The sequence below is a fragment of the Populus nigra genome, chromosome 5 (genome assembly GCF_951802175.1).
Source record: "Populus nigra chromosome 5, ddPopNigr1.1, whole genome shotgun sequence".
NCBI classification, from domain to species: Eukaryota; Viridiplantae; Streptophyta; class Magnoliopsida; order Malpighiales; family Salicaceae; genus Populus; species Populus nigra.
Window position 1 is genome coordinate 14,192,645 of NC_084856.1, and position 70,827 is coordinate 14,263,471.

Genomic DNA, 70,827 nt, shown 5'->3' on the forward strand with positions numbered 1-70,827 from the left:
TTTAAATTACGGGGTAGAAATGAAATATTAATATACCCATAAGGGCAAATATATAGTTTACCCTTTCATTTCCCTCCGTTAAACAGCCTTTCAGATCTCCAATAAGATTACGTTCATGACCAAGGATTTGATAAGCTTTAATTATTAAAACAGTTTCTTTTTCTTTCTTTCTTTCTTTTTTGTTCTTTTCGAGAATGACAAAAGAGTAATCTCTGGGTGGTTTTTCCATTTTTTCTTAAAACAAAAAGTTCTACATTATTGAGTAAATATTTTTTAAAATATTTTATATTTAAAAATATATTAAAATAATATTTTTTAAAAAAACTATTTTTTATATCAGCATATTAAAATAATAATAAAATAAAAAAAATAGTTTTAAATAAAAAATTCAAATTTTACCTAAACCCTATTTAAAACGCAACATCAAAAGGGGCTTGAGTGGTATTAAATGTAGTTATAATTATTTTTAGAGTATTTTTTACTTGAAAATATATTAAAATAATATTTTTTTTATTTTTAAAAATTATTTTGTATATCAACAAATTAAAATAATCTAAAAAAATTAAAAATATTTAAGAAAAAAATTAAAATTTTATTAAAACTCCAATACAATAAACTCTTTATATCTGCAAATTTAATCTATTAAAACTTATTCTTGTAATAAATCTGACGTCTTTTTTCTTCAATTTCTTCTGTTTGTTTTTTTATATGGAAAGAAGAGAGTAAAAAAAAAAAAGTAGGTGAGAATAATAAGATGCGAAATTTTGATTAAAAAGGTAATTTTTGAACAAGAAACGACTAAATTGAGAATGGTCAATGGTAATCAAGTGATCATTTTATTACTCTAATTTATACTACAATAATCAATTAATTTGTTTATAATTATAGGGACTAGGTCAAACTTATTGCAGTTTGGCCCTCAATGGATCCTTCAATGTTCCAATCACAAATCGACACAAGATTTGAGTCATGATCCTTGTAATTGCATCAAGTTATTCTACCAAGTATTACTATTTAAATTCGAGAAAAAAATAAAACGCAACGAAATTTTGATTTACCAACTATAACAAATATTTCTAGACACTCTAAATTCTTTCTGATGGTGGGGGACAATTTATAAAGCTTCTGCCATGGTAACCAAGCAGCTCCCTGCCTAATACTGCCTAGAGGTTCTTCAACAAAATTGTATACGTTAATTTCTCTATTGCCATCAACGGTTTAGCATATTTTCCCAGCTTGATCAAATGAAGTGATTGCTTGGATCTGCTCCAGAGATGATGAATGCGGGCAACAAACTTTCTGGAGCTCACTGTACCTCTTCACATCAAAATTGTAGAGTTTCGCGAGCTGCTTCTGCTTGGCTACAAGCCTGCTCTGATAGAACCCTTGGAAAGAAGGCTCCATTGATGTCCTGAGGAAGAAGGCATAGCTAGCCATGAAATAGATTGACGTCAAATAAAAGCAGATGGGCTCCATGACATCCCATGTAAGTTCCCAGAATGTCAGCCTCATGAATCCAGCGGTCTGAACAACTAAGAAAACAAGGCCACCCCACAGTTCCCGGCGAACCAGAGCCCTGGCCTTCTGATCAATTAGAGCTTTCTGTTTCTCCATTTCTTGCAGCTCCCTTCTTCTTGGATCACTGGGGTTGGTTGCTGGTAATGGAATTAGGCCTCCAACTGCTTTCAATACCTGTGTTTAACAGATATTGAAAAGAATCGTTTGTGTAAAGGAACAATTCTATGAGACTAAGCATCTTGATTTTGTTAGTAGATTAACCACCAGCTAATGAAAGGAAATTGCTTATGAATAAATAAAAAAGATTAATGATTAAAGAAAGGAAATCAATCTCCCACGAAAGAAATCAGCAAATCAATATTTTTTTTTAAAGCGTAATAATCAGTATAAAAAAATAGCTTGGTCATTGTTAGTGATTTGCATCATCTACACATGGTCAGCTACGGCCTTGCAAGCTGACCTGTTTCCCAGATCATGCTTGCTAGGCTTTTTCAAAATCAGCTGATCAAAAAGAATTAATAGGAAAATAAATAAACAAATAAATAACAGAAATTCTTATCCTCCAGCATTTTTCTTTCCTTTACTTTTCTGTCACGCCAACTCAATAACTACAATTTCTATTATTAAAAACCAAAACAGAACTCCATTGTCAAGACATATCTTTTATCTTTCAGCAAAAGAAATTTTCCAGGTAAAATCATGTTGACAAGTCTCCTTGTTAAACCATGTTCACTGATTCTAAGGTTCATGTCCAGACTATCATGAATTATAAGCTCTGATCATCAAGTATAAAAATCATAATTCCTCCTCCTCCACCGCCACCGCCACTGCCATTTTTAGACTTTTAAGAGCGTGTTTGACAGTGTAGTTACGGGTGCTTTTCAAATAGCTTTTCGTGCCGAAATGCATGCCAATGATATTTTTTTATTTTTTAAAAATTATTTTTGACATCAGTACATCAAAACGATTCAAAAAGTACAAATCGCACTCAATTTTAGTAAAAAAAAAAAAAAATTCAAATTTTGACGAAACGCAGTACCAAACGTTCCCTAAATTTAACTCAAGCCATCTATCAAGAAGAAGTTTCTTAAAGTATTTTTTAATTAAAAATATATTAAAATAATATTTATTTTATTTTTTAAAATTTATTTTTAATATCACACATCAAAACAATTTAAAAACATTTTAAAAATTAATCTCTCACTGTTTTTCTTCTATTTTTTTTTTATATTCCCCACTAAAAATACAAAAATACCCACTTCAATTTTTATTTTTTCACTCCCAATTTCTGATTTTAGTTTTTTTAATTAGATAATCCTTTTTTTTTTTCATTTGGGAATATCTAAATGCACCAGAAGTGTGAATCAAATCTTGTCACTGAAGAAACTGAATGGCCCTTAGATCTGGAGTGTAACAACAAAAGTTTCATTTTCCTGCCGAAAGAAAACACAAAATATGCATAAAGAACATATCAGTCTTCAGCTTTCCACAAATTAAAGAAAATACCAAAACAAAAATTGTATTTATCTGTTAATTATCGGTTAAACTGTACTCAATTTAACCTTCACAGGACCAATATTGCCATTTTTAAATCTGTAAAACAAATTTATTAACCAAAAAACCAAACATTATGAATTAATTAAAATTCTAACGAAACAATAAAAAGTTAATATTTTTACCTGCTCTGGTTTTAGCAAAACAAGATTTCCAAGGACAACAACAGTCCCAGATTCATCAAGACTCCTTGCTACCAGAATACCATTCTCAAGATCCGAACAACTCTCACTGCACACCCGAACAAACTCCGAATAACTAATCCACGTTTTCTCCATCCCTCTCAGCTTCAATTTCACACCCTCCACCTGAGCCGCCTTCAACAACTTCCTGGCATCCTCCACCGTCAAACCCTCCTCAGCCGCCACTTCGGGAGGCGGAGTCAGACCATCCAACCGGATCCTGTCCCTCATGATGTCATAACCCCGGATTTTATCAATCAACCCCTCTCCGAACGGCAGTTGCCGGAGCTCAGGCGAGAAAATGGCAGGTTTGTGAAATAATCGTCGGAAAGTGCCGGATTCTCCAGGGTGGTCGGGTCTGATGAGGGGATGACCAGGATGTTGGCGGATTCGGGCTTGGAGAGAAGAGAAAATGCGGCAATTGGTTATGTATTGGTTGGATAGTTTTGAGAAAGCAAAGAGACGCACTGCTATGGATTTCTTTAGCGACATTGTGGAAAATAGAAATGGCTACCTTAAGAAGAAATGAAAGCGAAAACGGGACAGAGAGAGAGAGAGAAGTTTTGCCCTAGGGGGCTCTGCAAAATTGGATTCTTCTGGTATTGTTTTGCAATGGAATGGGAAGGTTGAAGAAGATGTGGCCTTTTATATAGCTGTCCAAAGATGAGGGAGGTCAGGAGAAGTTGAAGATGTCGTGGTTCCTTGAGAGGTTACGATAATTTAATTATTACCCTGGCATATTTTTTCTTAGGTTAAAAGTGATTGTTTGAATTTTTTAAAAAAATATATGTATTTTTAATTATAGTTTTAAAAAATATATGTTATTGATTAAAATTGTCATGAGATAATTTTTTATATAAAATAAATGAAAAATAAGTATATATAAATGAAAATTCATTATTTTAATTTTTATAAAATTAAGATTTAAAATATAATTATATGTAGGGTTTAATATAAAAAATAGAAATTATTTAACTAACTAAATAATTTTTTTGTGATAAGGTAAAAAACAGAAGTTATCATAATATTAAATTATTTTTAAATATGTATTTGATAATGTGACACATGATTTTCTGATAAAAATATTTTTTAATTAAAAATAATATTTTTTTAATTAGCATTAAAATAATCGAAAACATTTAAAAACATAAAATTAATATCTTTTCATATTAAAATCACCAAAAAACACCTAAAAATATAAAATTAATGTTTTTTAGATAGAAAAACAATTTAAAAAACAAGTTAAATCGCATTATCAAACAAAGTCTAAGTATATATTATAAATCTAACTACGATAGATATTTTGAGTTAATTTATGTTATGAATTATTACAACTTTTTTCATGGTTTAATATGTATTTTATGGATGTTTTCTAGTTTGTTTTATGATTAGGTATTTTTTGGGAAGTATGTGTATAAAGTTTAAATCATCACTATTTAGATGAAAACAAAGTAAATGCTCTAAAAATAGAGCATTCACAAAATAAATCATTTTACTATTTACAAAATAAATCATTTTACTATTAATGAGTTAGATCAATTCAGTAGTTTGTTTGACTTTTCTCCCGTTCTTTTGAAATATATTCGCTTCGAGAAATTGAGAGGGTGAGTATATGGGGCCCAATCACGAGGATAAATATCATGGATCCTTGCTTAATCACCGTACACGTGGTTGGCTAAATTTGGTAGACTATAAAAACACCGGCAAGCACCGCCTGCTCATAAGTAAGGCTGAAAAGTCTTGATTAGTCACCGTACACGTGGTTGGCTAATTTTGGTAGGCAAGCACCGTGTTAATTTTATGTTGACTTGAACCTGAAGTAGCACGGCATATTTAACACGTGTAAGAGGGTGGAGGAATCGTTATCTGATAAATATGAAAGTTAAAATAGACTTGATTACATGGGATAAGAAAAAGGTTCTATCAAAAGAACAGGAAAATTGGAATTAGACAGCTCAGGTTAGCCTAGACTGGTTACTTGAGAACGGGTGGGCCGGTGGGGTCCATTTGCGTTCACGCAAACGTGTCGCCACATATCTTTTATGAAGAACATATGTAAAAAGATAGCCTCTCTTCACGGAAATTTCTCCTACTTTTGAGAGAGAGAAATAATGTAACGGATGTTGGTGGGTTTTTATTCACCACCAAATGTCAATGACTAATTATGGTGGCCGGCGGGTGTTGTCATAATGGAAATAAATGCAATTTTAGATACTTGTTGATGTTGCTGTGTCGTGTAGTAATTGTATTTTAAAGAGTTTTTTTATTTTAAAATATATTAAAATAATATTTATTTTTTATTTTTTAAACAAATAATTTAAATAAAAATAAATAAATTTTAAACAAACATGTGTGGCAGTCAAAACGCAAAACAAGTTAAGCTATTAATTAAGATAGGTGTTTATGGTAAATAATATTATAACTTGGAATCTGTTTTCAATTTTGTAGAGGTCTATCCATTTATGTCATGGCGGGGATGGGGCTTGGTTAAAGTGGGTTCTTATAAAAATATAATTTTAAATTTTAAATTCTAAACTCTAAATTAATATAGAATAGAACTATAATAGAATAGAACTATAATTTAGTCAATATAAGATGTTATTCTATTAATGTTTAATATTATTTATTTTTAAATATTAAATTTAGAATAATATTTATATTCCATAGTATAAAGGTAGATTTATTCTATTAATGTTTATATTTGATAGACATTAATAAACAAGATAGAATAACATATTATAATGATAATTATATTCCATGTCTTGTCTAATATTTAAAGTTTAGATTATAACGTACATTTTAACACATAAATGCAATTTATTTTGTTTTTACTATAATGAATATATATTTAAAATTATTATTAGTATTTATTTAATTATTATTTTATTTTGAATCCATAATTTTTTTATGTTAAATATGTTAGTTTAATATGTATTGTAGTCAATCAATTGGTTACACGTAATATTATAATATTCATGTAAATACATATTTATTATTAATAAATACTTAATTTATCTTTAGTATTCATATAATATTAGATTAATAAATTTAATATTTGATTTATGAATCTAGAGTAAATATAAAGTATATGAGACAAAATATTTTACAAAGAAAATTATAAAATTATTATAATTATGTGATTTCTATTGCATCAAAACATTGTTTCTAAAATGTTCATAATCATTACTCTCTTAAATACTGAACATTTATTATATATATATATATATATATATATATATATATAATGTTTTTTCTTTTATGAAATGAAACAGTTGTTCTTATAAGTTAATGTATAACAGATATTTAGAATTAATATGTAGATACTTGTCATAAAACATGTACACTGAATTAACCCGCATGAGAATTTCATATGAAAATATCACTTATATCTATGAAAAGACTTACATGATGGTTGTGTAAGTAATCCTTAGACTTGAGATCACTAAGTTATCATGTATAGAGAATGTTATGCTTTGATCTTGTTACATGTTATCTTAATCGAGGTAATGAATTAATAAACATTGGGCATAACATGAACTATATGAAGGTACTTGAGTGATCAAGAGAGAATTTATCACTCAAGATGAATTGAGAAAAAATGTTATATTTGTTCTCAAATAGTATTGACTGAAAAATCCTTGACCAAGGTGGAATGAGATTTGGAAAGAATTTCAAATCTTATTCAAACGATCAATGACTATTATGTAGTGAAAAAACATGATTTAACATGACAGATATACTCCATGCTTTAATGTTAAATTGAAACATTATGGATGAAAGGATTTAATTACACCATGAAGCCAATCACTGAAAAGTTAAGTTTAACCCTAATAACTTTTCTAATATTTGGGGGAACATGACATGTTGCTAGACGATGCACTTGATCTTCAAATATAAATTAATCAATTGTTGAATTGATAATAAATTAAATTGTTTAATTAAATTTAATTCTATTTAATTAAAATTCTAATTTATATTTGGACCAATATATTAGGAACCTAATGAGTTACACACATTAAAAACCATTAGTTAGAAATTAAACTAGGATGATTTAATTAAATATGACTTGATTAAAATATATTTTAGAAATTAAGGACTAGAATATAATTAATATAAAGATTACATTTCTAGACCTAAAACAATTAAGTAAAGACTTGATTGAGTTAATTTCTAAAATTGTCCTGAATTAATATATGAATATTATTCAAGGAGCAAATTGATATTTTGTGAATTTATAGAGTTTTTTAGATTTTTCTATAAATAGTAAACTATGCCTCTTATTTTTAGTTATTGTCTATTAAACAGAAAAACTATATAAGTCACAGAATAAAAAGCTAGCACTCTAGGCATAATAATCTCTCTCCTAAATAGGGATTTAAGAGATTTCTCACTAGTGGTTCTCGTGGATTACTGTTGGAGACTGGACAATTGAACGACTTGGTTTTTGCGACAACCTAACCTTTAAAAAATTATTCAAAGCCGAAGAAGATTAAATATTCAAGTAATAAATCTCTAAACAACTTTAGATGTGTCTAATAACAGCTTTGGGATTCCTAAATAATTATGTTTTATTGTTTCCGCTGCGTGTATGATATTTGAGAAACCCAACAAAATCACCCCAAAAACCCATCAAAATCCTATAAAATCTACTAACCACACCCCAAGTTACACCCATTTCAAATCACCAAAAAAAAACACCCAAGTTAATGATTTAACAAAACAAAAACATTTTCGAACTACAATAAGAAGAAACCAAACCTGTCTCTCGCTCCCTCTTTAAAGGCTGCGACGAAAGAGTCATCCCTAGAAGTACAAGTAGTCGTTTACAAAAGACAGAAGTGAAAAGCTTATAAGTACATTTTGATCTTCTTCCTAGGCTCACTTGGTACCAGGATCACAAGTCCGCCACTAATCTTATTGCCCATAGTGGGTGTTGACGGCGATGATGATGAGGAAAGTAATGGTTGTTTGGAGTGGATGAGGTTAGAGAGAGAGAGAGATTTTTTTTAACAATTCTTATTAGGGAGAAAGTTTTATATGAAGAGTAATATAGTCATTATATAAATAACAATATTTGTGGAATGAATTAGAAAAATTTGTCCTAACCTTGTAGTGAGACAACTATTTATCCTCTAGAACAACATTTGACAGGAAAAATATTATTTTTTGTAGAGTTCAAAGATACACTAAACAACTTCATAAAAAAAATAAATTTATCTAGTCTTTCTTTGTCCGTTGTACCAAACACTCTCTTTGTAAGAACTACAATTAAGAAGTTGGAATAATAGAAATGAGATTTTTATTCTCATACTCAAAATATGCTAAAAATAGATAAAAAAACCATTTGTTTCATGAAAACTAAAAAACAAAATAAAAAAAATAGAGTAACTAAAGTTGAATAATTTAATAGAAAGAAAATGAAAAAACTAAGATGAGATAGTTCAAGTAAAAATGAGGATTCCTTCCTTCTTTCTTTCATTCAAAGATACGTATGAGACTTGAATAAACAGATCTTCTTAACCAAAAAATTATTTTATAGGGTTAAAATAAATTGTTTCACCATGTTTTATGAATTATTGAATCTAAAATGATTAATGAAGGTTTAAAATGATTTGATAAGTGTTGTATGAGACAAATTTTAAGGGATTTTCCATATTATAAAATGATTTTGACTTGAGTTGAAAACATATATTATAGTTATAACACTTGACCTAACTTGATCAATTAATCTTTCGACTTATTGACGAAAGATATATTATAGTTATAATACTTAACCTAACTTGATCAATTAATCTAATGACTTACTAACTCGAGATTTGATCATATATCAAATTATTAAAAAAAAATTCTTAATTAAAACTATGTTATTTTAAGTTATTTTTATGAAACAGTTAGATATTTAGTTAACTCAATTTAACCTATAATCAATACCCTAACCTGCATCTAGGTTTTCTGGCGTATCTATTATGTACTTCTGATTTTTTTGGTAGTTTGCACTAAGAAGCAGTGGCGGAGCCACAGAGGGACAAGAGAATTGCCCCTTTAATTTTTTATATTAAAATATTAATATATTAGTTTAGTGAATTGTTGCTGCACGGAAGGAAAGTTGTTATTGTTTATTATATATATATATATATATATAGACACACACACAGCTCATTCCCTAAATTTTCCCCCTTTTCCCTTATGTTTCTATATCTTCCCCTAACTAATAAAGAGTATTTTTCATTCTTTTCATGAGCTGCTGTGCCGCTTTATTCTTTTCATGAGTTGCCATTCTCTGTCTCTCTCGTATGCAAATTTCTCATCAAGTATAGTTAAGCAATTAATCTTTTTTGTTTTTTGCTTTATGTTTTAGGTAAATTTTCTTTATTTTTTCTATTTATTTCATTGTTTAATTTTAATTTTATTCTTTTATAATTAGTTATTAAAAATATTAGGGTTTATGATAATTTAGGAGTTTTGATATGAATATGTTCAAAATAAATGTTTAAATCTGCTAATTTAATCAATTAAATGTTTATTTTCTTATTATAAAGGAATAAATTAATATTCATGCAAAACCACTATTCTTGGCATCTCTTGCATTGGCAGAGTAGTTTATTGAAATTTAATATTTTCACATGATTTGTTTGTAAGTTAAATATCAAGTAGAAAACATGTTTTTCAAGAATTGTTCCTCTTACACATACACTAGGCATTACTCCTCAATTAAATATCTAGAAATAATAAAGTATAATTTAATCAACATACTTATTATATGCATATAGATATGAATTGAAATAGGTTTTGATTTTGATGAATTGATGTGTATTTTGCTATGAATTTTATATGGAAGATTTAGAATTATTGTGTAACTCAACTGACTTTTATTTAACAGTGAATTATTGTGTAGTTGTATTAATTACTATGTAGACACTAATGAGATAAAAAAATCCAGCAGGTTCATATTAAATTAACATGTCACTAGACAAGTATTTCAAATGTAAATCCCTTGAGGATGAAGAGTCAATCAAAGCTTCAAGTCATGTAACTCAATCAAGTTTAAAGAAAAGTCATATTGAAATCAACCCCAACACTCTCCTTGCTGACCCTGACTTAAGAAGACTAATTTATGAATATCATATAAATGATAGGGATACAATCTGAAGAGCTTATCTATAAAAAGGTCCTTATCAACCTTTACACTGTGATTTTCCTCAAAAATAATTTGAGAATATATTAACACTACGACGCTTTAATCCGGCTTGGTTTGGTGTATACCCAACATGGTTAGAGTACAGCATAACCAAAGATGCTATCTTTTGCTTATATTGTTACCTCTTCAATTCAAAAGGGGGTGTTGATTCATTTGTGGGTGATGGGTTTTCAAATTGGAAAAAAAAGGAGAAAGATTTGATCTTCATATTAGAAAGTCTAATAATAGTTACAATGCAGCTCGGATAAAATGTGAGAATTTGATGAATGAAAAACAAAGTATCATAACTTTGTTATCTAAGCAGACAATAAAGAGTCAAAGTGATTATCGAACTTGATTGAATGCTTCAATAGAGTGTGCTCATTTTTTGTTGCACCAAGGATTCCCATTTCATAGCCATGATGAATGTGAATGTTCAAGCAATCAAGGAAATTATCTAGAGCTCTTGCATTTCCTTTCCAAAAATAATGAAGCTATTAAAAGAGTTATTTTCAGTGAAGCTCCTAGACATAACAAATTGACCTCTCCAGATATTCAAAAAGACATTACTCAAACTGCTGTAGAGGAGATTACAAATGTGATTATCAAAGATCTAGGTGACTTATTATTTTTAATTTTAATTGATGACTCACGTGCCATATCAATCAAGGAACAAATGGTAGTTGTTCTACGATATGCAGACAACAATGGACATATAATTGAATGTTTTTTTGGCATTCAATATGTGCGAGATACAATTGCTAGTTCACTCAAGGCAGTTATTGAAGCTTTGTTTTCTAAACATGGGCTAAGCATATCAAGATTGCATGGTCAGGGATATGATGGAGCTAGTAACATGCGAGGTGAATTCAATGGCTTGAAAGCACTTATTCCAAATAACAATCCAAGTGCATATTATGTATATTGTTTTGCTCACAAACTTCAATTGACTCTTGTGGTTGTTACAAAGAAGTATAATGAAGTTGGAGATGTCTTCAATTTTATTTCTAGCATTATAAACATAGTTGGAGTATCATGCAAAAGGATGGAGGTGATTAGAGAAAAACAATATGCTAGAATTATTGAAGGACTTGAAAATGGAGAAATTTCTAGTGGACGAGGCTTGAATCAAGAAACTTCTCTTAGAAGGTATGATGATACTCGTTAGGGCTCCCATTATGTTACAATTATTCATCTACTTGCAATGTTTTCATCAGTTCTTGATGTGCTTGAGATTATAAGGGAGGATGAGATGAACTTAGAACAGAGAACAGAAGCAGTCGTTTTAACAGATATTATGGAATCATTTAATTTTGTATTCATGCTTCATTGTATTAGAAGGGTACTAGCAGTTACTAATGAGTTCTCACAAGCATTACAAAGAAAAGATCAAGATATAGAAAATGCTATGAGTTTATTGAAAACATCAAATGAACAATTCAAAATGATGAGAGAGAATGATTGAGAATCTTTAATGGAAGAAGTGTCATCTTTTTGCATCAAACATGATATTGATATTCTAAATATGGATAATGAGTACAAGCTTCTTGGGCGTTCAAGGCGAAAATCTCAAGGGATTACAAACCTACACCATTTCCGTTATGAATTGTTTAACAATATCATTGACATGCAACTTACTGAGTTGGATGATCGTTTTACTGAGACGAGTATAGAGTTACTTCTTTGTGTAGCATGTTTAAACCCAAGTGACTATTTCTCTGCTTTCAACAAAAAAAAGCTTATTCACCTTACTCTTTTTTGTCCTAGTGAATTCTCTATAGTGGACTTTATGGTACTTGGTGACCAACTTGATACGTATATTATTGATTTACATGGTGATGATGAGTTCTCTGGTATTGAAGGTATTGCTAGTCTTACAGAGAAAATGGTAAAAATAAAGGCCCCGTTTGTTTGCAGGAAAGTAGTTTCCTTTTGGAAAGTGAATTCCGGGGAAAGTGAATTTCGGGAAAATATCTTCCGATGTTTGGTAGTGTAATGGAAAATAAGTTGGAAAACACTTTCCAGTATTTGGTTATGTTATGGAAAATGAGCTGGAAAATAACTTATTAATGTTTTATTTTTTCAAGTTTATTAAAATAATGAGGAACAAATCTTACAAATTAAAAAGTTGAATGAGAATGAAATTGAAAAAAAAAAGTAATTTCATAAATTATCTCAAATAAAATAAATAATAATCAAAATAATAGAGATTAAATCTAAAAAATTAAAAAAAAATGAAAGGTGAAGAAATTAAAATAATAATAATTAACATTTCATAAATTATTTCAAATAAAATAAGTAAAAATCAAAAGAATGAGGACCAAATTTGATAGATAAAAAATTTCAATAAAAAATGATAAGGAAAAAGCAAATAGCAATTATAAAAATAAGGACCAAAATTAATATAAAAATTAAATTTTAAGAGATGAAATTGAAAAATAAATATTCAAAACAAATTATATATAACAATCAAAAGTTTGAGGATCAAATTTGATAAAATCAGCAAATAATGACATTTCTAAATTTTTCACAACTTTCAGAAAGTGTTTTCCGCCCAAATTTTTCAGGAAAACACTTTCCTGAAAACCAAGCCAAATTTTCCTTTGACTGTAAAGTGTTTTCCGTTGACCAATTTTTCTAATGGCAAACAAACACATGAAAGTTTGGAAAGTGGTTTCCCGGAAACCACTTTCCGGAAAACAAACATAGTTAAAAGGGAAAACACTTTCCTATAAACCAAACCAAATTTTTCTTTGACTGGAAAGTGTTTTCCGTTGACCGAAAAGTGTTTCCGTTGACCGGAAAGTGTTTTCCGTTGACCAACTTTCCTAATGACAAACAAACACAGGAAAATTTGGAAAGTGGTTTCCCGGAAAATGAATTCCGGGAAACAAACATGGCTAAAGAAGAATTTGATATTTCCATTGGTATATATGCTTATCAAATTATCATTACTTCTACCAATTGCAACTGCTACAGTGGAGAGAGTTTTTTCTTCTATGCATATTGTTAAGAGTAGATTGCGGAATAAGATGGGAGATAAGTGGATGAATAATAGTTTGGTTGTATATATTAAAAAAGATATCTTCGATAAGATTGATAATGAAGCTATTATGAAGCGGTTTTAAAATATGAAAACTCGAAGAGAATAATTATAATGTAAGTTTTTTCAGTTTAAAAGTATTTTTAAATTAATTTTATTTGATATGAATTAGTAAATATGTTTTGAATTGATTTCTAATATATATCTATATAATATAGTATTTGTTAATAATCTTTCCTCTCATTGAAAAAAACTCTGATTCCGTCATTGCCAAGAAGCCCTAGCTTTTAGTTGATTAGGAACCACCCATAACAGTCAACTGGCTAGGCACCATAGATATTCCAGGAATAATACTGTACTAAACTAGCTTGAGGTAGGGATCACAATTTTTCCGGGTCATGTTCAGCAGGCTTTTTGAAATGATTGTAACCCAAGGAGAAAAGCCAAGAAACAAAAGTGAAAACACAGTTTCTGCAATAATTTGAGCGGATGGGATGCTCCCTTGCTCATAAGAATTGCTTTTACCTTCGAGCGGTTCCTAGATCCAAGAGCACATGCTTACACAAGTAGTCTTAGGACTACTGTTTTCTTTCCACTTGGAACAAAATCTTTTTCAAGGTGTCAAATCTCACACCAGAAAATGCAAATGCCACACTGCTGTTCTTGCACAATGCTAGTGGAAACACTGGCACACAAGCATTTTGAGGCATGATAATGGAATTCACGCAAAGGATTCCTCTAGTAAACTATCACTCAATAACTAATGCCCCAATTAGTGGTGTGCTGAGCATGTGCTTTGGGTTCCCATAATGAAGTTTTTTGTTTTTTTTTTTAGAAACAAACATCTTTTCCTTCTAAAGCTGAGGATTGGAATTAAAGTGCCCAAAGCTTTACGCCTGCAACCATTCTTTTTACATGCAAAGCACCATTATATCTGTACTGGCTAAAGATAAGAGAGGACAATGCAGTGCAACAATGGCAACCGGTAAGATCTTAATATGTAAAATTTTTCACATCAAACTTAGAGTAGAAATCAACTTCAGAATTTGAGAAATAATCCAGCCTAGATCGAGTATGTGATGCTTTATTCGATACTATCATGCCCCATGCAAGCGACAAGACATTTAGATGGAAGGAACCTAGTTCCTTGCTGCTCATGAAGTTGGAAAGAATTTGAGAAAATCTTTTTAAAATAAACTTTTTTTCGTCAAATCTTTCTTTCGTTTTTCTTCGTTTATGGGAGGTATTCTATCGTAGTTGGAGAAACCACGTTTCCATGAAAACCCCTTTTTACTTCCCTTGTTTTGTTTTTTTTTTAATTTCTCAAATTTATCCTTAAATACATAATCGAGTCAATTTTATCCAAGAATAAATGATAAGTTTCAAATATATTTTTCTGATGAGATTTTTAGGATAGTTTATTGAAATCAATTATGTAATTTGTAAGTAATTAAGAAACACGTAATTTATAAACCTAACGCATATTTAAGTATAAACTTAGTATCATGTGCAAGTTATATGACTAATCCTAGTGAATTAATCTGAAAATTCCACCCCGTAGATATATTAGGAATTTAATGTATATTCAAGAAAAAAATTGATAAAACTCAATCTTCCAACTAATAAATAAGATTAGGCTATTTTCCATAATTGAAGATCATGCGTGTGTGAACAATATCTTGGGCATAGTATGGTGTCCCTGCCATATATTCGCTGGAGAAGGAAATGAATCAAAGAAGATGCATGTGCGCTAGATCTAAAACCAAAACATGTCACAATGAACAACTAAGTTGTTAAGGAGTAAGCAGCATCAGCACATTTGTCACAGAACAACAGTAATATCACCGGTAGGAAGGGGTGGGATTATGATTTCACCCTATCATATATATAGAAAAGAACTGTACAAACTGTGTTTGTTTTCGGGGTGGATTTCACGTTTGCGGTGAACCACAATTAATAATTGTTTGGTTCTGAATAAAGCTGAGTTTTGTGAAGCGGGTCCCAAAATTTGAGTTGAAAACGCAGTTCATTGCACAGCAGTGTATACATGGTATTTTAGTTGGGGTTCTTAAATATTCTTTAATGTTTGCCCAGGGCCCTGCTCGTCTCCTTTATCGTTTCTAAAGAAAGGCAAAAAATAACCTCATTCTTTCCATGAGAAACCAGTCTGCAGAAACCTCCTACAAGATCTGGATCTATAGAGAAACCAGAGCAGCTAGATCTACACAGTATCCTCCAAACTCTTCCATAATCACAACACATGCCTGCAGAAAAGGCACTGAACACCAACATTTTGTTCAACGTTAATTACATCCACAACGACAACATCAAACTTCTTCCTTATTTCAGTGAGTTCGATGCATTTGTAGTTTACTGCCATTAATTACTTCATTTTATTTGTTATGATTATCGATTTGTTGTTGCCATGTTCAAAATCTATCTTTTGTCTAATCTTCTATTGAGCTTATTTTTTTACTGGCTTGCTCCAAGGAACTTGCTGTGCATGTAATTGTTGGTTTATTAATTCATGATAGAATGCAATGACTAATTATTTTTTTTATGCTTCTGGAATGGGTTCTAGCAATTTGTACTTTTTATACGGTAATTGCTTCTTCTTTTTTTAATTTCTAACATGATTCGTAATAGATCTGAAACTATTTATCATTACTGTTGTTAGTGAATTAGCCATCAAAATGTTGACATTAATATGTCAAAATAGTCTCCATAGAAGTTGATTATCTTTAGTTTATTGTCATGAAAAATGGTCTTCACCGACAACTGAATTGGTCTTTTCATGCCACTACTAGAGTTGGTTTATCTACACTCCTGCAATGCTCCTCTAACTCACCTAGTGCAAGGGAAAATGATAATACTTGAGAGATTATGAGTCTGAATGAATGATTAACCTGTAGCACATGACTGAAATTTTAATATAGAATAATAAGGTAGCGAGCAATGACTACTTTTTGTTCACCATCACTATCATTTTCATACGGGTATCATGTTTTTGGTTTTATGTTCTTAAGGCAGTCGGGAATTAGAAGAATAAAGTTTGGTAAATTGCTTACAATGGCTTGGAGAGCTGGCCATTTTAAATTTATTGTACTATAATGCAATTTTTGCCGCTTTCTCTTATCTTTTATGATTGTGTTTGTTTTTGAATTGTATAACAAGAAGTTAAATGACATTATGTGTGCATCTTTGTATTCTTTAATTTCTTCATACCTTTTGTTTTAACTATATTGTCCCAAACTTTTTCATCTCACACATAATGGATACCATGTTCCTCTTCTGCCAAGCTTTTGATAACTATACATGTTATTCATTTGTATTGCAATCCAACAGTAACATTCATACTGCTTGCACATTCATCCTAACATATTATAACTAATTGTATTTTTGTTTTAATCTTTGTAAGAAACATATGGATGGGTCGAAAAGTCACGACAAAGCTTCTTGGACCAAGAAAATATTACACACATTTTGCGACATATGCATCAAAGCTATTGAGAAAAGGATGAGGCCTAATACTCATTTCGACAAAGTTGGATGGAAATATATTATCACTGCATTCAAAGAACAAACTGGGACATTCATTCACTAAATCACAACTAAAGAATAAATGGGACGGAATTAAAAAGGACTGGAGGATTTGAAAAAAGCTAATATCTAAAACTGGTGTTGGATGAAGCTCTGAACTTGGTACAATCTCTGCATTTGATGAATGGTGGACAACTAAAATACAAGTCTATTTTTTAGTAACTTACTATATTAAATTGATTTTGTTTTCCTTAAAATCATGCAATCTTAACTTGTATTTAACTATATTTTGTTTATCATTGTTATGAAATTAGAGGAGCAAGGAAGTTTAGGCATGTCGGCATAGAGCCAATATTGTGTGCAAAATATGACACGATGTTTAGTAATATTATCGCAACTGGACAACATGAATGGGCTTCATCTCAAGGAATGACTTCTGAAGAAGATCAATAAGGTGATGGATTGGGAAATTCAAGTAATGTTGACAAAAATCTTGAGGAAGGAAATGGCGATTAGGAGGAGGATGTTATTCTTGATTTTGTGGAAGATGTTAGTGGGATAGTGGCTAGTTGTAATGTCCCAAATAGTAGTCGTAACCACAGTAGTGTTAAGAGAAAAGCTACTGAAACCATAGCTGTAACAAGTTTAGCCTTGCATATCTATTGAACAACTACTCCTAAAGATGGAAGAAAGCATGATTTTTGGTTTGTAGAGGGGAGAGTTTGTGTTTCTTCTATTATGGTTGTCACCCCTCTTTCTTTTGTTCTACTGCACTCTCTCTCCCTCTCTCCCTCAATTATATTCTTTAATTGTGCATTCTTTCAATGGTATGTATCTCTAAAACTTGTTTCATATCTTGTGGAGATTACATTCGCATTACATATATACATGAAGATGATAAAGGCATTAGAAATTTTAACCACTTGAACCAAAAAGCTAACATAAAGCATATTATCCTTAGTGAGCCTCTTTTGAGCTTGTTTATTTTTCTTTGCTTTAACCATGTGTAAACCTGAACTTCTTATATGTTTTTCTTTTCCCCTAGCCAAGCATTAGTAGAGCATATATTTGTGATATCTCATGGAATTATAGTTGGAAATTATATGAAAAGAAAAAAAAAGTGATGCTTAATGAAAAGATGGGTAAAGTTGCCAAAAGTGAAAAAGAAAAAAGAAAAAAAGAAAAAAGAAAAGAAAAGAATAACAAAAAAGTATTCATTTATGTTCTTAAGGTTTTATGTTGAAAGAGAAGCATTGATGATTAAAGATGGAAAATTTATGTGCTTTAATGGAATATCTTGTTTGAAATATCATTTTTTAGAATGCTCTACTTTCTTTGGTTTGAACATTTTCTTTTACTCTTTTTTACCTCACCTTATCCTTAGTTCCATAACATCCAGAAAATAAGACCTTTTGATTCATGCATTGCTTGTAATATGTTATTAATGGAGATGAGATTGAAGAGCAAGCTTATGGTAGAACATATTCATTGATTGAATTTGAGAGATGTAAACACAAAAGCCCTAAACACATGAGTGTTGGAGTGTATATCAATGAGAGGACCTATCATTTTGGCATGGTATAGATTTCATTTAAATCCTAATGATTAATTGAGTTTCGAAGTTTGCATGTAAATAAATTCATGAAAATATATACTCTTTATCTTTCTTGATTGTATTCTTATTTATAATGCATGTATTCTTGGACATTGATGGGATATTAAGAGATTGATCATAGTTGTTTTCAATTTGATTTTATCTATCCTTTCTCGAGGACGACCAAGAGCTAAGTGTGGGGGTATTTGATGCAACCATATTATTCGATAGTTTTACCCATATTTAACTAGTGTTTTGCCTATGTTATATATATAAAATGCCTTGATATTCTTTGTTTTATGTTTTGAAGGCACTTTTGGATGAAAGATGCAAAAATGAGTAAAGTGGAGGTAATTGACAGATTTGATGTTTAGTCGATGTTTTATGTAAAGCGTGAGTTCTAAAGGTCAAAATGAAGTGATTCAAATTTTGTTAGATTCCTGACTTAAAGACCTATCAACGTTCCAAATTTCAGTAACAAACGATGTTATATGAGGGATATAATGAGTTTTCAAAGATAACAACTAAATTCTGCCAGCAAACAGGTTTCTTGAAGAAACGAATCCAAATTACATCCCGAAGCATCCAAACTGACATCCAAGTTTTTATTTTAGCAATTTAGCTCCTCTAGTAAATCAATCCAGAAGGTAAAGGAAGGCAACCACCAACCTCAAACCACCAACCACTAGCTACCAGCCACCAGCAGTCAGCCGCCAGCCACCTTCACACTACCACCATCTATTGATGTTCACACTTGAACTTTGATTTTTCTTACTTATAATTTGTGTATAAATAGGCAGCTAAGTTTATGCTATTGAAGGAGAAAGGGAAAGAGAGTGCAGTAGAACAAAAGAAAGAGGGGTGCCAGCCATAACAGAAGAAACACAAACTCTTCCCTCTACAAACCAGAAATTATGCTTTCTTCCATCTTTAGGAGTAATTGTTCAATAGATGGGCAAAGATAACTTGTTTTCTTGATTGTAAGGACGTGAAAACCTTCAGATTTCAAGAACTGTGAGATTTATTCTTCCATTTATTTTCAGTTTGTATTATGAATGAGTATGCTTGTTTTCCTATACATATTTTCTATTATTGTTTATCTTAATTGTTAGAGCGGACTATAAGTTATTATTGTGAACAATCTATTTCTAAGTTTGATAATTGTGGCGAAACTATGTTATTAAACTTAGGGAGAACATTCGATTAAAGCAACACAAGTTGCGGACAGCTTGGTTATTAAGTTAATGAATTTATCTAGATCTTAAGGCTGCCATTGGATTAAATCATTAGTGCGGATACTGTGATTTTTTATTGGTTAAGATTAGTTTTACAACGGATTTGTTAATTAATCAACATTAAGAAAAGATAAAAAAAAATTCAGAATATAAACTGGAGATTCATTTCAAGGATCTGTTCTGATTTTTGTATGTGGATGTGTGCTTGCGACCAAGATTTGTTTTCTTGATAAATTTCAGTTTTAATTGATTTTGTTTGCTAGTTTAATTTCTGTCATAGTTTCAATCATTACAAATCAAACCCCTCAATTGCATAACGTATAGCATAAAAATCTGGACTAAATCTTCCTCATGGGATCAACCCCTTGCTTGCTTTATACTATCTTGTGTGTTTCAAGCTAGGGTAATTAATTTGTGCGACCGCGATATTGCAACAAATTAATTACTCTAGCTTGAAACACACAAGATAGTATAGAGCAAGCAAGGGGTTGATCCCACGAGGAAGGTTTAGTTCAGATTTTTATGCTATACATTATGTTATTGGGGGGGTTTGATTTGTAATGATTTAAATCATAGCAGAAATTAAACTAGCAAACAAAATCAATTGAAATTTATCAAGAAAACAAACCTTGGTCGCAAGCACACATCCACCTACAGAAATCATAATCAATCCTTTAAACGAAACTCCAGTTTATATTCTGAATTTTTTTATCTTTTCTTAATGTTGATTAGTTAACAAATCCGTTGTAAAACTAATCCTAACCAATAAACAATCACAGTGTCCGCACTAATGATTTAATCCAATGGCAGCCTTAAAATTTAGATAAATTCATTAATCTTAACAACCAAGTTGTCCGCAGCTTGTGTTGCTTTAATCGAATGTTCTCCCTAAGTTTAATAACGTAGTTCCGCCACAATTATCAAGTTTAGTTGCTTCATAAGTTTATATACCATAACTTCAGTTTTGATATCAAACTTAGCAATAGATTGTTCATAATAATAACTTAGAGTCCGCTTTAGCAATTAAGATAAACAATCATAGGAAATATGCATAGGAAAACAAGCATACTCATTCATAATACAAACTGGAAATAGATGGAAGAATAAATCTCACAATTGTTGAAATCTAAAGGTTTTTGCATCCTTGTAACCAAGAAAACAAGTTTAGCCTTGCATATCTATTAAACAACTACTCCTAAAGATGGAAGAAAGCATAATTTCTGGTTTGTAGAGGGGAGAGTTTGTGTTTCTTCTCTTATGGCTGTCACCCCTCTTTCTTTTGTTCTATTGCACTCTCTTTTCCTCTCCCACTCAATAGCATAAACTTAGCTGCCTATTTATACACAAATTATAAGTAAGAAAAATCAAAGTTCAAGTGTGAACATCAATAGATGGTGGTAGTGTGAAGGCGGCTGACAGCTGGTGGCTGGTAGCTAGTGGTTGGTGGTTTGAGGTTGGTGGTTGTCTTCTTTTACCTTCTGGATTGATTTACTAGAGGAGCTAAATTGCTGAAATAAAAACTTAGATGTCGGTTTGGATGCTTCGGGATGTAATTTGGATTCGTTTCTTCACGAAACCTGTTTGCTGGCAGAATTTAGTTGTCATCTTTGAAAACTCATATATCCCTCATATGACATTGTTTTTGGTTGAAATTTGGAGCGTTGATAGGTCTTTAAGTCAGAAATCCAAAAACATTAAGTTTGCACCAATTGGATGTCTACAGCTCCAGATATTCAATTTTGAATGGACAAAGGTCAACATTGGCAGAATGCGAGATTTGACTTTGAAGGCTGCGATTTTCATACTCTTCCTTATTTTATTTTTCTTTCCTTACATTTCCAGAAAGGTATGGATGTTAGCTTTCTTATGCCACTGGAATCACTTTATTTCAACCTTTAAAACTCACGCTCTGCACATAACATTGATTGAACATCAAATCTGTCAATTACCTCCAATTTACTCCTTTTTGCATTTTTCATCCAAAAGTGCCTTCAAAACATAAAACAAAGAATATCAAGGCATTTTATATATATAACATAGGTAAAAATAACTAGTTAAATATGGGTGAAACTATCGAATAATATGGTTACATCAGTGGTTAGTTGTAATGTCCCAAATAGTAGTCGTAACCACAGTAATGTTAAGAGAAAAGCTATTGAAACCTCCATACCTCAACCTATAAAAAAAGGATCTGGAATGGGAGCTAAGTTATTCTCATATATAGATCGACTTGTTGAGAGTGTTTCGATTACTACTAATTGTACAATGCCTTCAAGAGACAAGAAAGGGTGTAACATTCAGGAGGTAATGGAAAAGTTGAATTCAATACATGGTGTTGACTTCGGAAGTCCAATACACACATTTGCAACAGAATTCTTCCATGCAAGAAGCAAAAAGGAGATGTGGAGATCTTGACAGAAAATACTCTTGGTTGAAAATAATGTATGAACGACAATCAAAACAGTAGAAAAAAGAGGTAAATTTCTATCTTTTCATTTGAGTTTCCTAATTTTACATACGATAATTCCTTAAGTGATGTCATTATTTACAGTTTATTCTTTAAAATTACTGTTGTTTGTGTGTTATTTGTCTTATCCTTATTAAATATGTTGTGTGAACCATATGTTAATATAAGTTATATTTGTTTTAACAACTTGTTAAAGGGAAAACAATGTTATTGTTGTTTACTGCTGTGTTCTTGAAAGGACCGCAATGGCATGATAACTTCACGTTGAATGGAATAGATCAGGCTGTAAATTTTTTATTTTCTGTTATTGGCAAAGTTTATAATGACCTGCTGTTAAGTTCTCTAATGTGAACACAATGTCTTATATTGATATATTGTAACGTTATTGTAATGGTTTTATGTAGTAATTGTACTGACATTTGTTAGACCTATTATAACAGCATATTATTGGTAATCTAATTGAACAATGATTATTGTTTTAACATCATTTATGTTGAGAACAAGTCTCGAATTAAGTTGCAATTCATGTAAATTGTCATAATCTACCGAAATTGGTTTTGTTTGTTCTGTGTTCTTGGGTGGATGTAATTCAAGTTATGCATTTCATAAGAAATCCTCTTATATTTTAGCTGGAATTTGCAGTTATATATACATTTCTATAAGGCACATTAGTTATATTGGAAGTCACCATCATCTTGTTATTTTTTGGTTAGTTTTGGTATGCTCATTCCATTAACATCTTATTTTTTAGAGATAAATTATAAGTATACAGATATGTTAGTCTCCTATAATGGCCTAATACTCATAATGAATGGTATCCCTTCTTTTCAATACATAATTTTTGATTTGTTTGGTAGCTTTTGGATTGATTTATTTGTCATGACCTCTTGACTGTTAGGTGTTATTTTGTTTTTATTTTTTCATGTTGGGGTTTGATTGTTTGACAGCTTTGAATGTTATGTAGCCATTTTGAACAACTTAAGAGTTAACTTACAAGTGGACATATACATATATATATATATATATATATATATATATATATATATATATATATATATATATATTTTGAAGTATCAGTGGTTGTTGTAGTGTAATTTTCAAACTTTTTTTTCTTATATTCAAACACATTGTTCTTAGAAGTAAGTTCTCCTTTCAAAGTAGTTAATTGTAAATATTATTGTAGCCATTGTTTGATAAAAAAACATGATTTAAAAGTTACTCTTATAATTGTCATTATTGTCTGTTACAAGGATAGTAATGATTTAATATTGTTGTCTATTACATATGCAAGTTATGTAGTTGCACTATTTTTTTAATGTTTCATTTGTTCACTAAACACCTAGTAGGTGTTGTATTATTAATTAACAGGTCTTGAATGTATGAATTAAATTATTAAATCATATATATTGTATGAATTATTTTAAATTGAATTGTAATCAATGTTATTACAAATATAATATTTTATCTGTCATTATAGATATGGATGCCCAATGGTTTGATGCGCTATTTGATGGGGATTATGATAGTGTAATGAATCGTGTTGTTAATTATGTTAGTTATGGTGAAAGTGGAAGCAATAATGGTGGTGGTGGTGATGGTGATGGTGATGGTGATGGCAGTACAGATGATGATGATGATGATGATGAAGAAAATGATTCAGATGATGAAGGTGAGTCCTTTTAAATGAGAGAGTTTGATCGTCGTAAACTAGTATTATGTACGGCCGGAGCGCTTGCATTGTACTATAATAATTATATTTATAAGGAACCATGTATGGTTTTGTACAATACAAGAATGCGATGGTTGAATGAAATTTTACATGGACATTGGAGACGATGTGTGAATATGTTTAGGATGGATGTGAGAACATTTGATAATCTTTGCTTGGATTTAGAAAGCCAATATGAGTTAAAAATATCAAGAAGGATGAGTGTTTTTGAGAAAGTTGGAATATTTTTATATATATCATCATTAGGTGCTTCAAACAGAGAAATGCAGGAAAGATTTCAACATTCTGAAGAAACTATTAATAGATATTTTAATGAAGTTCTGCGCATGATATGTTTGCTTGTAATGGATGTCATTAAACCTAATGATCCTGAATTTTTAAACACACCATAGAAAATTGCAAATAATCTAAGATATATACCTCATTTCAAGGTAACAATATTATAGTTTTTGTATATGTTATTCTATGAATTACTAATTTTGATAATTTTAGGCTACATTTTATTTCCCTTATTCTTATTCGTCTTACTTTTTTGTTCTAGAATTGTGTAGGAGTTATTGAAGGCACACATGTGCGAGCATGTGTTTCTCTAGAAAATCAAATACCATTTATCGGTAGAAAATATGTACCTACATAAAATATTATGGTTGCATGTAGCTTTGACATGCAATTCATTTTTGTTTGGGCTGGATGGGAGGGTAGTGCACATGATACACGAATATTTCTATTTAGTTATTTATTTCAAGAAGAGGTAATTTTATTTATATTATTGGTAAGTAATTAACAAAGTTTATAGATGTTATTCCAGGGAAGTACTATTTAGTTAATTCTGGATATTCAAATGAATATGGATTTTTAGATCCATATAGAGGTCAGAGGTATCATTTCCAAGAATTTCATAGGCGAGGCCAACCACAAACACGGGAAGAAATTTTCAATCGTGCTCACTCTTTAGTACATTGTGTCATTGAATGTACATTTGAAGTGTGGAAAAAAAGATAGAGAATTTTACAGAATATGCCATCTTTTCCTTACAAAGCACAAGTTTAGATTGTAGTGGCATCAATAACACTACACGGCTATATTAGAAGAAAGTCACAAAAAGATATTGCATTTAGAGAATTTGATCGTCATCCTGATTTTGTCCTTGATGATTTTTTAACTGGTGTGTTTCCACGGTCATAAACTCATGGCAACCACGAGCCTTCGCGTATGGATTTTGTTCGGGATGAGATTGCAGCAAGTTTAATGGGACAATAAAAAAATATATTGTAATTCATGTGGTTGTTTGTAAAATTTAATGTTAATGAAATGCAAATTAATACAATTGAAAATTAAAAAATAATTACACGTCCTTTTGGTAATATCATTACCTAGATCAATTTAACCACAATTTTATCCGAACACTTTACATATATTTTTTTACTATTCATAAACTTCAACCACAATTTTTATCAAACACGTGTCTAAATTCAACTAACTACAGTTAACTATATTTTTTTTAACTTACTTTTTTCAAATCCAAACCACAAAAATTATCCAAAAAAATAAAAAGACTCTAAATATATGAACTTTGAAAACATCAGCGAGCACACTTCAGTCTTTTCTGTGTTTACGCAGTTGATAGAGACACTCATAATACAAGCATGCCAAAATGAGAACCCTATATTTACGCAGTTGATTGAGACACTCATAATACAAGCATGCCAAAATGAGAAATCTATCTAAGTGGCAATTTGACTTTCCAGAGCTGAGAACAGCCACAACTCCCTGCCACTCTCCTGCGCATGTACACGGTGCTGTCAGCTCAACATACAATCCACTTACAGCATGCCACATTATACCTTTTCTTGGCGATGCCATTAGCATGAGAACGCTTGTCCAAAATGGTGTCAAGATACCAAATGGCTGGCAAACAGAAGGTTACAAATCTTTTGCCCCATGGGGACACTATTCTGATGATGATTATTAATCAGCAGTCCCTTTTTTTCCTTCCTGTATGTTTTTGCTTCACTGATTCTGCCGCTACTTTCTAGACCAGCTAATAGAACATTGTAAGTACCTAAAGAAGGATGTATCCCTTCCCTTTTCATGTTTTCGTAAATCTGAAGTGCTTTTTGCGGACTACCAGCAGAGAAAAATACGCTAACTAGAGCAGTATAAGTGGCAGTGCACTTCTGGCCTTCAGGCAATAAATCAAAAATCTTTACAGCACAAGTAGGCCTTTTAGCGCACCCAAGCCTATAAATTAAGAGTGCAGCTTGATACACTCCAAGAGAATGCCCAGCCACAGTCATTTTTTCAGCAATGTCCACCACCTTCAGAAATGTGTCTGATCTTATCGACATGCCTATCAAAGCAAGATATGATGTTCTTTCAAGTTGTATACCCATTTTCATGCTGTATTCAAAGGCCAACAAAGCACCATCAGGTCTTTGGTGATCAATGTTTCTTTCAATGATGGTTGCAACAATCCGAGAATCCAGTAGTATATTCTTATCCATTATACCAGCAAGCAAATGGTCAACTGCTACGAGATTCTGCTTTCTCAAGAGTATCAGTACAAGACCTCCATCTAAAGCATCATCACCAACAGTTGTCATAGTCTCAAAGGCATCCCCATCACCAATTGATTCAGTATCAATATGAGGATTAACTTTCCTGAGGAGAGCATCACTCTCACCAGCATCTTTTAGAGTTTCGAGTGCTTCCATAAATACAGGGTAACGAAGAACGAGATGATTTTGTTTCATATATTGAAGAATGTGGGTCATTGTCGTTGTCTCCCCTGCTTTGCAACATCTCTCAACCAAAATATTGCATGCAGCTTTATCAGGTTGTACCCCTGCTTCTTGCATTTTGCTAAAAATCTCAAGGGTTTCTTGGTATTTGCCTGGAATCCATCACAAAAAGGAAATTAAACTCCTAAAAATACAATACTCCAACAAAATATAGCCCGATACTGGAAAAAGCAATGCGTGGTAAAAGTTGTAAGTTTAAAGCACCAGTAACGAAATGCTAAAATGAAAAACCATCTCCTGAACTGCTAAAAAAACTATTGAATTTGTTCTGAACTGAAATTCCATGTTTTGTCCTACAATTTGCTTTTTGGTAATCACGTTTGGTGTGGCCAACGCAGGTCATGCCATGCATCACCCACATTAGCTTTCTCCATTAGTTCATGGTTGTAATGTAACAGAAATACTTGTTGAGGAGGCACAATCAATTGTCTAGAAGTTGAGGATCATTTCCAAACATCACTAAAAGTTCATGGGCGATTCTTTTTAGATTTTAGCCATAGCAAAAATTTCACAAACTTCCGTCAAGCTTATTTAAGCTTTTGCTATGGCAGACTTATTGTTCCATCATCGAATGAAAGCAAGTCATAAGCCTCCAACGCAAAACAAATATCTTCAAAACCATCAACAATTATACTAATTTTTGCACAAAACATCATAATTGACCAAAACTAGATTCCAAGTTTTCCATCTAAAGAAGCCTTCATATCGTCTAACCCACCAACCAGAAAAACAACACACTCACACAGACAAAAGAACAAACACAAAGGGCGCAATTAAATCTCACTCACCAGTAACAACAAGATGCTCCATTAGAACAGTATATGTATGACAATTAGGAGAAATCCCAGAGTCAAGCATCTCCTTATAAACATCAATACCCTCTTTCACTCTCTTATTATCGAACAAAACCTTTAGATAAGCCGTATACGAAACAACAGTAGGAAAACACATATTTTCTCTCATTTCTTTCCAAATTTTCACTGCTCCGTCAACATCACCAGACTTTGAGACCCAATTCAAGATTGAAGTATAGGTAACAACATCAATTTTTAACCCCATTTCTTGCATTTTCTTGAATACATACTTCATCGACTCAATCCTTCCAGCTTCTCCAAAAATATCAAGCATGGTTGTGTAAGTAAACTGGTCATGCTTAAACCGTTTCAACTTTGAAGCCCAGTTAAAAAAAAGCCAAGCCTTTTCCATCGGTGGATGGGTTTTAAGTATTTGATTGACTGTAAAAGAATCCCATTTGATATTTAGTTTTGTTAGCTCTTCTTGTGCCGAGTCCCACGTTGAGTATTTCAAGATTTTGTATATGTTTGAGATAATGTCCCTCATGTAAATTTTTTGGGGTTCTATTACATTTGACGATGGTGATTTGGGTTTTGGGTTTCTTGGTTTTCTGGTGAAAAATCTGGTGAAGTTTTGGGGTTTGGATTGGTGAAAGCATTTCATGGGAATATTGAAATAGTGAGAAGGAAAAATTATGTAAGATTGAGACAACAAATGTTTTGTGAGAAATGTCCTGAGAGTTTTGAAAGGCAACATAAATATAAATTTACGAGGATCCAAACTCTACATGGGAAACGAACGCCAAAGCTCTGTCAGTATAGGAAATTTGGAAAGGAGAAGAAGCGCGCGGATTTAAGAGAGGTGGTGTTGTTAACATGGGCCATATGAGTAGGCTGAACCTGTCCACAGAAAAAGACTGCATGAGTGAAAATGGGCTGCCTCTTTTATTTTATTTTATTTTAGATGGAATCACATTTATAATTCTTTATAATTTGAAAAATTATAATTTACATTATCAATTAACAAAAATTCTTAATCTAATGAAATAGTCAAATTACCCTTTGTATTTATTATAAAAAAAAAATTAAACCACAAGTTATATTCTCTCTCCTCTTTATTCTATTAAGATTAATATTTCTCTCTTTTAGTGAGATTTTATTTTCTATTTTATTTACTCCTTTTATTTTGATTTTTTAGCTAACTATAACTGAAGATTTCCATAAGAAAAAGAAGAGCTTTGTAAAAAGAAACTAAGCAAGAAATAGATAGCAGTGAATAATATGATTAGCATTATTTGTCAGTTTAAAGTTGACTTTCTTTATATCAATCTCACACTGAAAAAGGTTTATTTTCTTCTTTCAAATGTTTTTTTTTTATTTGAGCAAAAATGATTGAAGTTTTGGATCTTAAAATTTTAAAAATAACATTTTTTTGTGATTATTTAAGAAAATATTTGATTTTTTAATCTAGGGTTTCCTTATTTTGAGATTTATGTCGAGGGATAATTTTTCATTTAGGCTAATTTTTTCATTTGTTGTTATGAAATTCTAAGTGAGTCTAATATTCATGTTATTTGGTTGTTCACAAAAAAAATTTTCAAGTGAGAATAAAAAAAAAACATGTGGAGGAGAGTAAAAGTAATGATTCAATCATTAGACTGCACTCTTTATACCTGAAATATGATAATAATGATGAGAATGGTTAGAAAATGATTTTAGTGTATATAGTTGATAAGGAAAAATCCTTGTTTTTCTAAAAAAATAAATATTTGAGTTAGTTTACACATATCTTGCGTTTCGATTAATTTTTTTTCTAATTCTTTTCTTAGTATATAGGATATTCTCCATTGTATCTATTATATTTATTTGTTTTCTACTATAAAGGATTTTTCAAATATGTATGCACAATATATAATGAAAATCAGTACCTCAATGTTTTTTTTAGAATTACAGTCATATTATACACAATGCATTAGACCTTTATTTAAAATCAGAGCTTGGTTAGGCAATACATTTGTTCCTTCTTTCCTTTTCATGGCTACCTTATCAACATTTATTCCTTTGTACATGCTCAAACATGCTCATCATGCCTTTCTTCCACCATTTATGTCAACAAGTCACACGTCTCTGTTCATTTATGGCATGCTTGTTTATGCCACCATAGTTTTTCTAATTTTTTTTATTTTTGGATTCGAGGAAACCTTATTTTTCGAAAAGCGTATTTTATAGGTCCAGGTGAACGAGTAAAATCCCGGTTGTCCCAAGCTCTTACAAGAGATAGTTTTTCTAATGCTAACTCTATTTCCAAGTCTGGTTTTATTTCTTGTAATAATAAATTGATAGATTTATATTTAAGTTTATATGTTGGATGTAACTTTGCTAGGAGCCATCTTCACCCTTTTTTACTTGAAAACGGCTTAATCTTTTGATCACTTACACTGTGATTTATGAAGTCTTTCTCTTGTAAATCTCACTGCTAAATTTTGATATTATACGATGTTAATTGATTATTGTACTAGATTTAGTTGGTTTTTTGAATTCAATTTTGAATTCTATTTGTTTGCCATGAAATGAAAGTGACTCCTTTCCCTGGATATTTTATGTTGTGTCTACAGTCTTTCCTTCCATTTCACCTCCACCATTTATTCATCTAATGGTGCTAGAGGGAAAACTGGTATATTTAAATCTAAGACCTATCATGCATTGATGATTTCATATTTTTCTTAGTATTTTCAAGTCCTATTTACCTTAGAAGGGCATCTGGGTTTTAAGTCTGCTAACAAACACCCATCATGACTCTCAACTATAAAAGATGAAATACAAGCTTTAAAAGAGAAAGATCCTTGGAATATTATACCTCGCCCTCTACATCATAGTGTGGTTGCTGTCATTAGATCTTTAAAACTAAAACACATATTGATGTATGGTTCCATTGAGCATTAGAAGGCTTAATTTGTAGCCAAGGGCTTCTCTCATATTCATGGCGTTGATTTTGAAGATACATTAAGACATGTGGGGCACCTGCAGTGCAGCGTGTATCCATGTCTATTATTTATTCAAACCGGGTTTGTATTTGCACCGTCCTATAATTCAATCCGATTATTATTTTTTTTAATACAAACACCATCCCTCACGATGTCTGTTCACGAAATTTACTCAAAATGAAATGAATTCGCGGCGCAGTGATAAAATTGGTATGCAGAATTCAAAATCCCTTTTAGATTTCAGGTATCCTGTGCTGGCGCTTCTCCTCTTTAACCAATGGTTAAATTTGATGTCAGTTTGTTTTGTAGGAGGTTCAATGAACTTTAGACTACACCATGATGAGAGGGTAGTGCTCTCTCAATGCTTGATTCTTCAACTCATCTCCCTGAGATCTCGTGATGAAGATTTCATGTTTTCGAATATTCCCAGCAATTTCCTGTCTATTGTTTTTTTTTTAAAATGTTTTTTAGTTAGAAAACGAAGGTGGCCTTGGCATCTTTTTAGTCAACATAAAGAGAGAGAATGTAGGACAAGAAATTCCCTGGCATGGTCAGCCATGTTTAGTGATCTATGCAGAGAAGGCTTGGTTTTGGTTCATATTCCATAGGCCTCCCAAGGAGCAGCAACAAAACATGCCAAAGGCTAAAATTGTTCCCGGGATCATCTATAATCTTCAGAAAAATAGCCATCTCCTTGCCCTTTCACAATACCGTGATCAAGATTTTATGGGCATGCATATGATGCTAGCAAAAAAGCGCGCTAGCATGAATTCAGAGGAAAGAACACAGCACAATCACTTCTTCATCCTTTTCCTGCTTTCTTCTGTCTTTAAGCAAGAAGCGAGTTCAGCGGCAATTCTTATCCTAGCCTTAGTTTTCTGTCTTCGACCATAATAATTCTTTGAAAATTTTTCCCCATAAGAAAAGACTAGGGAAATTCTTTTATATCTGGTACGCTATTTTGTCTTTGTTTTCCTCCACTGAGGCCACACGCTATGCAGAATTTAATTAAAGCACGCTATTAACAAGGCTGCTAGGCTTTTTTAGACATATTTTGATAGCTGATGAATGTGATCAACTAAATTAAAGTTGTTACAGTCATATATAAAATACAGCAATTGCACAACATCAGAATATCTAGTGCTACAGACTTCCGCAATAATCTTGCACACAAACCTAATGGAACCTATTGAGAAAATATGTAGACAACCGAAAAAAGCAAACTACTTGAATATTTTATACAAACCGATGTGCCCGTTGTTTTTTCCTTGATCGATCAATCATTTGATGTTTTTGAGACCCACTGACCACCACTTATCATACCAGTTTGTATGATTTTTTGTTCGTCAATCTTTTCAGCACAAAATTACGGTTTTCTAGGCTGAATCCAAATCAATGAACCCAAGATGTCAAGCGTCACTTTTTCTGATGATGGGAATCCATATATGATAAGCTAGTTGGGAAGTCATTGGCATAATAAATACCAAAGGAATTCTTCACTTGCCTGCAAATTCGATTATCCTCTTTGAAATCATAGTCCTTCCTAGGATTATGTCATGGTTACACCTATGAGCTTGGGCAGCTAAATCCTCAAAAGTTTCCGTGAACACCGCCATCTTCTTCTTGATCTCATCTATCACAAGTTTCACAACATCTACTTCTCTGATAGCAAAGTCAGCATGGTGCAAGAGGGCCTTGATTTCCATTTCCAATTTGTTGACAAGCACCCGTATACTCTCAATGTCCTTGATTGTAATGAAAGTTCCAACCTGAATTGCGTTCACCAACACCTTTTGCTCCTTCAACGCGTTCTCATACCGATGCCAAAGCAAGTTACACCACGTTCCCACCGAGCGCATTGGGTCAGCCAGAGCACTGGCCAAAGCAGTTACAACAGGTGGGGCAGAAATGGCAGCTGCTGCAACTGCAAAAATCATCACGGTGACAAAAACGGACATAAATAAAGCATTCGACACTCTCCTCCAGATCTTCACGGATTTCAGTTTCTTATCAAGCTTCCTCTTATGAGATTGCAATTTCTTCAACATGGAGACCTGCTGTTCATAAACCGATTGAAAAAGCATAAAGAATTTGGGGGTAAATGGATCCCCTGCAACCATAAAATTCTGTAATTCTTCTAATGTCTTGACGTACTTCTTCTCAATCACCCCATCTTGCAATTCCACTTCCTTCTCAAAATGGGCAATGGCAGCCATTATATTCAACTGGCTAGTTCGAGCACTTGTGACACAACTTTCTAGTTCAGTGCAGAAATCCATAGTTTTGATGCTACTCCCGAAGTATTCCTCAACCAAAGCAAACAATTCTGGATTATTCCAGATATCTTCTTTGCTTTCTAGTATGAATTTAACCACATCTTGGTTCATTTCAAGAAGGCAATTAGTGACCACTTTGAATGAGCCTGAGGATCCCGCGGCAATATCACCAGTGCTAAGTGAGTTTATGACATGGTTAGTCTTCTCCATGAGGGTGGCATTAAAGGATTGCAAGTATGGATCTAGCGTACAAGCATCCTCATAGGAGCTAAAATCTTCCGCGAATTGGGAATGGGTGCTGCTTTGAACAGGTGGTGGTGGGATATCACCACCTCCAGCCTTGCAAGATTGATCACCTCTCGTCATATCCAAATGACAACTGACAAAAGTAAAAGAAAACTCAAAGAAGAAAAAGATGAGATCTTTTTTCACTTCAAATGCTTTCTAACAATAAAAATATCAAATTTAAGCAATACTAAGCAATCAAGTTGAGCCACAGAACTCAAGAAATCCAGTTAACTGACAAAATCATCCAAAACGGAAACAAGACACGCTTATGGAATAAGAAAACACTCAAATTAACAAACTTTTGATCTGATAACTAGAATCCAGAATCAATCTTTCACTTGACTACAGGATTAAGAGTAAATGAATTCAAGGACCTGAAGAAAAAAAACAGAGAGAAATTCAAAACGTAGGCTTTTGGGGCACTAGTCAGCTTACATTATAGTCCTTGTATCTTTTGAGCTTCAACTGCCTGAAAAAGAAGAGGTACGAGTAATTACTTCCTCTCGCTATAGGAAGAACAAAACGCTAAGATCTTGTGGTCCGAAGAAAGGTTTTTGTGTATGTTGGACAATAGATTTTTGAGAAAGAGGTTTTTATAAGCGACGTGATTAGAAGAGAGGAGGATTTGAGGCAGTCTTATGACGAGGTAACTTGAAAGACCGGAAGTAAAGAGAAAATGCAAGGAAATGTACTCAAAGGCACATAACTGTCTCAAAGAGGACACAACCGCAGGTTTCTCTAGAGGTGGAAGATTCAACTACGCGTGTGGAAGTGGTTTTTTGTTGCACAGTACTCTATTATTATTATTTGTGAACAGCAATGCCTTATCCAATGAAAACTTGTACTTCTGTTTATTTTTATATTTCACATGTATTTTAAAAAAACAAAAAAACATTTTCTTTACTTTAAATTAATATATTTTTGATTTTTTTTAAATCATTTTAATGCACTAATATCAAAAATAAATTTTAAAAAATAAAAAAAAATATTATTTTGATATATTTATGAGTATAAAGCACTTTAAAAAACAATTATAACTACACTTTCAAGCAGGCTCAAAGGAACCTGATACAGAAATAGGACAAACCAAGATGTGTTAATTTGAAAATGGATGAGCGGGAGGATAAGGTAATGGTTGGCTCAATACCATTTTAAAAAACAATCACAACTACATTCTTCAATAGGCTCGAAAAAAACTAATACGGAAATAGAACAAACCAAGATGTGTCAATTTGAAAATGGATGGGCGGGGACGGGGCAATGGCTGGGTCGATGCCACTAAAAATTCCCTTTGTGGCTTTAGATAATAACCGTTGAGTGTTTAGCTATCGTTAACAATGCAATAAACCGGTCCTGACTAAGTTTTTGACTTTTAAAACAATGTTTGTTTGATATTTAATTTTTTTTATTTTAAATTAATTTTTTAATGTGTTTGAATTGTTTTTATATATTAATATCAAAAATTAATTTTAAAAAATTAAAAAAAATCATTTTAATTTAATTCCGAGAAAAAAAAATTAAAAACATAATATCCGAAAAAAAAACCCGCGACAGGTTCACTGTGTCAAGATTGTTAAGCTATTAACAGCACAATGATTATTGATTATTTTAGTGTGAACAAATAAGAAGATGCTGATGATACCGTGGTTGGGAGGAAAATACAGGTTGGGTCAATGGGTATCAGGCTCTCATTTTAGAATGTCAAATGAATGATTCTATTTTTTTAATTATCATCATTATTTTTTTAATTTTAATAACATTTAAAATTATAATAATTATTATTATTAAAAATATTTTTTACTTGAGAATATATTAAAATAGTATTATTTTTTATTTTTAAAATTTATCTTTGATACCAGCACATTAAATGATTAAAAATTAATTTCAAACAAAAATTAAAAAAGTTTTTTTACTGAAAAACAAACATGTATCAAGGTGTCATCTTTAAAAATAAAAATTCATAACATTTATCAGCACATTAAAATTAAAAAAAAAAAAGAAACCATAAAAACATGGATATGGAGACGAGTTTCTTGGTAATAAGAAAACAAAACTGTTAAAATTGATTATCATTGCCTCTCTTCTATTTTATTATTATTTTCGCCATTGATCAACGTACTTTTCTTTTTATATTAGTTACATGACCCGTACAATACCACCGGTTAATTTTTTATATAAAAAATATTTAAAAAAACTAAGATCTAAAAGTATTAAATTTTTTTATAAAGTTATACCCAAAAATCTTTAGTTTGACTGCAATGTTTGACTCAAGAGTAATATTTATAATGACATTAAACTTGAATGACCCAAGTTTAAGTGGGTCTGGCTGTAATACCAAACCCAATAGTCTTGGATATGGGTCTGGCTGCAAGGTTGTGTCATAAAAGTGTGATAATTAAATAGATTAATTAAAAAAATTCAAAGAACAAAAAACCAACATGAAGAAAAAAAACTAATGAAGGAAAAGAAAAAAAATCTGAATTAACTGGGTTAAGCCGTCGAACCTGAGATTTGTGTCATGAAAGTCTGATAACTAAATAGAAAAAAATTTAATATCAACAAACTAAAAAAATTAAAAAGAAAAAAAAAAGCATCAGCTTTTTCACCATGGACTGCATACAATATTAAAAGATAAAATCTGAAGAACAAAACTAATGAGGAAAAAAAACAATCTGAATCAACTGGGTTAACTCGTCAAACCTGAGATCCATTTCATGAAAGTCTGATAATTAAGCAAAAAAAATTTAATATTAAGAAACTAAATTAAAAGAACAATTACAAAAGAAAAAAAGATAAAAGAAAAGGAAACTAAATGCATCATCTTTTTCACTGTGAACTGCACTATGCAGTCCACAGTAAAAAGCTTAAAAAAAGGAAAAAAAAAACAAAACAAAGGCATATGCCACGGATTTTTTTTCTTACATAAAAAATTTCAAAAAAAGATAAGATCTATCAGTGTTATGTTTTTTTGCAAAAATATACTCAAGAGTCTTTGATCTAGCTGCAACGCTTAACCCAAGAATAATATTTAAAATATTAATAATAATATTAAACTTACATGACTCAAGTTTAAGTGAGTCTGGTTATAACACTGGACCTAAGAGCCTTGGATATGGGTCTGGCTGCAAATTAAATATATTAATTAAAAAGAAAAAAACAAAAAAAAACCAACAGGAAAAAAAAATAATGAAAAAAAAGAAAAAAAATCTGAATTAACTGGGTTAACCCTTCAAATCAGGTTAACTCGTCAAACCTTAGATTCGCGTCATGAAAGTTTGATTACTAAATAGAAAAAAAAATTGATGGGTTAACCTGTCAAGTTCAGGATACATGTCATGAAAACTTGATAATTAAATAGAAAAAAATTTAACATTAACAAACTAAACTAAATGAAAAAAATTAATTAAAAAGCAAAAAAAATAAAATTTCGGGTTAACTCGTCAAACCAGGTTAATTCATCAAACTCAGGATCCGTTTCATGAAAATCTAATAACTAAATAAAAAAAAATTACCATTAACAAACTAAATTAAACAAAAAAAATTCATTAAAAGAAAAAAACACAAACAAAAAAGCAAACAAAAACCATAAAAACAAAACAAAAAAATCAAAACAAAAAAAACAAAAAACAAAAAAATATATATATGTTATAATATAATTATTATTATTATTATTATTATTATTATTATTATTATTATATTAAGAATGGGGAAATAATGGGGAAAGTAAAAGGCGTGGGGAATGGGAAAATAATAAGAAAAGTGGGGAAAGTTAAAAGGCGTGGAAAACTATAGTATTTTTTTCAAGTTTTTTAGAGTATTATTTAATATAATGAATATTCACTACTTGTCTTAGAGTAATATTTCATACATTGTTCTTTTTTAGTATTCCAATTATCATCTTTTATTTGTATTTTCTTGTTATAAAATATAATCATCTCTCTATCAATTATTTTCACTATTTTGTAAATTACTACTTTTTTATTATTATTATTTTTGTTGTTGTTGTTGTTACCTTAATTAATTCTTATTTATATTCATTTATTTATGTTTGGGAATGTGGTAGCGGTTATATTTAAAAGTATTTTTCATTCCAAAACATATTAAAATAATATTTTTTTTATTTTTAAAATTTTATTTTTAATATTAGCATGTTAAAATGATCTGAAATATAAAAAGTATCTTGATTTAAAATAAAAAATAAAATAATTGTTTTTTAAAATTTTTCATAAATATTTTCCAGCCACGACGCTAAACACTGTAATCAGACCATTATTTTAATCCTTAAACCTCCCATCCCCCACTACTCTAGATAATGAATTTGAAAACCTGGATAGCATTCCTTTATATGTGGAGCCTTTCTCATATTTTACGAGCTCCCTCAAATTCTTCCGCACCTTGTTTCCCTAATTGATCAAAGACTTCAGTCTCTCCTAGTCAATCAAATACAAAGGAAAATCAACCTGAAATGATCTATTTATGCAGCCTAGCTAGCACAACTTTCGGCCAGCCAGGTCTCTCTTGTTCATCAACTCTGCGCCTAGTCAATATCTTTTTTGTTTTTGTTTTTTTTTTAATATCGATCTCTTATTTACTACGTTTTGGTTTGCCCAGTTTCAAGGTTATTTCGATCGAGTATTCGACCAAACCAGGTTGGTATTTATGAGGACTCATTAGAAGCCAAATTCCATATTCTAATTTCGTCTTTAGTGTGTGATTTTCTAGAAATTTATCATCTTTTACCAGCCCAATTCCCTTCTACTCGTCGGAGAATTTTCCCGTGGTTTATATTGTTCTGACACCAGTGAGGGAAATCTTGTTCTCTTCCTATCATTTGCTATATATATATATTTTTTTTATGTAATTAAGATCCCTAAAAACCATTCCTCACTTCTACTATCTACCAAATTATCGTGGGAAGGGCATTTTCATGCCGACGAACATTCCTAACTTTATTCCAAGTCGGAAAGGTCACTTCTTCTTAATTTTATGACCAGCAAAAGCTAATTCATCGCTGATAGTCTCTTTTAGAAACCCTAATGACTCAGCAAGTCCAGATCTGGGGTAAAAGATTTATTATGATACCATATAGTCCCAATCTTGGATGAGTAGAGGCAGGCACTCCGATGTCAACTACTACCTCCAAATACATTATTCACTAGTTAAATCTGGTTCATTTTTCACACAATCTCATTAGACTTCTTTTCTCTAAGTATTAAAGGGTTTCTTAAACCCATAAAAATAACTTATTATACAGATGTTTTCATTATCCAAGCCTAACACTCTAGGAGAAATTTTATAGTGCTTTGATAGTAACTAACAGTTACTTTCAATGTCCACTTTAAAGATAAAAATGGAGACAAGTTTGAGAAAAATCTTAGATAAAGATATTCTTATCATTTTTAGTGGTTATGAATCTCATTATCTCTTTTATTTTTGTGTCTTTTTTTTTTAGCAAACGTTCATTCAGCATGAATTCGGAGGAGAGAGCACAGCGCAATCACAGCGGCAATTCTTATCCTAGCCTTAGTTTTCTGTCTTCGACCATAATAATTCTTTGAAAATGTTTCCCCATAAGAAAAGACAAGGGAAATTCTTTTATATCTGATACACTATGTTGTCTTTGATTTCCTCCACTGAGGCCACACGTTATGCAGAATTTAATTAAAGCAGGCTATTAACAAGGCTGCTAGGCTTTTTGAGACATCTTTTGATAGCAGATGAATGTGATCAACTAAATTAGAGTTGTTACAGTCATATATATGATACAGCAATTGCACAACATCAGAATATCTAGTGCTACTGACTTCTGCAATAATCTTGCACACAAACCTAATGGAACCTATTGAGAAAATATGTAGACAAATCCTACAGAAAAAAGCAAACTACTCGAATTACAAACCGATGTGCCCGTTGGTTTTTCCTTGATCGATCAATCATTTGATGTTTTTGAGACCCACTGATCACCACTTATCATACCAGTTTGTATGATTTTTTGTTTGTCAATCTTTTTCCGCACAAAATTACGGTTTTCTAGGCTGAATCCAATTCAAAGAACCCAAGATGTCAAGTGTCACTTTTTCTGATGATGGGAATCCATATATGATAAGCAAGTTGGGAAGTCATTGACATAAATACCAAAGGAATTCTTCACTTGCCTGCAAATTCGATTATCCTCTTTGAAATCATAGTCCTTCCTAGGATTATGTCATGGTTACACCTATGAGCTTGGGCAGCTAAATCCTCAAAAGTTTCCGTGAACACCGCCATCTTCTTCTTGATCTCATCTATCACAAGTTTCACAACATCTACTTCTCTGATAGCAAAGTCAGCATGGTGCAAGAGGGACTTGATTTCCATTTCCAATTTGTTGACAAGCACCCGTATACTCTCCATGTCCTTGATTGTAATGAAAGTTCCAACCTGAATTGCGTTCACCAACACCTTCTGCTCCTTCAACGCGTTCTCATACCGATGCCAAAGCAAGTTACACCACGTTCCCACCGAGCGCATTGGGTCAGCCAGAGCACTGGCCAAAGCAGTTACAACGGGTGGCGCAGCAATGGCAGCTGCTGCAACTGCAAAAATCATCACGGTGACAAAAACGGACACAAATAAAACATTCGACACTCTCCTCCAGATCTTCACGGATTTCAGTTTCTTATCAAGCTTCCTCTTATGAGATTGCAATTTCTTCAACATGGAGACCTGCTGTTCATAAACCGATTGAAACAGCATAAAGAATTTGGGGGTAAATGGATCCCCTGCAACCATAAAATTCTGTAATTCTTCTAATGTCTTGACGTACTTCTTCTCAATCACCCCATCTTGCAATTCCACCTCCTTCTCAAAATGCGCAATGGCAGCCATTATATTCAACTGGCTAGTTCGAGCACTTGTGACACAACTTTCTAGTTCAGTGCAGAAATCCATAGTTTTGATGCTACTCCCGAAGTATTCCTCAACCAAAGCAAACAATTCTGGATTATTCCAGATATCTTCTTTGCTTTCTAGTATGAATTTAACCACATCTTGGTTCATTTCAAGAAGGCAATTAGTGACCACTTTGAATGAGCCTGAGGATCCCGCGGCAATATCACCAGTGCTAAGTGAGTTTATGACATGGTTAGTCTTCTCCATGAGGGTGGCATCAAAGGATTGCAAGCATGGATCTAGCTTACAAGCATCCTCATAGGAGCTAAAATCTTCCGCGAATTGGGAATGGGTTATGCTTTGAACAGGTGGTGGTGGGATATCACCACCTCTAGTCTTGCAAGATTGATCACCTCTCGTCATATCCAAATGACAACTGACAAAAGTAAAAGAAAACTCAGAGTGAGAAAAAGATGAGATCTTTTTTCACTTCAAATGCTTTCTAACAATAAAAATATCAATTTAAGCAAATACTAAGCAATCAAGTTGAGCCACAGAACTCAAGAAATCCAGTTAACTGACGAAATCATCCAAAACTGAAACAAGACACGCTTATGGAATAAGAAAACACCCAAATTAACAAACTTTTGATCTGATATCTAGAACCCAGAATCAATCTTTCACTTGACTACAGGATTAAGAGTAAATGAATTCAAGGACCTGAAAAAAAAAAAAAAAAAGAGAGAGAAATTCATAAAGTAGGCTTTGGGGGCACTAGTCAGCTTACATTATAGTCCTTGTATCTTTTGAGCTTCAACTGCCTGAAAAATTCACCTGAAAATGAAAAGGTACGAGTAATTACTTCCTCACGCTAAGATCTTGCGTTTTTGTGTATGGTGGACAGTAGGTTTTTGAGAAAGAGGTTTTTATAAGCGACGTGATAAGAAGAGAAGAGGATTTGAGGCGGTCTTATGAAGTGGTAACTTGAAAGACAGGAAGTCAGAGAAAATGTGAGGAAATGTACTGAAAGACACAACAATGTCCTCACAGAGGACGGAACCGCAGGTTTTAGATTCAACTTCGCGTATGGAAGTGGTTTTTTCTTACATGATACCCTTTGAGTGTTTAATTGGTGTCGTTAACAACGTCATTAACAGGTTCTAACTAAGTTTTTGACAGCATTCACCAAAGTTTGTTTAAAAATAAATAAAAAATATTATTTTAATTTATTTTTAAATAAAAAATATTTTAAAACACAATTTTTGTCCCGAGAGGCTCACTGTGTCAAGATTGTTAAGCTATTAACAGCATAATGATTATTGATTATTTTAGTGTGAACAAATAAGAACACGCTACGAAAATACAGCTTGGGTCAATGGATCTTAGGCTCTTATTTTAAAATGTCAAAGGAATAATACCCTTTTTTATTATTGTTATTATTATTATTGAACATGAGCCGACGGAATCAGGCCCAAAAAATAGGGTAAGAAAGGAGGTAAGACCACTGGCCCAAAGACAAGAGGCAGAAAGTTGTTGTGTCTCTTGGTTTTTTCTTTTTTATATATTTTTTTTTCAATAAGTGGTAGACATGACATATCTGAGCCGCTCCACACAGTAACACGATAAAACATTCTATAATCCTAAATGATTGAATTTTTGTTTTATTTTCATCATCTGCATATTTGATCTTTATTCTTAATTTTGATAATATTTGGAATGGTAATAATAGTTACTTTTAAAAATAATTTTCACTTACAAATACATTAATATATATATATATATGTATGTATGTATGTATGTATGTATGTATATAAGATGGACATAGTCATGAGTTTTTTAGTAATAAGAAAACAAACCTGCTAAAATTGATTATGATTGTCTCTCTTCTATTTTATTATTATTTTCACTATTGGTCAATGTAAATTTCCTTTTTATATATCATGAATATTCATTACTTGTCTTAGAGTAATACTACTTAGCACCTAGATTGTTCACACTACATTGTGGATATTCATAAAAAATATTAATAAATAATAGTAAAGAAACAACATCTTTTAAGATAGGTGGCTTACGTGTTGCTACGGGGCGATTCACAAATAATATAAATTGTTATGATAATGACAATTAAAAATTAAATTTGTGAACATCATGTCAAACTCATTGAGACCTGTATCTGATTATAATAATAATAATAATAATAATAATAATAATTTTACCATTGAAAACAAATATATGGTTTTTTTAATAGTAATATTTTTTTAAAATTTATTAATAATTATATTAATAATAATGAAAATAATAATATTTATAATAATATTAAACATGTCCAACCCAAGTTCTTATAGTTTTTAATTTTACCCTTCAAATCAAATCTATGATTTTTTTTTCATGGTAATAATATTTTTTTAAAAAATTAATAATAAAAATAAGAATAAAAAGAATAATAATACTAATAATAATAATAACAATAATAATAATAAGGTATACAACTTTGATTCCCACTCTTGTTCATTCATTTTCGTTTGCTTTCATACTTTCGCCTCATTCTTCTCTCTCTCTTTCTTCATGCTTTCTTTTCTCTTTCACCTAAATTCTTACGTTTCTTCCAGCTCGGAGGTCCATCGCTCCTTCGAATAATTAAGATATTATTAATTATTCCTTAAATATCGTGAAATTTTACACACTCTTACTCCTTTCCGACCATCTTTCAACCTTGAAAAACCTTATCTTGGTGGGTTTCAACAATCCTCATCGTTATCCAGCAAATTATATTCAAGAAAACACTATTTACAATAGCTTGTTGTACACCTTTTTATCCTCGATTGTGACTTTAAAAATCAAAGACATTAGTGACTAGACTTGATCTCATTTCCTCCACTCACGAACTCATCACCAATAGCATTTCTCCAGCACCAGTCCATTAATCCATATTCAAAAGGTTAGCAGGCCTCGTGTTAGTAACAATACTGCTCGCGATTTGAGATTCCTCCAACTAACCCATGCTTTCCACCAATGGATTCCAGTTCCCAATGCTCGTTACAATCCATCTGTTCCTTTCCACTACATTAAAGGAAAGGAGCATTAGATAATGGGGTTGACCTACGGAGGAGATTGGTATATCATTGTTTGCATCCATTACTTTGGGAGGAGGAGAGCTTCAAGTAAAATGATTCAGAGCTCATTTAATACTAGCAATTAACATTGTAAATGACTATAATAGCCTTACGAATAATAGTTTTGAAATCTATCCCGGTCCGGCAGGTTGACTTGGGACTGAACCAAAACGGGTTTAAGAAAAAATAAAAAAATTCAGGGTAACCTGGCAGGTTGACTCGATAAAATTTAGTCAAAAATCTGATTGCAACTCGTTGATTTTTGTTTTTTTACTAAAATAATATTATTTTAATTTAAAAAAAAAACTCTATAACCCAATTAAAACTTAAAACCCATCTTAGACACCGCATGGGGTTTAAAAACTATTTTAAGAATAACGATCTGGATTTTCAAACCTCAACTTTCAATTTTGTGGGCACAATTAAAAGTCGCCTAGTGTGCTAGTTTTAATCACATAGAAAAAAAGTTTTAATGAAATTCAAAAAGAATTATAAAGATAGCATATAATAATCAAATTGTCAATTATTTATAAAAAATTAAAATTTTAAAATAATTTTCTTCTATATAACTTAATTTCTTTTTAATCGAATAATGAGGGTTCATCAGACCCTACTTAATTGTGTATTTTTTTTTATTACCTCTCTCAAAAAGGAATGATTATGTGGATTATGTTTAATTTCCATGCTGGTTGAGTACTCGTTAGCAAGGAATTATATATATATATATATTGTTTATGGAAGTACCAGCAAAGTCGTTGTAGTATAGTGGTGAGTATTCCCGCCTGTCACGCGGGTGACCCGGGTTCGATCCCCGGCAACGGCGTTATAATTTTTTGCCACATACGTGACCTTTCTACTTGAAGCACATGCTGCTCCTAGAAAATGAGCCAAGACCAAGTACGGCCCAATAGTAAATGAATTTATTTTCCAATACAGTTTCACATGGAACCATGGAGATCTAATGTCTCTGGGTGGTCCTACAAGATCATGAGAACATGTCTTGTTGATTCATTATAATGTCGGATTCTTCTTGGAATAGTTGTAAGCTGCAAACCAAAATTAGCAGTCCTTTTCCATAATTTGGTTGGAGAATTGAATATGAAGAATAATAACCTCTAGCAGTCGTATTGCAAATTCAACTACTCAAAAACATTTTTTACTTTCAGAACTGTGTGTGATCTGCTATTCGAACCAGCAGAGCCATGTTCGCCACCAAGTGCTCGCTCTCAGTTGCCTAATTTGTGCTAAGAACTGACACTTTGAGTCACTAATATCAATACCACTAACTACATTTTCCAAAGTTCTTCCCTACTTCCAGCAAAGATTTTGAACAACCAGGGAATTCCAATCTAAAGCAAAAATTATCTCTTTATTAGATCTCTGAGAACCTACACAAAAATATGAATCAGAGTTGATTCCGTTCTTTATATGTAGCAAAACTTGATTTACTCCAGCAACAAAAATTTTAGAAAGAACAATAAAACTAACCTGGACTAGAACCTCATTTATGCTTCTCCAATTAGCAGCCTACAAGTCTCCAGAAGAGGCATGTTCATACTAACAGCCCCGCCTGGGCAGCTTAAGTTAAAGAAGCTAGAAACTAGTCCTTTTGGCAGATAACAAGAGGCAAGCATATTTATATGCTACGGTGCTACAGGATATGAAAAGGCACACCAGCAGGGGAAATACAACAGAAAAGGAAAACCACTTAAGAATATATCAGAACAGCAAACTTCAAGCTTTCATCAATGCAGCATGCCTCAAAATCTATGAATGCATTCTTCATCTAGACACATTACAAGAACCAGGAGAGAATTAGGTTCTGAAATATAATCTTTGTTTTCTTTGCTTTGCAGTTCTTTAAACACACTGAATAGCTTGACACACTGTCACGAGACATTCTTATTGCAGTTAATGCCTAACGCATTCACTGAATGGACCGCTACTCTTGTAAATGAAAAACATGAAAAGCAAGCAAAAAAGAATGACAAAGCAATAACCCCGATTACAAGGGGAAATTCCAGTATTACTAGTACACAAATGATACAACATGCTTGTTTTATGAGCAATGAAAACTTGAGCACGGAGAGAAAACTAAGTTGTCCCTATTACTATTAATCTGAGTCGCAATGTTGTTACAACCTCTCTGTGACAACATTGATGCAATAAGCTTTCTTTGAAAATTGTAGAGAGAGATCTAGCTTTATACGAAAACAAGGCAACCGAGAAACAATTGAAATACAGCATAAACTAGTTTTGCCTGTAAGCAATGTAATTAGCCAAAGCAATCAACGGAGCCGCCTTCTCTTGATCAAATCCAGCAAGCAACTCCCTAGCTTCGTTAAGCAACTTCTCAGCAAACTCCCTAGACTTCTCAATTCCCATTAACTTAGGATAAGTAACTTTATCCGCAACCAAATCTTTCCCTGCAGTTTTCCCCAATTCTTGTGAAGATTTGGTAACATCAAGAATATCATCCACTACTTGAAACAACAATCCAATACTCCTCGCGTATCGCCTCAATTTCTCAACTTCCTCATCGGTCCCTCCACCTAATATAGCCCCTAAAACAACCGCACCTTCCAACAACTTAGCAGTCTTATGAATATGAATAAATTCAAGCTGTTCTAACCCCACTTCGGACAACCCTTCAGAACAAATATCCACAACTTGTCCAGCAACAAGTCCTTCAGCACCAATCACTTTCGCCAATTCACCAACTGCACGAACAATTCTAAGAGGCGAAACATTGAGTGTAGACACTGCAATATGTTCAAATGCAAATGCCAGTAAAGCATCCCCTGCCAAAACCGCAACATCCTCACCAAAAACAATATGATTGGTGGATTTTCCGCGGCGAAGATCATCATTATCCATGCAAGGAAGATCATCATGTATTAATGACATAGTATGGATCATTTCTACAGCACAAGCAGCAGGCATAGCCATGGATTCAGACCCACCAACAAGCTCACATGCAGCTAGACAAAGCACTGGCCGAACCCTCTTGCCACCAGCCAAAAGAGAGTAACGCATAGACTCATGGATTTTAGCCGGTTCTTTAAGAGTAACAGCAGTATCTAATGCTTTGTTAACAGAATTGGCTTTCTGTAACATATAAGACTTGAAATCAAAAGTGGGTTTGTGTTGATCTTCTTGAAGAGTCTCTTCTGTAAGAACTGCGCAAATTGAAGACATGGGTTTTCTCTGTCTTTGATGTGTTGAAGGGATTTGAAGGGTTTTAAGGCCGGGGGACAAGAAGTTTGACATGGGTCTGGATCTGGATCTTGTTTCTTTGTTGATGATTGAAGTTATCTGAACCCATGGACCCAGATTCACAGAAGTCATTTTTTTTTCTTTTTGCTCTTCTTGTGTGTGTGTGTGTGTGTGTGTGTGTGTGGGTGTGTGTGGGTGTGAGAGAGAGAGAGAGAGAGAGAGATTGCTGCAACTCTGTGAATGTGAGTTGATCAAACCTATGGGGGATATGCTTCGGTGGGTATCTATATAATTGTAATAAAAAACTGAAGTGCAAGTGAAAAACAGGTTTGGTTACGTCTGAACAGTAGTGCTAAAGTTCGGCTATAAGAGTTCATCTTAGCAACAAATGCGTGATGACTTTTCTAACAACAAGTACTGAGAAACAAGGTACCCAGAGAAATAGGAGTCTAGAGAGCGATTGGAATCGGAAAATTTAGACAGACAGAGTGGGTGTAGGAACTGTGATGCCTGAGGCTAAGGCCAACAGAAATGAGAAGTGACAAAGATAAGATTTTGGATTGGATTGGATTTGATTGGATGGATCTTATAGGACGCATTATCAGAATCTTTCCATAAGCTAGCGTGAATTGTCAGAATTTATTTATTTTTCCTTATTGAAAGATTTAAAAAGAGGTTGTATATATGTGGGTGTGTGTTACCGGTAATTATTTAATTAAATTTAAGAGGTTAGTCTAATTCTGGTGCACGGAGGTTAGTCTAATCCTGTGTTTCCAGATTGGCTCTTCGAGACTGTGTAACTTCTTGAAATATGAAAAATAAATAGATTACTCCATTGGTTTTAAAATGTTATTTAAAAAATAACATTTTAGCTATTAAGAAAGTTAATAAAAAAATATATAAAAATGCTACAACCTACTTAGAGCCTTGTATTTGTCAAGTAAGTAGTAATTAGACTGACTGAAAGGGATGGAAAATGGTGCTAAGTATTTGGGAGAAATCATTGAAACTTGAAGAAGATGGTATGGTGTGATATTGAAAACCTAAGCGTCTGTCTAATCAACACGAAAACTCAACCGCAACCAACCATCACAAGTTCTTTTTATAAAAGTGGTGAATTTGACCCTTTCCCAAGAACGATAGGAGTAGAACCTAATCAGATCCGACAAATTAACAAGCACGGAGTTTCATTTAGTTTCTACAGCTAGACGACTAAAAAAATGAAAAAACAAGAAAACTAAGAAAATTTTAAAAAAAAATTAAAAAAACCAAATCGTAAAAAAAAACTGATTAAAATTTTGAAAAAACTGACCGGTTCAGTTTGGTTTCAATTTTATAAGCCTAAAACTAAAAAAACAGAACTGAACCGAACCGAACCCAAACCGGAAAAAACCGAGCCAACCCGGCAAAAAACCAAGCCAAACAAAAAAAAAAGCCAACCCGGTTTGAACCGGTATTTGTCCTAAAAAATCGAACCGAACCGAAACTTGTCGGTTTGAACTGGTTTCGATTCAGTTTCGATTTTTTTAAAAAAATCAGTTTGATTATTTTTTAAAAAAAAAACCGAACTGAAAATAATCACTTCTATCCAGGAGGATGGGGATTTAAGTTTTTTCTTCGACTTTCTAAATTTGTTTTATACAAGTATTTTAGAGTATGGTAATATTTATTTTTTAAAATACTTATTATTCAGAAATATATTAAAATAATATTTTTTTATTTTAAAAAAATTATTTTGATATTAACGTATTATAATGATGTCTGAAAATATAAAAAAATTAAATTAATTTATTTTTTAAAATTACCCAATTCTTATTTGAAACACTATATAAAATGAGTGCTAAATTGTTAATGTTAACTGGGGAAATGGAAGTGCTAAATAACGAGATTTCCTATATATAGCTTTACTATGTAAACTAGTTTTCATGTTAAAATCTGACCATATTTACGTTGCATACTTAGAACCAACAAATTGTTAGATAATTAAGAAATTAATGTTGGCTGTCATTGTGTTTTGCTTCTTCCTTCTAGGTGTGTTGAAGGATGCGGAAAATATATTAAAATAATATTTTTATTTTTTAATATTAATATATTAAGATAATTTAAAAATAAAAAAATAATTTTTTTTTAAAAAAAACTTGATGTCAGACGTGTTCCTCTGCACGGTATTAGCAGTAGTGAGAGGAACAGAGAAGTAGATACTCAATAAATGGCTGGTCTAACTTTTAATTTATTGCATGCAATTTTTTTAACCAATCAGATGAAGATACGAAATTGCTTTCCCAACGTATGCATTTACCATTTATTGGGTTGAAACGTGTTTCATGATTATTATTTTTATTATTTTTAAATTACATCATATTAAAAATAATTTATAAAATTTAAAAAAAATATTATTTTCATGTAATTTGAGGTGTAATAAATTTTAAAAAGAAACCGTTACTACACTTTTAACACTCTTAAGCACTATTTTAAAGTTTATTTATTTATTTTTTAATTTTAAATTATTTTAATATATTAAAATTAAATTTTATAAAATAAAAATATTATTTTAATATATTTTCAAATAAAAAATAATATTTAAAAACCATCACTTTCGAATCAAATGAACACTAATTTAATACATTAAATTGATTTGACCAAGTCAGACCAGTTTTTGGAGGAATAGCTTGACCCGCTTTAATTATGATGGAACTGATACGCACGTACAGTAGTTAGTAGCTATAAATAATAAATGTTTGCAGTTGTCTGACAAATTCAATTTTGGATGGAAGTTCAGGATACGAGTAATTACTTTTAGTTTGATTTGGTTTGATTTTTATAAAAAAATAATTATATTAAATTTTAAAAAAAGTGAATTGTAATTGATTTAAATTGATTGGTTTTGATTTGGTTTAATTTTATTTTTTAGGATAAAAACCGGTTTAAACTAGTTTGATTCGGTTTTTTCTGGTTTGGCTTGGTTTTGTTATGGTTTGAATTCGATTCGATTCAGTTTTTTTAATTTCAAACTTATAAAACCGAAATCAAATCAGTTAATATTTTTAAAATTTTAATCATTTTTTTCATGATTCTATTTTTTAAGTTTTTTTTTTTTCCTTAATTTTTCGATTTTTTTCAAACTCCTACATCATAATAAGGCGGCATTGACTTGAAGGACATGAGAAAACAGACAAAAACATAAAGCACTAGTACACATGTACTATATTATAAATAAAACTATAAAAAGATGGAGAATTCTGTTCCGCAGGACACAGTACACCGTGAATGAAACAGTTCATTCCCTATTTCTTTTTTACTCGTGAAACAAATAACTTTTGCTAGAGAATGAAGGCATTATTGCTTTCTCAATATAGATATTTTGATATTTTTAAATTAATTTAGAGCAAAATAAGTATTTGTCTTTAAATTTGCAATCATAAATATCTTTAATGTTGATATATTGTTTAGTGTTATTTAAAGGTAAATTTAGAGTTAAAGTTATCAATCAAGCCTTATTAATAAAAAAAAACTTTTGGCCAGTTAGAGGAGTGTTTGTGTCTTATCTTTTGTATTTGCACAAAAAAAATATATCATTGCCCTTGGGTTTTAGCTTTTTACTTGCCTTAGATTTGAGGGTTTTTTTTGTTACTGAAGTATTGATTTTTTTGTTGTTATTAGGTAAAGTGGGGGTTAGTTTTATCTTTTAATAAATTAAAGGGATTTTAAAAAAACACTAGTGTGTGTTGGGCACGCATCAACTCATCAACTACTCCTTCTTTGGATGGCACGTGTGGTTGATTCTAGCAACTAAAAATATCATTTTGGGACATCATTAAATTCGTCTTGATGTTTACTCCATGTTAAGGTGGAATATGTAGAAAACGAAACTCTTGTTTTGCTTTAAGGACATTTTTTTTCTTTTTCCCCTCTCTCCCCCTCGATTCTTATGCTTTGCCCTATAATTTTTCAAATTAGCTCTTTAGCTTCTCTTTGTTTTTGATTTTGTCCTTAATCTTCTGGCTGATATTTGTTTTATTTCAAATAACTTATGAAAATCAAATTTTGTTTTAATTTCATCCTCATTTGAATTTTTTTTTGCTTTTCTTTGTTTTTCTATTTAATCCTTGTTTTTTTTGTTAATATATTTTTATTTGAAATAACTTATGAAAATTAAAATTTACAGTTCATTTTATGTTGTTGCATTTGATTTAAATAAGATATTAAATTAACGGATCTTATTGGATATATTCAAGTTAATAACCCGAGTATTGGGTTCTTCTTAGTTCTTTCAAAACACAATCATCTCTTGAATTAGTGCAGGTTCCAGTCTAGTCTATAACTATATTTAAAAAAATATTAGAAATTTTGTCAAAATATTTTATTTAATAAAAATATTCTTAAACTGTAGAAACCATATTGAATATTGAATATAGTAGAAAAGGTTTTCTTCACAAATACAATACAAATAGAAAAAAAATAGGAATTTGTCAAAACATTTGATTTGGTATAAATCCCTTGAAACTTTAGAAATCATGACCTATATTTGAGAGGATTTTATTGGTACATATAAAAATTATTTTATTACCTTAAAAAACACATGCTCTTGATAAATGATGTTCCTCGTACTCGAATCAATTTCTTTTTTCATTATCTAGGAAACTTCTTTACAGGAAAAAACATACGAACTATCATGAGATTTTTTTTTCTTTAATTCCTATTATATATATAGCCGTTTGCCATGCAATGTTAGGAATCAATTTCCCTCTTTATTGTCTAGGACAAAAAAGAGGAAAAATTTTATATTCCCTTTAATCCCATTTCAATAATTTCTTAATTGATATTGGTGTATTATATATTCAGTTATGATGCATAGCTAATTAGGCTTGCTACTTTTCTCCTAGTGTTTAAAACTTCATCAATTGATATTATAGTTAAAAAGCTCGGACCGTCTTAACTGGTTAACCTGAGACATGGATGATATAATACTTGAATTAATCTGGATTCATACAAAATTCTATTGAGAAATCAGCTTAATTAAATCTAAATGACTTACCGAGTTAACTCAAGATCGAGTAATTGGGCAAAACCCAAATAAAACCCTACTTATTTTTTGAATGTCACCATTTTGATTCCAGGATAAAATCCCTACTCGGGCAACCACACGCAGAGGAAAAAAAAATCTTTCTTCCCATGAATCTTGTCCCACCCCTTTTCCCATCAATTCAAGCTTATTCTTTCCGATCCGCACGCAAAAGAGTACATTCCTTCAATTTCCAGCAAGTTAACTTCTCCTTTCATCTTCTCCTTGTTTATATATATATATATGGTTGGCTTCCGGGATTGATCTGATCTTGATCGATCATTTGAGGATTATTCTTATTTAGTTTTGGCGTATGGAATTTAATTAACTTGTGTATGTCATGATTTGTAGCAACTTGCTTGGATAAGTTTTCAAAGTAGAGTTTTCTTTTGTTTATTAATTGAAAATAAGTTGTTTATTTATTTTAGCTAAAAAAATTGGTAAGTTAATGTAACCAAGTAGAGTTTCGATACAAACATTGTAAATCTGGTTATATATCAAGTAGCAGTCTAGCACTCGTGTAGAAAAATACATAAATTGACAGTATAATTCTTTCTCACGCATTCTTGCCACCACTAGAAGAAAACTCGAGTAATTAGCGATGCATGAGATTTTTTTGGGAAAAAAAATATTTCCATGATTAATTTTATTTTTTTCTAGTTTTGTTTTCTTATTATGTATTATAATGCTTTTCTAGTTTTCTCCTATTTGAATGGAATAATTTTCATAGTTTATTTTTTCTATTTAAAATTATGAAGCTAAAATATACGGGGACTAAAAAGCCCATTTTCCAAAGAGTGCCTAGAGAGACCTTTCAAAGAGGGGAAGAAAAATTGACTTGAGACTTGATACTATCACTGGCAAATTTATTAGACCAGAATCTAGAAGTTTGTTTATGTAGTAAAACTGTGTCGGACCTATAATTTTCTGGCTCTAGTGCTCGTCAACAGTTTTCTTCACGGAGAACGAGAGAGACATTTCGATACCAATGCTCTCTGGCCTTGCGGTTTGTTGTAGGAAAGCTCCCACTACCTGACCAAGGTTCAAGCTTTGGCACCACCTCAGAAGAGCAATACTAATGCCGGATAATTTTACTACAATAAATTCTTCCTAAATAATGAAACTGAGGGGGAAAACTGTTACAAGGCCCTCGATATATTCTCAGTGTATATCAGAAAGAACCATCTTCATAGCAGTGCAATCCTCTCTATTACAACAGGGCCTCACTTGTGGTACAGGTAGACAAAGCTGAAGATAAAGAACCCGGCCATCTGCAAATGACAGGAGAATATGTGATTAGCATGCACACATGCAAATACTATATGTTCACAAAACAATAATATACCAGTTTCTTTTATAGAAAATACCATAGTAAAAGAAGCCCCATAATAGGGGAAAGCAGCTGTAATGAATCTCTCATATTCATTGTGTCTGAAGGGCCGAACTGGAATCTGCATTCACAATTTCAATTGGTTTTTTTAACTGTCTTTCAGGGCATCCACCACTATAATGAAGAATTCTGTGCGGAGGATATATTAACAACATACAATAACAGATGCAGGAATCTTCATAAAAACAATTCACATTTTATAAATTCAAGCAATACAATTTGCAATCAATTGCTTCTTTGGGATTCGTTATTGATGTCCCTTGAATAGATCTTTGGACAGGTCAGCACACAATAATATTTCTCAGAGTGCTTTTCCCCAAATGAGCATAATTATGTCCTTCCAGCAAAAAAATTAAGCAACTGAAATGATATAGCTGCACCACTTCTACTATCTATTAAGTCAGTACACTGCACCCGAACTAGCCATCCAAATTCCTTTTTATAAGACATCCCAAATATGTTAAATTTGGCTATATCACTATCATCAAATTGCAGCCAGCACTTTTAACATCAATCATAATCACACCAGTCAATCCACTACAGTAAACCAGGTAAGTTGTTAAGTTGATTAAGTGAAGGAAAGATTATCCAAGTCCAAGAAGCTTACCTGTTTGGAGAGTGACAGGCTAGTATATCCAAGCCTGTGATACTCAACCTTAAACTGGAAAACCCCATAAACATCAGGAACCTTGAATGATGTATGATACAAGCCCTGCAAAACCCGGTGCAAAAAAGATCAGACGTTGGCACAGGGCATGTTTGTAACTTGCAAGGTAAAATGAAAATGGGACCCTAGGAAAAGTGTACCTTCTTGTCATTTGATAGGGTTTTCAACACATAAGGGCTCATCATGTAAAGCTGGACCTGGACATCATTGGCCACATATGGTTCCCAGCTCTTTCCAGACCATTCATATATCTCAACAGAAAAATCCTGCATTCATATACAAGTTCAGGGTGATTGTCAATACTCTCTCTCATCAGTAGCTTCTCCAAACAAAATTTCAAATAACTAAATGAGTGCACAGCTTGACAAATTACCAGATCATCTTTGATCCTATACATTGCTGGCTCATCTGTTTCCCCAGCTTTGTTGTGTCTAAGATTCACAGCCTGGAGGCAAGAACAGACTTGATATTGTACAACAGATGAAAATGCAACAAAACACAATCAAGTGAAATAAAGAAAGAAATCCTAAAAGTTGCCATTATATCAACAACCTAAAGAATATTCTTTAGTATGTCTCAGAATGTTGCAATATAATTACACATTAGCCAGACAAACATAGTAACTCAAGACGACTGGAATAAAAACCTAACCTTCAGATGACCTCTTACATGGAAGACCCATTTGCTAAGTTCAGTCACAAACTGCTCGTTACCAGATTTATCATATCTGTCAACACATGGTCACAAATAACGTGACTTTCTTCCCTTAAAAAATCAGAATATATGAATTTCTGTTCACAAGCTGAACAATTGGCCAGCAGAGGGGAAAATAGGCAAATGGATGAAAATTAACAAAACCATCCAACCAAAAAATTTCCCCAGCAAAATGATCAATGACCCCCCCACCTGACACACACACACTCCCTCTCTCCCAATGTGAACTCAAAATCAATTACACTCTCTTTCATGAGCATGCAAACACAAACATCATGGCTTTGTAGATCTTCAGGGAAACTATGCCTCATCTTATTGCAAACATATGCATATTGAGAATGGGAGTCGACCAAGAATAAATAGAAGATAAATTGGCTCGGAGCTCTTACCACAACCAACTGCGGCCTTGACATATAAAAAAGTGCCTTGACATATGTAAAAGTGAATACACATTGTGTGCTTGTGTGATGTAAAAATGAAACTTGCAAATAAAGTTTGCGACATGTATTCATATAACGTTATCAACATGACACAAGCCTAGGAAAAGTCTTGATGATGTAGAGGAAGGTGATTTCCTTGTACTCTTCAAAATGCATTAAGCAAATGACCATTAGTTTTCCTATTCTCAGTCGTTTGTACTATACCTAGGCACAAAGAGATGACATATCATTTATGCAGCAACGATTCCTTATTGAACGTTGTGAAACAACACGTTTTATAAAACCTTAAACTAAAAAAAAAGTTTGATAAGAACTTCACTTACTTTCTTGGACTCCCAGCTTTCTGTACGCTTGATCTGAAAAATCTGAATCACACAGAGATATTTCAACAAATATGAAACAAATAATTGCTAGAGAAATACTGGAGTTGAAAAACCATCATATGATTGCATACCGGTTACTAAACATATCTAATGAACCTGTAATCATAATCCGAGCATTGTTTCTAGCCTGCATTACGTAAAAATTGTCAACAAGAAGAAATCTCCGCTCAAATTTATTACTTTTTTTTTATTAAAACCTCAGCTAAGAGCAGGTGTTCATAACACAGACACCCACCATGACATGCAAAAGTCATACATACATGGGAGCATGTATGGGATTCAAGAGAAACATAAGGAAGGATAGCTAGAGATAAATGGAATGGTCAGAAAACCAAATTAAAATAAATCATAAAATACAGCACAACAAACCAATGTTCTTCAGCTGTTTTATGTGTGATGAGAGAAAAGGAGCAACATTTTGATGGAGATAGCTAAGTTACCTGCACTACTGAAACTAACGAGATGGAAGCTCCAGTTAATGATGGAGGACTTGACAATTTGGAGCTTGGATTAGCTGAATAAGCCAAAGGAGATGCAGAAAGGACTTTCAATACCTGTACATCATAACACATAACCCAGCAAACCCATTAAAACTTCTTCATCAGGCTACATTAACATAGAAATAAACCAGGACACATTTGACCTTACCAGGGTATTCGCTGCATTTAAAGAATGTGCAATCCCTTTAAAGAGCACAGGAGCCTGTTTAATCCAAATTCCATAAAAATCTTACACTTCCCAAGGAATTGACGTAACGAATGAAAAGATCAAACAAACTAACCTCAATTTTCTTTTTTCCAAGCAGCACATCAGATTCGATATAATCATCGGCAGCAATTAATGTATGATCACCCTCAGTCTCAGCGATAGCATAACTTTTATGGTCAATAACCAAGGCAGATGGATCCTACAATATAAGGTAAACTCAATAAACAAAATAAATAAAACAAAATGACAAAAACATCCAATGCATCATAAATTCTACACCAACCTCATCGAAATCAACCCCACATTCAGTAGCTAGACTCTTAATCAAATCAGAAGAGGAACTATCCGCCGCAATAATCAAATCATGACCCGAGTCAACAAAGTCAAGAACAGCAGCTAAATCCAATGCACCACCAAATCCTAAAAAAAAATCCCAAATTACAAATTATTCCAGGAAAACCAAAAAAAAAATCGTAACAAAACCCATTCTCTCAAAACGGAAACTGAACCATAAAAATCATAACTTGATAACAACAAACAACAATTTGTTTGGATTCAACAACTTACTTTCGATTGAAGGAGAGAAGAGAATTAAGCCATCATATAAGTACTGGCCATAACGTTGAACGGCGAGTTTTGGGTCATCAGCAAGCTTGAAATCAAGATCGAAACCACGAGATTTAAGAGAATTGAAGAAGATTGAGTGGGAAGATTTGAGTGACAAGTCGTCGAGGAGGACTAAGAGGCGACGATCTGTTGGGGAATCTGTGGAGAAAGAGAGGGAGAGAATGGGAAGGAGTGTGACCGATAGAACTGTTAAGATCGAGAAATTGTTTCTTCCCATTTTTGCAGTCTTGGCTGCCTAAGGGGGAGAGAGAGAGAGAGAGAGAGAGAGAGAGGCTGAGGGTTTACCAAGCGTGGGGGAAGACGTTGAAGGACTGTGGAAACTGGATTTTGAGAGTTTCGATTGGGAGAGAGAGACACATTGGTTTTCTTTTTGATGAAACGTTTCGCACGGAAGTTTTCTTATTAGGGCAAACATCAAATATACCCCAAACTATTGGGTTAGTATCAATTTTACATCCAAACTATTTGTTATATCAAACAGTGCATGTGCATTGTAGCATCCCTCGTAATTCATTGTAGACTATTTTTTTTTTTTTTTCATTTTGATTATCAAACTTTGTCTTGTTTTATTTTATCCTTTTGTGTTCTATTTTATGTGTATTTTCAATAAATGGTTTCTATTATTTACATTTTATTAAGATGTGAAAGTTTTGATAAGATTTTAGAGCTTGGTTTTGGATTAATTTAATGAGTTATGGTTTTAATTTGTAATTTTAAAACACGACTAAAAGAATAAGGATCAAGCTGAGAAAAAAACATGGTGATTTATCTCAAATTCACATTGAAAAGTTATTTTTAGTTCTATATTCTGTGTTGACTTTGTTTTAGCTCTTTTTAGTTTTAGAATCTTAGTTTTTTCAGAGATAAAGTTGTTGGTTAACTATATTTCAACTATGAAAAAAATCAATTTTTTATATCAATAAGATTTATTTGACGAGAAGAGTGTAATTGAGGATTTTTTTTATACCCTTCATCTTACAAAAAAAAAAAGTAGATCGAGGTTCACAAAGATTATTTTTTGTTTAATTTTATGTTTTTAGACCAATTTATGGATGTTTTCAGCTAAGAAATTGATTTGTTGGTATTCTAACGATGTTTATTAGGTATTATTTAGTGAACATAAGTTAAAAATGATTTTTTAAGTGCAATAAACTCCATCCTGATTTTTTGAACACATCTCTAGTGGTTGGAATGTGAACAAAAAGGCGACAAGTCTTCTATCACAATAAACAACGTGGTGTATGTTTTTTTTTTCTTTTTAAAGAAAGGGTCGATAACATGCTTAAACCAAGAAAAAAGAAAGCAGGGGCTTGGCCTTGTAGGCCCTCGGGCATGTCCTTTTTTAATAGGCTAAGTGGGTTGGCCAACCCAGGCCCAGGCTTAAATGCCTAGTTTTTATTTTACCTTTAACTTTTTTTTTAATTTAAATTGAAAATTATTTAAATAAATAAATTAGAAATACATTTGTGATATTATTTTAATAAATACTGTTCAACTTTTACTTTGTTTTTTAATAAGATTATAAAATTCTTTTTATAACATTAGCATGTGTTTTTTTTATATAACTCTTAACAATTTGTTTTTTTTTTAATTTTACTTGGTTTCTTTCATGCAAATGTCTATTTTTCGTATCATATAATTAAATAAAAAATATATTTAAAAAAACATCTCATTCAACCCAACTAAGTACATGACCCGAGTCGTGAATTTCACGGGTTAACTTGACTTAATCCAAAATATCATCTTAATATTTAAAAAATATGAAATGACATCATTTTGTCCCTTCAGTTTAAATTGAAATTTATTGAAATAGATTAATTAAAAATATATTTAGGACATTATTTTATTAAATACAGTTCGAGTTTTACTTTATTTTTTAATAAAATCATAGTATTCTTTTTATAATACTAGCCAGCGCTATTTCAATTCAATAAATCCATTAAAATAGATTATTTTTTTATCCAATCACTTTCTCCAGGATGCCTATTTTTAGTATCGTACAATAGAATGTAAAATATATTATTTTTTTATGAAACTCGAATAAATTCATGACTTGGATCGTGAGTTTCGAAAATAAACTTGAATTAACCTGAATCGATTCAAAATGTTGTTATTTTTTTTTAAGTAAAACAACATTGTATTGAAATATTTCTTTTTTAATTTCGAACTAGGCTTTGAAGGGGTTGACCGATTCACATTTGAATGACTTCACAACACCCTCTCAAAACAGGGCCAACCTAGTGGGTCTTCAATTTTTAATTGAGATTAATTAAAATAAATCAATCAAGGATGTATTTGAGATATTATTTAATTTTTAGTTTTTTTAATAAGATTATAACTTTCTTTAATACTAGCAAGCTCTCTTTTTATACAATCATTCATAATATTTTTTAGGGTTTTTTCGTACATTTTATTCGATCGTTTTTACATGTCTATTTTTATTATCATATTATTAAATAAAAAAATAACTCTAAAAAATATTTCTTAAACTCATTTGGATCTATGACCTATGTAACGGATAATCGAGTTAATCCAAAACATTGTTATTTTAAATTTTTTTAAAAAGTAAAAACAACATCATATTGATAATTTTTTATTCAAATTAGGTTTTACAAGATGAATCGGGTCATATTTGGATCCACCATGTCAAATGAATCATATCAAGCTAACTCCAATACTGTTTAATTCAAAATCCAAACTATGCAAGGGCCACATCAAAGGACCAAGTCAAATTAAAAAGAAAATAAAGAGTTATACTAGTAAATTATTTTGTTTCAATTGAAGTAGAAGAATTTTTTTTTAAACTGTTGACATATAATTAAATAAAACAATAAATATCTTGACACGACATAATATAATGTTTATTTATTCGTACCTATCTCTAAACTTAGTATTTTGTCTTAATTATTGTTAACAAAAAATTTTAACATGTATTGATACATATAATTATCTATTAATTTTATTAAATGTACATGTTAGATTTTCAATTCACAATTGAAGATTTTCTCATTTAAAAAAAAATATCAATATCTATATATTCTTTTTTTATATTAAAAATAACTTTTAATTTAACCCAAAATAAAACAAAGCACATGTAAGTTGACCGGTGCATAACTATTTTCTTTTGCCTAAACAATAATAATAGGGAATAGAAAATATAAATTTTTAAAATATGGGTTTAGCATCTCAATCTATTTTTATATAATAGTGTTCAAATTTTTATATTTAATTGAGCTAATTTTAATATTCATTAACTTTTTAATATATCATTGAACAAGATATTTAAGAATAAACCAAATAAATCATCAAAATCTGCAATGTAACTTGTACATAAAAGTCCTTATTTTATTTACAAAAATATTTTGAGAATAAAAAATAATATACAAATTAAGTAACAAGCTCTGTTAATTGACTTTTATATATATATATATATATATATATATATATATATATATATGAGATTAATATAATATTATATAAAAAAGGACTAAGGGTTCTTAGTGATTCATAATGAAGCAAGATATATCGCATTGCATATTGTAATAATATTTTTACCCTCTACATTGAAAGCTAAATAAGTCCAAAATAAGGGGTAAAATGATCATTTTACAAGGTTTAATTAGCATTAACAAATTGAATAGGATAAATCAATTGTTTTTCCTTTCAAGAACAATATAAAGACTCAATAATCCTTAAAAAGCTAAAAAAACAAAGTTGGTATAAAAGGGTTATTTTATCTTTTTATTTTTTTCAAAATAACTTAATTACTCTTAAAATAAAATTAAGCTTTCGCACAAGAGTGTTGTTGTCTTTTTAGTTTTTTTTTAAATAGTAAAATTATAAATTTATTCTTAAAATTTAAAAACTAAGGTTGTTGTCTTAAAATCATTTTTGTTATTTTCTTATGATTTTCCTGTTATTATCAATTTCAGTTGGGTATAATATAATAACTTAACAAATATGAATATTATAAAAAAAATAATTGATATATTGACGACACTTATGTCGTCTTGTGAAAAAAAAACCACCCTCAACTAAGTCTTCAAAAGTATATAGTAGCGTCGATGCTGATGAAACAACACGTGTGTTGATATATGTGGCGATTCAACAATGATGAATATTTTACTTTTCCTCTTCTCTCTCTCTCTCTCCTAACCTTGAGATCCATGTTTGCCTTTTTAAAATTTAATTGTCCTTCAATTTGTATTTATTTCAATTTTAACCCTCAATAATATGATTGTTATTTATGTTAATTTTAATTTTTTTTGAAGTTTATTATTTTATGATTTTTTCCCTGAACATTTTATTTTTTTTTATCTAATTTGATCCTCATTTTTTAATTGCTATTTTTATCTTTTTTCTTGATTTTTTAAAATTTTATCCCATAATATTTTGATTTCATTTAATTTTTGTATCCAAATTTGGTCCTCATTCTTTTGATTGATGTTTATTTTATTTTCTTGATTTTTTAATTTAATCCCTAATTAATTTATTTCATTTAGTTTTTATACCAAATTCGATCCTTATTGTTTTAATTGTTATTTGTTTTTTTTAATCTCTTATGATTGGTAAGTTTGCATCATTATTTCTTCATGTTTTCCTTCTACAAGATAATTTCGGGCTCATGATTGGAGTTACGGATTTTAAATATTATATTGGTTTAAGTTCAATTTTTGAAATTTTTTTGTTATGAATTGATTTTTTTTTTTAATTTGATATTAGTTTATTGACCTTAAGCTTCATGGTTTGTTTCGCTTTTTTTTTTGTGAGATTATTCAAATCTCATATCCTAAATAGCGGGTTAGTCGAATTAACATTTTTTTTGTTGGTTGATTTGGATTTTTCTCAATATTTTGAAATTGATTTTTTCTCTTTCATCATTTGACATTAAATTATTAATTTTTGAGCTTTGTAATTTTTTTGCTTTTCTTTTCGTTGGGTTATCCCTAGTGCATGTTAGTCAAATTAATTCGGGTTTACTTATATTTTTTTTATTGATTTAACTTTGATTTTTTAAATTTATTTTTTTTCATTCTGATTTTATATGGCACGTGACAAGTTAGTTAACTCAAGTAGATACAAGCTTTTTTTTTTTAAATTATTTTATTTTATTTTACTATTTGATATTAAATTATTGAGATTTGAGCTCTATGAAATTTTTTATTCTTAAATTAGTCCAATTATACCAAATTAAGTTAAGTTATTATCACCTAAACATTTTTTCTTTACATTAAAAATAATCGATCCGGCCAGCGATAACACTTTACTTTATATCATGAAAGACTGATAATTGCTTTCCTAGGATTGGTTTCCCAGCAAAACAAACAAGGCACTAGCTGCTGCTGAATTTGGTCTTGGGTTCTATGACTTCTGTTAGACCCAAAATGGGAATGGGGTCGATGCAATCAAATTATTCTTAAAATCTTTGGAGACTCAGCAGTTCACATTTGACCGATAAGAGAAGATCAAGGGAGAATATCTCAGCATCGTCACTTTCCAGAACAATGCCACTCAAATGGTAAAGCTGACCAAAACCCTAATCACAGTTTTCTTCTTACTTTTGAAATTGGATAATGAAGTTGTGCCTGTCTCTCTACAGGGTTTTGCATTGGCAACCCAACGCAGGAACAACCGTGAACACCCAAATCCTCAATGAAGTAACTCAGTGCGTGGAGAGCATTAACGGCGTTAAAGAAGGCCGATGGAAAGCTACTCTCACCTACTATAAACCCATACTACGAGGTGCTTTTCTTTTCTTTTCTTTTTAATAAATATAAGTTGAATTTTTATCAATTCAATTGAAAAACCCAGACCAATCGCAAGCTCCTGAATTGCCGCGAGATTTCTTGGGTATTTCTTTGCCAGAGCAGCCAAATAAGTATTACTTCATAATCCGAGGTCAAAGGATTGTTCTCGAGGCAGATTCCTCCATTCAAACAATAATGGAGAAGCTTCAGTCTTATAAGTCGAGGGTTGCTCTTTACTTTGAGGTTTTTCGATTCCCCTTTTGTTTATGATATGATGCTCTGCTCTTATAATTTTGATGTATGGTTTTATTGAATTATTATTATTATTATTATTATTATGTAGGGTTTTCAGTATCAACTCGGGGACTTTCAGTTGCGAGTTGGGAAAGTTACCCCAACTCATTCCGACAACTTGAGAGGAATTATTATGGAGGTAATAATGAGCTTAATTTCATCTTAATTTTCTTGCATTAACCATTGGAGTTGTTTTGCTTTTGATATGTTAGTATGATAAACTTTAGGACTTGATTTAGCATGCCTTCTTGCATACTGTTGGATTTGAATACTAGCCTAATTTTGGTTAATATTCAGGATTGGTGCTCTTGTATCCACTGTTGTCACCAGTACATGGAGCTAGTTGCTTAATGCCTATTAGAAACCAATTTGTGGCGAAGTTTTTCCAATTAACCTTTGTTAGAATATGCTGTACACCATGAAATACTAGCTGAAGTTGAGTTTTTGCCAGAGGATGTCTATTCCAGTCCCGGCTGATAGAAAGGATTTGGCATGCTAAAATACTAGCCTAATTTTGGTTAATAATGTGTGTATATGAAGTGTCTAATGAGATTGGTCGCTAATTCTCTCATATCAATGTAAAGGTTTTGTAGCTACTAAGTGGGATACAATCCATATATAGAATTCATGTTTCAAATGTTTGGAGAAGAGAAGGATTTTCAAGTGTTGTTCTATTATTCGAGGATCAAGGATAGCAATTTACTAGTTTAGTAGTAAAATTTTAAAATCATATAATATAATGAAAATTGCTATTCTTGGGATTAGTTATGCTATGTTCTTCTGAAAGTGTTCCAATCTGTTTCATATGACTGTAACAACTGTTTTGGTGTCTTGGTATATTACTTGGTTGAAATCTTTGTGTAAAATTAAAAAGGAAAGTTCTAAGCTGGCGAAACATGATCCACTGTAATGAAACTTGCTTGTTTTGTTGAAGGTGGAGTATCTTCCTTTGTCATCAATGGACAAATCCAGGCAAGTCATGGAAGAGTTTGTTGATATATGGCAAGAAGCCATCTCAAAAAGATCATTACCAGGCCATTTCATGCATATGGAACCAAACTTCGTGGAGTACGGTCTCTCAGATCACTATAGCTCGCAACACACAGCTGTGCAGTATGCTACTGTCATGGCTCAACTAATTGCGACTCAGTCAGTGCAAGCCGCGAGAAACTAGGGAACATTAAAACATCACTGCATCCTTCATCCAGGTTTCCATCAGGTGTTGTTATATCCAATTGTCATGGCTTCTGTTAGTATTTGTTTTTGTACCATGGAAGTTTTGGCTTGTTCTGAAATAATTAGATGTTAAGGTTCTGAAATAATTAGATGTTGACCGCTGTGGTGAAACATTGTTTTCTGAAGCACATATTCCTTCGGAGTTCTGCATCTGGATCTGCAATTTGCTAAGTTGGTTGTGATGACAGATGAGAGGCTTTAACTAGAACATGGTTTCATGCAAACTAAGCCCTTAGATTGCAGTGCGCTGAAAATAGGTGGCCCAAATTGGCACAAATCCTATTGTTGCCTTTTAGTTATTTACTAGCTACATGACTCGCTCGATGCTGCAGGTAAATTTTTTTTACATAAAAAATATCAAAAAAAACAAAGATTTAAAAGTGTTAGGTTTTTTTACAAAGTTATACCCAAGAGTCTTGGGTTTGGCTGCAACGCCTGACCCAAGAATAATATTTATAATATTAATAATAACATTAAACTTGCATGATCCAAGTTTAAGTGGGTCTGACTGCAATACCAGACCTAATAGTCTTGGATGTAGGTCTGACTGCAAGATCGTGTCATAAAACTGTGATAATTAAATAGATTAATTAAAAAGAAAAAACAAAGAAAAAAAGTAAAAGGAAGAAAAAAACTAATGAAGAAAAAGAAAAAAAATCTGAATGAACTGGGTTAACCCTTCAAACTAGGTTAACCCATCAAACATTGGATTCGTGTCGTGAAAGTTTGATAACTAAATAGAAAAAAAAATTTGACGGGTTAACACAGAATTAACTGGGCTAACCTGTCTAATTAGGTTAACCTGTTAAACCCGGGATTCGTTTCATGAAAGTTTGATAACTAAATAGAAAAAAATTAAACATTAACAAACTAAATTAAACGAAAAAAATTAATTAAAAAGAAAAAAAAAACAAACAAAAAGGCATCAGCCTTTTTACTATGAACTGCACTGTGCAGTCCACAGTCAAAGGCATAAAAAAAAACTAAAGGTATTAGTCGATAACTAAATAAAAAAAATTAATATTGATGAACTAAATTAAATAAAAAATATTAAATAAAAAGAAAAAAAAATAAAAGAAGAGAAACTTATAAGAAGAAAAAAATTAATGAAGAAAAAGAAAAAAATCTAAATTAACTGGGTTAGCCCATCAAACCTGAGATCCGTGTCATGAAAATTTGATAACTAAATAGAAAAAAATTTTCATATCAACAAACTAAATAAAAAAATTAATTAAAAAAAAAGAAAGTATCAACCTTTTCACCCTGGACTGCACTGTGCAGTCTATAGTGAAAGGCATAAAAATAAAAAAAATAAAGGTATCAACCTTTTCACTGTGAACTGCATACAATGTTAAAAGTTGAAATTGGAAGAACAAAACTAATGAGGAAAAAGAAAAAAAAATCTGAATCAACTGGGTTAACCCACCAAATCAGGTTAACCCGTCAAACCTGGGATTCGTGTCTTGAAAGTGTGATAACTAAATAGAAAAAAGATTTAATATTAATGAAATAAATTAAAAAAAATTAATTAAAAAGGAAAAAGCAAAGAGAAAAAAAAACCTGAAGGAAGAAAAAAACTAATGAAGAAAAAAAAATTTGAATTAACTGGGTTAACCCGTCAAACCTGGGATCCGTGTCATGAAAGTCTGATAATTAAACAAAAAAAATTTAATATTAAGAAACTAAATTAAAAAAATTAATTAAAAAAGAAAAAAAGAAAAAAGACAAAAAAAGATACTAAAGCCATCAGATTTTTCACCGAAGTCCACAGTAAAAGGCTTAAAAAGGAAAAGAGAAAAAAAAACAAAGGCACACGCTACGGGTTAATTTTTTTTCTTGCATAAAAAATATCGAAAATGGATAAGATCTAAGAGTGTTAGGTCTTGCTGTAAAGATATGTCCAAGAGCCTTTGGTCTAGCTGCAACGCCTGACCCAAGAGTAATATTTATAATATTAATAATAATATTAAACTTACATGACTCAAGTTTATGTGAGTCTGGCTGCAACACTGGACCCAAGAGCCTTGGAAGTAGGTCTGGCTGCAAGGTCGTGTCATAAAAATGTGATAATTAAATAGATTAATTAAAAGGAAAAAAACAAAGAAAAAAAACCAAAAGAAAGAAAAAAAACTAATGAAAAAAGAAAAAAAATCTGAATTAATTGGGTTAACCCTTCAAATCAGGTTAACCCGTCAAACCTGGGATTTGCGTCATGAAAGTTTGATAACTAAATAGAAAAAAAAATTTGACGGGTTACACCAGAATTAACTGGGTTAACTCGTTAAGTCCGGGATACGTGTCATGAAAGTCTGATAATTAAATGGAAAGAAATTTAACATTAACAAGCTAAACTAAACAAAAAAAATTAATTAAAAAGAAAAAAAAGCAAAAAAAAATATTACGGGTTAACTCGTCAAACCAAGTTAACCCATCAAACTCGGGATCCGTGTCATGAAAGTCAGATAACTAAATAAAAAAAATTAACATTAACAAACTAAATTAAACAAGAAAAAATTTATTAAAAGAAAAAAACACAGAAAAAAAGAAAAAAAAACCCCATAAAGGCATAAAATAAATAAATAAATAAAAACAGAAAAAAAAGACAGCTCAGCGTTTCACTGTGGACTGCACAGTGAAACATTGAGCAGTTTTAGTATATGTTATAATAATCCGTCAAACCCGGGATCCATGTCATGAAAGTCTGATAACTAAATAAAAAAATTTAACATTAATAAAATAAATTAAACAAAAAAACACAGAAAAAAAACAAAAAAAACCCATAAAGCATAAAAAAACGAAAAAAAAAGATAGCTCAGCGACCGTGGATTGCAAAGTTGAATACTGAGCAATTTTAGCTTATTAGATAATCCAACAAATTGTGCTAATTCATTTTATTTCCATCTAATTTCTCTCAAGAACACACACACACTTGCTGCTTTCATTCATTATTTCCAGAGCTAAGAAACCACAATTTTATTTCAAGAACACGATGTGTTATTTCTCGCTCTAGTAGAGTTCTTGATACAAAAAAGCCATTGCCCCTGCCAACCATAAAATGTTATAGTTTCCAGGATTGTGCTATGGCTTAATATCATTATGTTTAAAAATTAGTGGGGACTAAGTGAGTGATTCATAAACAAGAAACAAATTATAATGCAATTAGGATTTGTCAGTCCATTGGTTGTTTTAAAGTGGATTAATAGCAAAGACAGAGATACAAACACTAGAAGTTGGGGAACACATGCATTTGACAGATCAAGAGGCACAAACTTGAAAACAAAATACACAGGATGAGAAAAATAGCTGGATTTTTTTCATAAACAGCTCGAGAGATTGTGATGATAACTGAATCCCAAAACAGAAAGTGAGATGACAAAATACTTAAATTATAATATCAATGCACGAGCACACAATCCACTTTATTAAGAAAGGGACTTACCTTTCTTTTCGTTTGTAATATTTTGCTTTAGGGACCTTTTCTAATGAAAGATGCAGAGAAATCACATATAAAAAAACCGAAAAAGAAGGAAATTGAATCAAATAATTCACAGGTTTCGTAATAAAAGGAAATAACAAAATTGAGGAATACATGTCTGGAATTGCTTCATCAAGTTCATGGCCTGTAGAGTATCCACGTTCTCCACCTTTTCACTGCAAACAACGAACATATTTGAAAATATGACACAACTAAAAAAAATCATCCAAGCAAGCACATTACTAACGGGGATTAACCAAAATGACATCTTATGTTTTAACTTCCGGGTTTGGAACTCGGCGTGGAGGAGCTTTAGGCATAAACCTATACTGCAACACGATCAGATTAAACAAATCATCAGCAAAAGAATACATAGGAAGTTCATGAGGAAGTAAATTAAAATGGAATGGGAGCAGACCTTCCTTTGGGCATCTTGTGGAGGTTTGGACTCCATATATTTAAGAATCCAACCGATAAAACTTGTAGCTAGCAAAAATAGAAAGAAAGTTTACGCAATCAATAAACTACAATCAAAAGGTGAATGAGGAAAGAGAACAAATGATAGATTCATATTCATATGTATAAATACACAGACAAAGTGAGAGTGAGAGAGAGAGAGTTAAAGAAGGAGAGAATGAAAGGGGCGGTTAAAGCTAGCAAGTCTGTAAGTATAGGGGAAGAGGTGGTGTTAGCCAATGACCTGAAAGCAGCTTAACACGAAACTTCGAGTGTTGCAAGTTTAAGGTCACTCTAAAAAAATAGATACAAAATCATAAAAACCTAGTCCTTTTATACCAACCTCAAGGCGCGCCTCTCTTATGTTCCTATTCCATTTTTCATGTGCGTGTTCGCTTTGGAAAAACTACATAATTGACCAGCCAAAACCGTAAGCCTTGAGTTTGGTATAAAAGGACTAGGTTTTTTATGATTTTGTATCTATTTTTTGAGAATGACCTTAAACTCGCAAGACTCGAAGTTTCATGTTGGCCGCTTTCAGGTCATTGGTTGACACCACCTCTTCCACTATACTTACAAACTTGCTAGCTTTAACTGCCCCTTTCATTCTTTCTTCTTTAACTCTCTCTCTCTCACTCTGTCTGTGTATTTATATATATGAATATGAATCTATGATCTGTTCTCTTTCCTTATTCACCTTTTGATTGTAGTTTACTGATTGCATAAACTTTCTTCCTATTTTTGCTAGCTACAAGTTTTATCGGTTGAATTTTTAAATATATGGAGCCAAACCTCCACAAGATACCCAGAGGAAGGTCTGCCCCAATTCCATTTTAATTTACTTCCTCATGAACTTCCTATGTATTCTTTTGCTCATGAACTTCCTAGATGATTCTCTACAATATAAGTATTAAAAACATGATAAACCGCTATGCCTCTTCATCTAGAATAATTGTTTATATTAATGTAATAATTTCTATGTACTTATAGGTATATACAAGGTCTTTTAAGGGATATATCATATTTGTTATGTCATTAATGATATATAAAAAATATTTGCCTCCTATTAATATTGCTGAGAGCTGAGGACTTTTCAATATTTCTTTTCTTTGAAAACGACAAGGTTCATGAGTTATAAATACCCCCGAACCATCCAGGTAAAATGCTCATAACTTTTCATCTATTAAGATAAAAGATACATAAATTTCAGATCATTAAACAACTTAAAACTCAAGAACAAATATCTTTGTTCCTTGAATTTAAGACTCTTTTAAATCATTTAATGTCTTAAGTCATTTTATACATTTCCCATAAATATACTGACTTTATTATTAGATGATCTTTAAGTTCTCCCATCAGGATTTTTTTTTCAGGTATTTTGCAGGTATTGCAGTTTCTGTTATTAGCCCGAAGTCTTTTTAATTAAGAAGAAGAAATCTAAGCACTTGAATATATTAATTAACCACTATCCCAAACACTAAATAACCTTTTAATTATATATCTTGAATTTTGAAACTTCATCAACATACAAATATATATTATTATTTTGTTCGGGGTGTTGTTACTAATTTTTGGGATCCACGTGCTGGAGATGATGTGTATCCCTCTTGAACCAAATGCAGGAGTTTGGTTGATGAAAAATTGACAAAAGCAAAGAAGAAAGGAACGTTTTTCAAACCCTGTTTCAGCTGTTTTCTGCTCTCTTTATCCTTCCACTCCGTTGCCGAAATCATCAAGATTCTTAGATTAATTAGGAGTCTTTATGATGCTAAACTCGTCCCTTCTTTATCTGGTCTTTAAGTTTGGATAAATCCCTCAGAATTTGCACCAAAAAAATGATTGTGCTGTTGTCGCAATTCTGTTACCCATTTTGTTCCAACTTAGACTTTGATTCTGACATGTTAAAGAATTGATTTGCACCTTTATATTTTGTCACCATCCCATCTATATTTTGTCATTCATGACATGTTAAAGAATTGATTTGCACCTTTATTGGGTCCTAGGGCCCTCTGTTGTTATGTCAGACCCTCAGTCAGATTGGGATGCTCAACATTGTCAGTTTTCGAATCAGATTTGGATATCCTTTTGACCAAGCAGATTGCAGCCAGATTGTATTCTACAAAACGATTTTATCTTACTTTGAATCCTTCATGTACGTGTAGATGAATTTGGTTTTTGAAACGCCTGATTTTGATATCAGAAACTCGAGATATTCTCGTTTGAATGTCTAGCATAAAAGCAAAGAATCCTGCCGCGAGAAGGATCCTAACTTGAGTTTGCAGGTCTGATTCGAGAACCCAATTTAATATTTTAATATTTCAAGAATTTATCAAGTTAATTAAAGACCAATTTTAAAATTTGGAAAGTTAATTGGTTTCGTTGAAGGAATTGAAAAATAAAAACTGGATCAGAAAACGTTATCATAACTTCAAATGTTTTGCTGCCACGCTAGGGGAATATTTTTGCTTCTTTAAACGATGTCGTGCAATCTTTCATTTTTACAAACCACACTACGTACGAAACAACCCCGTAAGAATTAATTAGCATGATACTGTTCATGGGTGCTTTGAGAACAGTTTCAATGTCTGCAATTTCTTTCCTTTTTCTGCAATCATTCATGCTAGTCCATTTTTTTTTTTCTCTCCTCTCATCCTTGCATCTTTTGGCTGGTTTTGTGTGCAAGCTGACACCTCCTTTCATGCCAAATGATCAGCTACAATTCACCTCTTTGTTTTCCCCAACACATACGGTCAAGACGAAGGAACATTATAGCTGGTTCCCAAGTCTAAACAGCTGGCTTTGCAAGAGGAAAAAAAGAGGAAATAATGCGTGGCAGGAGCGTAGGACCTCAAGGCTAATATAAAAGACTATAGATATAAAAATAATTATTGTAATATAAAAGATTATAAATGTAGAAATTAATTGATGCTGATTATGAAAAATAATTACTGAAATATAAAAAATTATGGATATAGAGATTGTTGGGGCTGTTTATAAAAAATAATTTCTGTAATTATCACTATAATAATTTTTTGAATAGCACGTATAGTATAGAGTATAGAGGTTTCTATATAAATTAATATGAAAAGGGGGTTTCGGGGAATTTTAAAGCAGAAAAAGTGAGGTAGGGAAACATATATATATATAACCTAAATCTAAACCCTCTCTGGAGGAGCCAGCCGCCCCCCCTTCATTTGAAGAAAACAAAAGGGAGAAGCAGAGACCCCCCACTGGCTTCTGTTTTTGG

The 70,827-nt window shown here is 31.6% G+C and overlaps 8 protein-coding genes, 1 long non-coding RNA gene, 1 other non-coding gene and 1 pseudogene across 12 annotated transcripts in view; 5 read left to right on the forward strand and 6 right to left on the reverse strand.

Annotated features, from left to right (window-relative positions):
• Window positions 1-1,032: 1,032 nt before the first annotated feature.
• LOC133694758 (calcium uniporter protein 2, mitochondrial-like) lies at window positions 1,033-3,883 on the reverse strand. The gene is made up of 2 exons (XM_062116441.1): window positions 3,198-3,883; window positions 1,033-1,692 (listed from the first exon to the last, which is right to left on the reverse strand). Exons 1-2 carry the CDS (start codon window positions 3,744-3,746, stop codon window positions 1,219-1,221), a joined length of 1,023 nt encoding a protein of 340 aa, XP_061972425.1. The 5' UTR covers window positions 3,747-3,883; the 3' UTR covers window positions 1,033-1,218.
• An 11,263-nt stretch (window positions 3,884-15,146) lies between these two features.
• On the forward strand, window positions 15,147-22,316 carry LOC133693311 (uncharacterized; annotated as a pseudogene).
• Window positions 22,317-25,580: 3,264 nt separating this feature from the next.
• Window positions 25,581-28,512, reverse strand: LOC133694323 (pentatricopeptide repeat-containing protein At2g01390). Its single transcript, XM_062115817.1, has 2 exons — window positions 27,629-28,512; window positions 25,581-26,932 (listed from the first exon to the last, which is right to left on the reverse strand). The coding sequence occupies exons 1-2, from the start codon at window positions 28,389-28,391 to the stop codon at window positions 25,932-25,934; spliced, it is 1,764 nt and encodes a 587-aa protein (XP_061971801.1). The 5' UTR covers window positions 28,392-28,512; the 3' UTR covers window positions 25,581-25,931.
• A 3,158-nt stretch (window positions 28,513-31,670) lies between these two features.
• Window positions 31,671-33,950, reverse strand: LOC133693102 (UPF0496 protein At2g18630-like). Its single transcript, XM_062114223.1, has 2 exons — window positions 33,618-33,950; window positions 31,671-33,273 (listed from the first exon to the last, which is right to left on the reverse strand). The coding sequence occupies exon 2, from the start codon at window positions 33,258-33,260 to the stop codon at window positions 32,115-32,117; it is 1,146 nt and encodes a 381-aa protein (XP_061970207.1). The 5' UTR covers window positions 33,261-33,273; window positions 33,618-33,950; the 3' UTR covers window positions 31,671-32,114.
• A 3,516-nt stretch (window positions 33,951-37,466) lies between these two features.
• LOC133693869 (uncharacterized) lies at window positions 37,467-38,863 on the forward strand. The gene is made up of 3 exons (XR_009842192.1): window positions 37,467-37,693; window positions 37,794-37,831; window positions 38,635-38,863. It is a non-coding gene; the product is annotated as an uncharacterized LOC133693869 (long non-coding RNA).
• A 24-nt stretch (window positions 38,864-38,887) lies between these two features.
• On the reverse strand, window positions 38,888-41,155 carry LOC133693868 (UPF0496 protein At2g18630-like). The gene is made up of 2 exons (XM_062115225.1): window positions 40,840-41,155; window positions 38,888-40,488 (listed from the first exon to the last, which is right to left on the reverse strand). Exon 2 carries the CDS (start codon window positions 40,473-40,475, stop codon window positions 39,330-39,332), a length of 1,146 nt encoding a protein of 381 aa, XP_061971209.1. The 5' UTR covers window positions 40,476-40,488; window positions 40,840-41,155; the 3' UTR covers window positions 38,888-39,329.
• Window positions 41,156-43,916: 2,761 nt separating this feature from the next.
• On the forward strand, window positions 43,917-43,988 carry TRNAD-GUC (transfer RNA aspartic acid (anticodon GUC)). The gene has a single exon. It is a non-coding gene; the product is annotated as a tRNA-Asp (tRNA).
• A 1,162-nt stretch (window positions 43,989-45,150) lies between these two features.
• LOC133694967 (geranylgeranyl pyrophosphate synthase, chloroplastic-like) lies at window positions 45,151-46,933 on the reverse strand. The gene has a single exon (XM_062116676.1). It carries the CDS (start codon window positions 46,511-46,513, stop codon window positions 45,416-45,418), a length of 1,098 nt encoding a protein of 365 aa, XP_061972660.1. The 5' UTR covers window positions 46,514-46,933; the 3' UTR covers window positions 45,151-45,415.
• A 4,380-nt stretch (window positions 46,934-51,313) lies between these two features.
• On the reverse strand, window positions 51,314-56,776 carry LOC133694987 (dolichyl-diphosphooligosaccharide--protein glycosyltransferase 48 kDa subunit-like). Of its 2 annotated transcripts, XM_062116707.1 has the most exons (14): window positions 56,313-56,776; window positions 56,029-56,165; window positions 55,819-55,944; window positions 55,686-55,739; window positions 55,478-55,591; window positions 55,109-55,164; window positions 54,978-55,019; window positions 54,152-54,227; window positions 53,874-53,945; window positions 53,641-53,766; window positions 53,441-53,545; window positions 52,811-52,894; window positions 52,626-52,714; window positions 51,314-51,543 (listed from the first exon to the last, which is right to left on the reverse strand). In XM_062116707.1, the coding sequence occupies exons 1-13, from the start codon at window positions 56,587-56,589 to the stop codon at window positions 52,667-52,669; spliced, it is 1,317 nt and encodes a 438-aa protein (XP_061972691.1). In that variant the 5' UTR covers window positions 56,590-56,776; the 3' UTR covers window positions 51,314-51,543; window positions 52,626-52,666. The 2 variants fall into 2 exon arrangements, with proteins under 2 accessions (XP_061972691.1, XP_061972690.1); XM_062116706.1 differs by lacking the exon at window positions 51,314-51,543 and having other exon boundaries at window positions 52,289-52,714.
• A 4,888-nt stretch (window positions 56,777-61,664) lies between these two features.
• Window positions 61,665-63,799, forward strand: LOC133693783 (mediator of RNA polymerase II transcription subunit 20a-like). 2 transcript variants are annotated; one of them, XM_062115104.1, is made up of 5 exons: window positions 61,665-61,890; window positions 61,972-62,114; window positions 62,238-62,362; window positions 62,463-62,552; window positions 63,348-63,799. In XM_062115104.1, exons 1-5 carry the CDS (start codon window positions 61,877-61,879, stop codon window positions 63,585-63,587), a joined length of 612 nt encoding a protein of 203 aa, XP_061971088.1. In that variant the 5' UTR covers window positions 61,665-61,876; the 3' UTR covers window positions 63,588-63,799. The 2 variants fall into 2 exon arrangements, with proteins under 2 accessions (XP_061971088.1, XP_061971087.1); XM_062115103.1 differs by having other exon boundaries at window positions 61,667-61,890; window positions 62,184-62,362.
• Window positions 63,800-70,554: 6,755 nt separating this feature from the next.
• The window catches only part of LOC133695475 (uncharacterized), a 3,966-nt gene continuing 3,693 nt past the window's right edge, over window positions 70,555-70,827 (forward strand). The window contains exon 1 of the mRNA XM_062117490.1: window positions 70,555-70,827. This exon is cut by the window's right edge and continues 868 nt beyond it. The gene's annotated coding sequence lies outside the window, so the exon portion shown is untranslated.

What these genes read in the sequence shown, in the direction of transcription:
- LOC133694967 (XM_062116676.1), bottom strand. Translation starts at nt 46,513, where the DNA reads ATGACTTCTGTGAATCTGGGTCCATGGGTTCAGATAACTTCAATCATC.
- LOC133694758 (XM_062116441.1), bottom strand. Translation starts at nt 3,746, where the DNA reads ATGTCGCTAAAGAAATCCATAGCAGTGCGTCTCTTTGCTTTCTCAAAA. An exon ending in TTTTGCTAAAACCAGAGCAG is followed by an intron (nt 1,693 to 3,197) that starts GTAAAAATATTA and finishes TGTTAAACACAG; the next exon opens with GTATTGAAAGCAGTTGGAGG.
- LOC133693783 (XM_062115103.1), top strand. An exon ending in CTATAAACCCATACTACGAG is followed by an intron (nt 62,115 to 62,183) that starts GTGCTTTTCTTT and finishes TGAAAAACCCAG; the next exon opens with ACCAATCGCAAGCTCCTGAA. An exon ending in TGAGAGGAATTATTATGGAG is followed by an intron (nt 62,553 to 63,347) that starts GTAATAATGAGC and finishes GTTTTGTTGAAG; the next exon opens with GTGGAGTATCTTCCTTTGTC.
- LOC133694987 (XM_062116707.1), bottom strand. Translation starts at nt 56,589, where the DNA reads ATGGGAAGAAACAATTTCTCGATCTTAACAGTTCTATCGGTCACACTC. An exon ending in GTGGGGTTGATTTCGATGAG is followed by an intron (nt 55,945 to 56,028) that starts GTTGGTGTAGAA and finishes CTTATATTGTAG; the next exon opens with GATCCATCTGCCTTGGTTAT. An exon ending in AAAGCTGGGAGTCCAAGAAA is followed by an intron (nt 54,228 to 54,977) that starts GTAAGTGAAGTT and finishes ATGTGTTGACAG; the next exon opens with ATATGATAAATCTGGTAACG.
- LOC133693868 (XM_062115225.1), bottom strand. Translation starts at nt 40,475, where the DNA reads ATGACGAGAGGTGATCAATCTTGCAAGACTAGAGGTGGTGATATCCCA.
- LOC133694323 (XM_062115817.1), bottom strand. Translation starts at nt 28,391, where the DNA reads ATGTTGCCTTTCAAAACTCTCAGGACATTTCTCACAAAACATTTGTTG. An exon ending in GGAGCATCTTGTTGTTACTG is followed by an intron (nt 26,933 to 27,628) that starts GTGAGTGAGATT and finishes GATGGATTCCAG; the next exon opens with GCAAATACCAAGAAACCCTT.
- LOC133693102 (XM_062114223.1), bottom strand. Translation starts at nt 33,260, where the DNA reads ATGACGAGAGGTGATCAATCTTGCAAGGCTGGAGGTGGTGATATCCCA.